This window comes from Cyclospora cayetanensis, unplaced genomic scaffold, assembly GCF_002999335.1.
Source record: "Cyclospora cayetanensis isolate NF1_C8 unplaced genomic scaffold, CcayRef3 CcayRef3_contig_62, whole genome shotgun sequence".
Lineage (NCBI taxonomy): Eukaryota > Apicomplexa > Conoidasida > Eucoccidiorida > Eimeriidae > Cyclospora > Cyclospora cayetanensis.
Genome location: NW_020312613.1, coordinates 34,927 through 100,741, shown reverse-complemented (window position 1 = coordinate 100,741; position 65,815 = coordinate 34,927). Strand labels below are relative to the sequence as shown.

The window sequence follows — 65,815 nt, the reverse complement described above, 5'->3', positions numbered from 1 at the left end:
TCGTCGACTTCGTATTCCTCCGTCTTCACAGGACACTTCTCCTTCTTCTTTCCCCCTGAAGAAAAAGACGCAAAAAAATTCATTGTGCTTCTACGAATACATGAGAATCCATGCACATGTGCCAGTGTGGGGGAACCGGAAAATGCAAAAGCTGCGAGCTGACTGCAGGAGACCTGCATTTTATGCAGCTCGAACGAATGCCGAGTTTCTGGGGACCAGCCTGCGTGTTGGCTGCATTTGCTCATTTGAAAAAGCAAGGGATCTGCTCGACGCCTCACCCTTCATGGTGGGAACGAAAGGAATAGGCGAGTCGGTTCGAGAAAAAACGGAAATCAGTGCCAACTTCAGGGGTAAAAGAGAGTTCTTGGATTCTTTTCAAGCCCACTGCTGGCGACCACCACCAACTTGTACACGAAACGGAAGAAAGGAAGGCGTGACAACCTTCGGAACTAAGTCAACATGTGGGCGCACTGGGGTGTTTCGCCATACTCAGATACAAAGTGACACCTCCTGCAATTCAGGATGTGGAGGTGAGTGCGGAGGATAAGTTATAAGAAGTGGCGGATGACGACGCTTCTCGCTTGAAAACGGAAAGAGCATCTAGACGGTTGCTTATCTCTGCAAAAGTGCAAAAAAAATCCCCCGTTGTGGGGGTTTCGGGGACTGGGAAAGAGAGAATCCAAAGAAGGCTGGGCGCGTCAGGGAGGCGGCCAAGCGCTAAGGATCAGAAAAGTGACGAACTGTCAAAACGAATGAGCGGTCTGTAAGGTTAAATTCTCTTTTATAGGAACAGCTGCAGCCCCACACATATCCAATGGGGAGGGGGGACCTCTGACCGGAAATTGTTGAATTTCTTGGCTCCGCGGCTAGCAACGAAGAAATAAACACTGCAAGTGTGATCGTTTTCAAAAAAGAGCAGGTTCTCAACACCGTATTTCTTATGTAGCCTTTCGCACTCTGGGTTTCGAGATGGCCAGGAACACATGCCAGGGTAGTGTTAGGGGGGTAGCGTGTTGCACGGATTCTGGTTGGAGTAAGCAACGCACACCCTGAGGGGATACAACAGTGATACACCAAGGTCCTTAGAAGATCTGCACAATCCTGAGCCTCTTCCACGCTGCTTCACGCCGCTCTTCGTATTCCCATGTTGCATTCGGAGCGGTCTTACAGCGAGCGCCATGTGCTGTCTGGGGGTAGCTGCAGCAAGCAAGTGACACGCATGCAATCCCCGGTAGAAACCAATATACACGTAACTAGAACTAAAAAGCATGGGGCCAATAGGTGGGGGCACTTCTACTGTTTTCTCAGAGACCAACCGGTGTTCCGTGCAAATAGCAAATCCGAAATTTGCTCTTGCGCGAAATATGGGCGAAATCTCATGAATCGGCGGAGCATTGCACACAGTCATACGTCCCCATGTAGTTTTGCGATTCCTCCCGGCGTTTCGCTGAGTGACGGCCGGCGAGGATTAAAGGAATCCCTTTGAAGTGTCATCGTTCTACCAAGCGGCGTTAGAGCGTTGGAGTTCGAGGGCCACTGTGACGCGCCATTTACGTTCTCCGCAGCAAGACAACAGGTAGATCCGAATTCGATACACGCATAAGAGGATGTGAATGGCTGTCGTTCGCAAAACAGCTCCGTACTTCCCTTACCAGCGCTCCTTGGGGTCCCCATTGGGGGAGGGTCAGCGGAGTTGCATGCTGCTGCACCCTCTAACAACTCCGGAAATTCACAACAAGTTGCATACTGCATCTCGCCCACATCCACACTGCTTTGCGTCTGATGTACGGAATCCCACAAAACTGTGCAATGATATATATATATATATGCAAACACACCAATTGGTAAATTCTTTGCTTGTTCTTTGCTATGTATACCAAGAGTAGCAGGGAGGTCGTAGGTTTAGCTTAGTCCGCTACATCTTCTCCCCTCCCAGTTCCAAACGCACGCGTGCCTTTCCGTATTGAGCAGGACTGTTTCGTCCCTTTCGCCATTCCGCACACAGGCAGAAACTAGGGAAAAGTACGGAAGAGGAGGCCAATACGGACAGCAGCCCGCTCCGGAAAAGCGAGACACAGAAATACACACAAAATAGTCAACAACAATTGAGGTACCAAGCCAACACGACCGTTTGTGCGTTCGATCGCTATCGTCAGATAGCTTATATGCATAAGCGACCTGCTATGGGGCAGTAGAAGACAAGTAAAATGCTTAGAGGGAATCGAAATGCACAATAGGTCAGCAATATCTTATCGGTTCATAGTAGATTTATGCATGCCATCTAAGCCGGTGAATACAACCTAGTCGACTGCAAAGCCTCAAACGATGCATAAGCAAGAATGTAAAGGCTGCATTATCTGGGAGTGCCTGCTCATGAAACTTGGTGTAAAAGTCACCTAAACAACAAATACGGGGAATCTTTTAAGCAGTGTTCAAGGATAAAGGTAGCTTTTCAGGCAGTGCATATGCTAGGGAATTCAAATATCAAGAAATGCGTAGATAACCGTCCGTGGCAACCAGTTTCGTGAACCAAAGGAAGCCGCATATTCTCCCAGGCAACGAAGCCCGCAACTGATTCTCCGTCGCCCACTGAAGTTGGCGTTCGTCCCTCGGTTTCACTTTAAGCTGCGATCAAGTGTCTTTTTGTCACTCAACAGTTGGGTCCACAATCCTCAAGCTACATGTAGAACCTGTGCCTCCAAAGGTCTCACTTGCCTGCGCGGTAAAATTTCGCAAACTGTTTGAACGGTGTTTGAATCTTCGTTAGGTAGCCACTGTTAATAATCCTGTGGTAGCTTTGTCTTTAGGTATGCAAGAAAAAGCATTGACGAATGATATCACAAATGGACCTAGCTACCTGGCCGCAAGCCTCCTCGTCTGTTGACCACCTAGCGTATCTCGTGAAACGCCGCAATTTACCAGAAAAAAAATCTCCGCGCTCAAACCAGACAGCCTACCGCCTCTAGGTATATTTCCTTGCTTGTTTTCTAAGCTTTATGCACGCATTCGACTGCACTCGCCAGCTGAGTTACGATTTCCTCCGCATCTACGGCTGGCTGCTGATCCCCAAACACAAGATGCAGATCCTGGATTGGAGATGGGCTTATTAGTGAAGCTCAGAGAGGAGGCGGAGCAACCGGTGCACTACTATATTGCAAAGCAACTCAGCGTGAGGAAGAAAAACAAGCCGAGCGACTGGATTTTAGCGAGAACAGCTTTGCCAATACTGCAGAACAGTCAGTTTGGTGCATCCTATCCGTCCAGCTGCCTCAGGGTGGTTTGGAGGGGCTATCTTGTGATTAGTGAATAGGTAAGACAAAAGACATACCAGAATGCACTGGTAGACCTCAAGTACCTGTCGCTGATGGTACTTCTAGGAAACTCATGAAGCTTTCAGATACAAGTAAAGAGTAATTGAGCGACTCCGGGAGCCTTGACAGAGCTAGAGAAAGAAAATGAACGACCATATTTGCCCACTTTGTCGGCAACAGAGGAAATGCAAAAATGACTCTTGGCTTTCAGCAGTCCAAAGCCAATGTCCACAGTGAAATTAGCCCAAATCATTTAGCAAGCCTGAAGGCTTTGCAAAAGGTCGAGTTTAGGAGAACTGAGCCACCGAAGCTGGTGACAATCGGAGCACGACAGTGCATACTCTCATGCTGTGGGGCGCACCCCAGACCACCAGAAAGGCAGTATTGTACCCTAGTCCTTCCTCGGCCCCAAAGCACATAGGCATATATTTATGCAAAACTGTGCTGCGAAACGAAGTTGAGATCCACAATCTACGGAGTTTCCACTTTGTTTGAACCACAGCAAGTCCTCTTCGACGAGGCATTGCTTTACCCTTTTACCATTGTGAATTTTGGCAATGCTAGCCGATGCATGGGTCTCAAAACCATGAGACACACGCATTTGCTATATCGATTACGAATTATCACATATCAGGAGCGAATACGATTCATAATAGTGAACTGTGCGTGCGTAGCAAGAGCGCCCCAAAGGTCATGTTGATGATGCCCTTCATATATCTCATTGCGAATTCGTATGGCACGAGGCACTTACTCCAACACAGAGCTCCAAGATTATCAAAATCGCGGAGGTTATTTGTAAGGTGCGGTAACGACTGACGGTCGGTCTGGGGACATAAATAACGCTCACATAAATACTTTTGGCATTTAGGTACGTCCCTCCTCACCGCACTGGGTTCCCTTTTGCACTGGACTCCGCTTTTCGATTTTCGATGAAACGATGAGAATAACAGGCAATGGTTTGGTATTCTGGAGATTCTGTATCCTGTTGAGATAGAATAACGCCCTGCGCTACCTACTGGAATTGGCTGCTAAGAACAAATGACGCTCATAATCGGGTAGCGAGAGTATCGGAAGAGCAGTAAGGCGGCTGATACGCGCCTTTGCCGCGGCATCCGCCTTCCCTACTCTGCCCACAAGCTGCACTTTGTTACGTTGATCGGTCAAAGGAGTACCGGACCGAGCAAATTAAGCGATAAAAGCTCGATAATAAGATGCAAGCTCATTGAACTTCGCAACGTCCTGACGGCTGCGTACTTGCATAGGTCGTGCCTGGAGTGTTTCAATTTTTGCCAAGCCTGGCTTCAGTCCTGTAGCCAGATTGTAAACTATCAAAAACATCAAAACACAATTATCCTCGAGAATAAGGAGCGCTTGCACGCCTTCACGTACTGTAACTTATCCTGTAAGCTGAGTCCCATATCACAGGTGCTGCGGGTGCTCTTGAACTTTGTGGTTGTAGACTAAAACGTCGTTCATGCAGACAGACAACCACCCCTCTTTGCTGGATTACTAGCAAGTTTATATGGCATGCAGGCATACTTGAGTTCAGGAGCACAAGTGTGGAACGTCGTTTTGTGTTTTTCATAGGGGCGAATGGAAATATGTAGGAAAGCGTTTGTTCAGTCAAATGCCGAGTGCACTGTTATTCCATGCAGGTTTTCAAGTAGTACACTGCTACTCGATAGTGGGAACTTCTGCTTTGCGGTAATCTTCGTCAGAAGCTTGAAGCTGACACATACGCCACGTATCGGCCTTCGGTACCAACATTGTGTTATTCCCAAAAGTGCTGATCAATTTCTGCGCTTTGCATTTTTATCGTCTTTCTGCTGTCTATTCAAATTTTTATGCTCTGGAGAAGTCCGATACCGTGGGATCACAGTTCGGGGCTGATACAGGAACTAGCTAAATACACTAGGGTGGAGAATCAGCAGGTGGCCTGCCTGGTGGCAGCTTGACATAATAGAGCAAATTCGCAACCTCCTCCTCTATTTCTACCCAATAATTCTGTCCTTCGGCTGGAAATTGATTTGACTTTCTCACTAGCTAACCAGGTGCGGAGCCACTAACTTCGGATACCTACTCAGCGTAGTCTTTTCTTACTGGGCTGCCGAGTTGGCCCGATGCATGATTCACCTCATTTTGTTGCGCAGCCAGTCTACACTGAGCGCCACTAGCGACCTAAGCGTTGATAAGGAAATCAAGTTTTAATTTGTCCAAGCGCTTCCCGGAACCCTTATCTTCGCAACACGTAACTGCGGACGCATGCTAGCCTTCCATGGGGTCGTTCATGGCATAAATGGGATTGCATCATGCTCCAAGGCTCCAACATAGTATTCACAGAACATGCTGATAGGACACAACTCCGAGTTGACGCACCATGTGAATGTTTTAGGCTTGCTAATCCCCTTCAGGAAACCAGGGTCCTTTGGGCGGCACGCTAAAGTACGCAAGCAGACTGCACTTCTGCGTCCCCTCCTCGCACATAATGCAGATCACTTCCAGTGTTACAATTCTTGACCGTTTTCGTGAACTGATGTCAGCACACAATTGACCCGAGGTGGGTCCTCACGCAAAACTTTATCCTTTATAGCACCGTTAGCTGCGTCACGCCTTGCGTAAGGGCCGATCCTTTTCTGCGATGCGCCTTCTTAGCTTGCCAATTAGCATGCTTTCCCTACTCACAGTCCCAACGAACAAGTTCTTTGGCTTTTTGCCCGCACTTGCTATTCCGGACTAGATTCCTGTATCCTACAAAAAGCTGACACGTTGTTGGGAAGCGGTTTGGAGCCGCGTAGAAGAGCAGGTTCCCTCTTTTTTCCTCCCCTCATTTACCTTGGACTGTGGAATAGAGCCGGATGACACGGCCCAGAAACAAACGTTCCAAGTCCCACAAGGGCTCTTCCTATGCTGCCCAAAACGCCAAAAGTGCGATCAGCTACTCTTGAAAGCTCAAGCTGCCCTTCAGTTGTGGAAACCCCACCAGTCTCCTGTCTAGTAGCACAAGCAATGCCCAGCCTGCGACTACCTGAACTAAGGATTGACACATCAGATAGACCTGAGAAACCACTGAAAACGCACCAATTCGTCTACGTTCTGGACATTACAAAGCAAAGCTTTATATTTCTCGAGATATCAATCTTCTAACTAGATTTTTTGTTTCGGTTTTCTCAAATCTCCCAAGCTTGCCGTTGAGTTGATCTCGGGATAAACCGATGAGTGAGCGCTAGTACAACGGCTTTAGCTGCAGCTATTCTTGCATGAAGACGAATTACTCTGAATAAGTAAAGTGTCCGTTGAGGCGCTACTTCCTCCAATAAAGGTGCCGCAAGAGCACTCGATTTTCTTCACGTGTGCTGGGCAGAGCGAGGTACATACTCAACCTGCTGATAAAATAGCTGATCAGCTGCCCACCCTTATTGCCGTCAAGCTTGGCTTCTTTGAATTTAAATTGATTATGCATTTATAATTCAGTTAGATTAGGGGGGCACAAAGCGAGGTACATTATGATCCTGCTAACGAAATCCGCCATTGCGTGCTTATCCCTACCGCCGTCACATGTTTTCTGGTGTGGAGAACCTCATCAGCAGATTCATATACCTTTTCGGCTAATAAAGCATGCTTCCAGGCCAGCTGTAGACCTACCGGTTTTGCCCATACCGTCCTATCCGGCGTTTCGCTATCGTCAACTTCAAATGCTCGATGAGTTTATTACAGGCTTTTGCCAAGAAATCCAAATCGTCGATCAACAATATTATCTGATCAAACCATACACGGGTTCAAGAACGCCTAAGTTCTCACTACATTTAATGGCTCTGTTTGGGCGGGGAGCAGTTGCATAGAACTATGCGGTGTCACCAACTCTAACGCTTCACATGGTGCTTCCTTAGGGAGACACTGGACTACGGAACCAATGCTAAGTTAGTAGAAAGTTCTTGCCCCCCCTCAAAATTTCCTTTTTCGCCCTGCAGGATGCCCTCCTGATTTCCACATGAGGCGGAGGACAGCTAGGGGAAGCCTTGTTGTACGCTCTTAGCACTCCAAGATTTCACTGCTGGTTGTACATCTCTTCTAGCACCCACTCCCACAATATTGCGTCTTGTTGAATCGAGCCATTAGGCTAAACAATAGATGAGCTATTTAAACAGAAAAACTAATTGATCAACTTTATATGTACTTGATTGAATATATAGGTAGTTTAGCAGAAAGCGTTTGGGTGTAGCATAGCTCGCTACGCAGCCTAGCTGTCCCCATTTTCTTAAGAGTGAGACATGAAGGGCGGTTATTGGGCGCTCTGAAAAATATCTCTCTCTTTCCTCTGCTGCGCCTTTCACGGTTCCCGACTGTAGCGGGGAGGCAATGCTTCAGCCCTTTCTTGTTGCAGAGTACTAGTTGCTCGACACAAGAAGGCGCAGTATTGTGTGTGTGTGTGTGCGCTAGGTGCTATGTGCAACTAGCTATTAGTGCTCGTCGCGCGTTTAGAAAATGCAGCTTCACGCACTGTAAATTGCCCTTCCCCCCCGAAGTCGGGAACTCTGAGGGGCGCCGGAAGGGAGGTGCGCTTGACTCCACCCTCTAAGCACTCTGATTCATCCAAGCTGGTACAAAGCATCTAGCGCACAGTCACACAGCATTGTGTGAATCTCTTGCGGATCGTGACTCGATTAGTTCGTCCAAAGTTTTGAATCGAGTCGGAAGCATCTCCCTGCGGGAGGCCTAGGTGGGGCATTAGCACAATCAGTCGTGTGCACTAACCTTAAACGGTTAATAGCCCAGAGTGGCCATAGGCGTCACAGGCCGTGTGTTATTAAGAGGTTCATTCCTTTCAGTGCGCCTTCAGTTGCATAGAACGCCGCTGTGAGCTTGGTTGGAGTGTTGCTGACTGCTAAACAAAGGGTCATGCGAACTGTACAAGATTAGCTCACAGTTTAAATTAATTTCAGCTTGTTCACATATAAGATCCTTTACTTAAGTGGCACATTGCAAGCCGTTCTCTATGAACTGACGTGCTGGGGAGTGGCCCGATCTGTATCGTAAATGACAGCCAGAAAGCAGCGGCAGAATGCCTTGTCTGTGGAAGTATAGTGCACAGGAAGACGGGCAGCCAGCATCCATGAGCAAGAATCGACGATAAATTTTATCGAAGAAACATTTCTTCATGGAAGTGCTCGAAGAACTCGTCCATTGCGTGAATCTAGTGGCCATGGGCCCCCAATGCTGGCTGGGGCTTAAACGCGTCTTCAAGCCCCTTGAAGGACAGCAGAACCTCAGTTGCCTCTCGCGTTCACCCTTTTGTGCAATTTTCCTAAAAAATGCATGCATTAAGCACATTTTAGCTCAAAGATATTTCTCCAAAACTGCTTGGAGACTCCAGTCTCCCCTGTGCACGCCACGCGCAACCCTGCCCAAGATTCCCACGGGGCTGCCTGCTGATGGATTCACAGCAAAAGGCAGCACTGAAAATTGTTATTAGCACGAGTTCACTTGTTTGCAGCAGACAGTAGGCTACCTTGCTCCAACGCACGGGCTGCGCCTGCCTTCTTTTGAGCGAGATCCTTCCTTGTCACCCTTCGTCCGGTACCCGTTTCTCTATGCCTCTTTAAATCCAACGAATGCAGCCAGCACATCTAGTAGGGGCTCCTGGCGCAGCAGCAGCGGCAGCTGCCGCTGCTGCTGCTGCAGCAGCACCAGTTTTCCCACCGGGAGCTTTACCTGGTGTCTCGATGGCAGTCCCTGGTTTATCCCATCCGCTGCCCTCACAAGTTACGCAGGCTCCGCCTGGACTCCAGCAGCTACACCAAATGCAGCACATGCAGCACATGCAGCAAATGATGCATGCGGTGCAATATGGTAAGAATCCTATGTGCCTCCTCGGCAACCTGGTGCCCTCTCCCATCAACGCCCTGCTTCCAGTGCCTTCATTCGGCCTTGCCGTGGGCGGCTGCTGCCTTCCTGTGTTCTTCCGGTGTGTTTGTCGCTTTCTAGCACATATGCGTATTCTCGCATTTGCTGATAAGCAGTGAGCTTCTCATGACACTAGGGAAAGACCAGTCACCGTAGAGGGCGGTTCTTGTTTGTCTTCGAATGAACTCCTCGACTGCCTGTTTGTTTGCTGCCGTTCTGTATTTTCAGCAGCCATGCAAGTTCCTACGGCTGTGGTCACTCAGCCCGACAGCAGGCAGTTGCCTGTAGATCCGACGCACTGCGTACGTGTGCAATACTCCGATCGAATTTGTGTATGATGGGGAGGCTTGTTCCTCTGAGGCAGTGGTGTTTTACTCAAAGTTGCTTGCAGTGCTTTAGGAGAGCGAAAGTGAGGGCGTGTGGAGGGCACTCACTGCATGAGCTGGAACCTCCTCGTGCATTCGTGTGCTCTCAAGGAGGCAGCTGGGAATCTTTTTTCTAGGAGAGGCTCCTGTGGTGGAACATAATACTGTCGTTTTCTCTCTAGTCCGCTGCCTGGTGCTGGATTTGCTGCTGCGGGAAAGGCTGCTTTCATTTGCGTGCTAACGGTGTCGCTCGCTGCAACACGAAAAGAAGCAACAGCAGCAGCGTTGTCTTCTCGGGGCGATGGCTGGCTGCTGGAAGCTCCCACCTTGAGAGCTTCTTTCTTCTTGTTCTGTGACTTGTAGTCATTTTCCGCTCATTAGTCCAGGTAAAAGGGGCACTCCAGATAAGCCCTGCCAGTGTGTGGCGGCTGTCTACTGGCGCTGCTGGCTGCTGTTACTGCTTTGCGAATGTGACTTGCCGATGTGGAGTCTGCTCATGTAGGCCATGCAGAGTCTTACTCCTGAAGAGGCAGCCTCTCTAGGCGGCGTAATGGCTTCTGGAAAAACGGAAAAGAAGAAAGTGCACCTCAGGAAAGCCGCAGGGCTTATCTGGAGCGACCCCACCCTTGATCAGTGGGCTGAAAACGACTACAGGTAAAACGGCAATCAGAAAGAAGCTGGAGGGGGGAGCTTCCCGCAGCCAGCCACCGTTCCGAGGAGACAACACTGGTGACGCCTTTCTGTCGTGTTGAGCCTTGTACGGCCTCTCGTCCGTGACTGCGTATCCTGCCGTTTTCCTATCTGCGTTGCTGCTCACTGCTCATCGCAACACGCCTATCGCCCTCGGTGTATTGACTCACGCGGTTCGTTGCGCTGCATGCTGGCGCAGAGTCTTTTGTGGAGACCTCGGAAACGAAGTCACCGACGAGGTGTTAGCCGGAGCTTTCAGGAAGTACAAATCTTTCGACAAGGCGAGAGTCGTTCGAGACAAACGAACCGGGAAGACGAAGGGCTATGGTACTTGCAGATTGATGCCAAAACCCAAGATTTGTTTAGATACGCGCAGATATATATATATATATATATACATGTATACATGTACATTTACACAACAGCGCCGACAACAGCAACGATCCCTCGCTGTGTCTGGTAATGGAGCTGTTGCACTTCCACGCTTTTTGACGCCAGCAGAGGTATCGATGTGGCGTAAAATTTTCTAGCGAAAAGTTGGTGATTCGTGCAGATTTTATTAGTAGAGAGACCAGCAAATGAGTCACTTTTTCTCATGACCGATTACTGAAGGGAAAATATTGCTCTACAAGGGAACATAGTGCGCTGTTCTCAATGCGGGCTGCACTTTGCCAGTGCATGGAAGAGTCACCACAGGCAGGCTGTATTCTGGTCCTGTGCAGGCTTTGTATCCTTCACTGATCCGAATGACATGTTGAAGGCTATCAAGGAGATGAACTACAAATACGTTGGCAACAGGCCGATTCGCGTCCTTCGCAGCAAGTGGAAGGAAAGGTGAGGCGCTAGGCGTGACTGAAAACTGGTGACCTTTTCTCTGCTTATGAGAGCACTATAATATCCACTCAAAGCTGGCGGGAGTATCCATTTTAGAAGGAATTAATTGTGATTGGAGCCTCCTCACGGAAGCATACGAGCGTGTACCTTTACCTACACATGTCATAGAGTCGCCCTTGGTGCCGTGGGCACCCAACGCACACTTACATTGCGACAGCCCATGAAAATTACTGCTGCCTTGCGTAATTGCCATGTCCGTGCCAAATTACTGCCCTTTTGATGCGCCTTTTTTAGCTTCTCTGTGTTCTTTATAGGGAAATTGATTCTGAAAGGAACAAGCAGATTACGGTGAGTGCGCACTACCGTTTGTGTTCCTCCGTTGGATCTCTGTATGGTTCCGATGGCGAAGATTTCCGCAAAATCTAATTTTTATCGCTCAGCTTAGCAGTTCGCTGTGCAGTAAAGGCCGGAAAACATCTGTCTGACTGGAGTGCATCAATGTTTCATCAACACCAAGAATACTTGACAGCTAATGGGAAATTATGGGGTCGGTGCATTTGCTTCTTTAGGGCATTGTGAAGAAAGTAGAGAAGAACGATTCGAAAACCTTGAGGAAGTTTAAGAAGCTTGGAGTCAATATCAACGGAGGCAAAGCTGGTAAGACTCCACAGACGGAAAAGCTGGCTTCAGTCATTATGACACACTTCTGTTCTTCGCTGTCTCACGTAAAGTCTAATGATTTGATTTCCCGTATTTTGCGACTGCTGTTATACAGCAAGGAACTACGAAGTACTGGCTAGCCAGGCGCCGAAAATAAGGAGGAACTACGTCCCACCTGGAGCATACGGCCGCATGACCTACCAGTATATCAAGGGCGCTGCGCCAACACTTCCTGCTCCAGCTCCTGGAACAGGAGCTGCATCTCACTTGCTGGATGATATCTAGTTTAGTTGGATCCTTATCCTTTTTGTAGTGATAGAAAAGAGCCTTTCTTAGAAGAGAACTGCGAGTTTGGGTCCGGGACCGAGCGGTTTTGGCAGCCATTGCTTGCAGTGCTTTGAAAGAGAATCCGTCGATTTGCCCGCCGAATAAATTTCATGGGCGGAAAAGCAACAGAACTTAAATGCATATGACCTCTGGCAGTCCAGGGCCAGCACAGTTGTGGTATTCCATCCTTTCAGGTTTTCGTGGTTGGTGCAGCCATTCATAACGTACCAACGTCGGGAGTAGTTGAATCCATGATACACTTCAGAAAAGCTGACCAATGCACCCTCTGGTCTTCAAGAAGATGGTGCATCTGGGAAAGCTAAATATTTTATCTCGGTCCAGTTATTCAGTACGAAAGCGATTTTGCACCACGTGCTATGTGCTGTCCCGTCAGTCGTGTGCAAAGGTGGAATGAGTAGTGGGTGACTCCGTGAGTACTTTTTTGAACAGACGGTGGCAGTGGCTCTCTTCAGGGCTCCCCAGTGTGTCCAGCGAAGCTTCAGTGGCGCGATTTCTTGAAGAGCTCGTGTCGTTATCTGACGCAATTAGTAAGTATCCTGACAAACCGCATGCCATGATTCGGTATTATTGGAAACCGTGCTATTTTTTCCTGGCATCCTAGTTGCCAGGGGGACCCGTTAGAGGGTAGCAAGGTTGGGCTTTGTACGGAATGTTCGTATCTTCGTGGTCTACTTTCTTGACTAGCAGGTAGTGCCCATGTGATTATACCGACTTTAGTGGCAATTCAAAATAGGCGTATTGGCCTCTCAACGGTACAAAGAGTCTAGCTGTGACATTCTGCTGGTTTTCAATGGAGCATGCAACTACGAATGCAGGTTCCCAGACAGTCGCCTTAAGTAAGAGGCCCCGTTCCATAAATGGAAACGTCTAGATCTGGGGAGGGTTAGCGTTCACTACAAAACTCTTTTTCATGCTTCCTTCCATAGGGCCTCGATTTCAAGGATCCAAAAGTGAAGAGATGCACCGGCAGTGTTCGAGTGTCTGGACAGCGGCCTGGGCACTGCCAGCCTACACGGCATTGTGGCGTCAATTTTTTCACTGCGCGTGAATACGTATTTTTGAATGAAGGAGCGATTCATCCTTCTTTAACGCTTACAAAACTAGCACATGACGTCTGATGCTGTTCTGGCCCCCGAGGCTGGGGCAATCCAGCCTACCAACAAGATCGACGAGAAACTATTGAACATCTTGGTGAACGATCCGGCAACAGCGGCGGTTCTGGGTAGGCAGCTGACCATGAGTTAGTATGTTTCCAAGAGGGCATCAAGCACTACCGTCTTGTTAGGCCTTTCTTTTGCAACACCGAACGGAGGTCCTCAGGACGATGAGGCTCAGGAGGCTGCTCCTGCCGCTTGTGGTGACATTTTCTCTAGCTTTTCACGTCGGTACACCACTGTAGAAGAGGTTGACGATGCCATCTGCAAGAACCGTAGCCGAGTAGGGCAATTTTGCACTGCTTGCTCCCACGATATTTCAACGCTCTCACAGTTTATGACGGCCTTCGCAGTTGGTACCCTCACTGAGGTGTTCTTATTCTCCATGACAATTTCCCCATTCCACACGGCTGGGGTTGCGCGTGCCGTTGCCCAAACACTGACAAACGTCAGTAGCCTCTGGTAGGAAGCTCCTTCGTTGCTAAAACATCTTTAACAATTATAGTTGCCTTCGTTTCCGCCAGGAAATTTACCATCGTCCTTCGTGTGGTATACGTCGCTATCCTCTTTGCCTCGTCTTCAAGGGCATATTTTGCAAAGTCGGCAAGAAGCGATGATTGGCGCTCTGTATACAAGATCGCCCTTGCTGGAATGATGCTGGAGATGGTTTTCACCCTCCTTGTCAAGTAATTAAAAGTTTCTATGGTAGATTGTCACTCCACATGCTGAACCACTGAATTCAGGAGGCTCAATATAATAGCCTTCATAACCAGGGGGTTAATTGGTAGGCATTTTTCGTTTCAATACACGCTGCATTGAAGACAAGTGAAGTATGTGAAATTTCAGCTTTCTATGCGACGACCCTGGCTAGCATCGTCGCAGCAACCAGCAGTGAATACATGCCTGTTGCTTCGCTCACAACCGCGGTGTAAAGTCACAGCTCGCATTTTGTTCGCTCCGTATGCACTGCGTTGGATCGGGCACCTCGCGCAACACCCTTTCCAGCAGGATTTTCGTGAGATACCCTGGAGCGTGTAAATCAAAACATTGTCACAGCGACATAAGCCATGGGAATTACGACTTTTGTCCGACAGAAAAAAGGAAAGGGGAACCGCGTAGATTGGGAAAATGGGCCTGTTTCGTGTGATACAGGAGTAGCGATGCTACTGTAATGGGATGCAAAAGTTGCATGCTCTTATCAGGAGCCACATCTGCACCGAGTGAGAGAAACATATCCGGCTTGAATACGGACTTTGCTGAAGGCAGACACTTTGATGTCTGCTTTCCCAAAAGTGGCTTAACGTCCGAGGAGAAACCGCCAATATCTACCTTCTGTGTGGAAGCACCATCAATCATAGCATCTGCAATGCTTTGCAGGCTGGAGTCCAGTATTAGGCAGACTCCTTTTTTCTTTCCGCTACCTAGAATACCGGGAGTTTTTGCTGGGGTACCTTTTTCGTGTGGGATACAAACTGCCAGATCCTGCTCTTTGCAAAGTTGCACAAGTTCCGCGATGCTCCCGAAGCGGTATGGTAGCCAGAATAACGCACCCTAGAATCACCAAACACAGAAAACTGCCCATATGGATGGCACGCATCCACACAGAGCTTTCTTCATGCGTCACTAGATTACTGTTGACTGAATGACGCACCTGTGAGGCTCTTATAGCAAGTGGATTAAAGACATCTGGACACGAAGGCAAGATCCAAGCGCCTTGCCACTGCAGTGCTGCTGCAGTCCGCAACAAAGTGCCAGTAGCTCCTGAATCCGAAGAATCATGTGTTGGCGCAGAGACTGCTGGCAAATTATGGGGGCCGTTTTGCCCAATAGATGAGGGGAGGCGACCCAAACAAAGGAGTAGCCGAATGTTTCCAAAGTTATCGGCCGGTTCAGGCATTTGCATTTCAGCGATGCAGCCATCGTCATAGGAGTGGAAACCCGCTACCTGCGGAGATGCAGCAATCATCACAAGCCCTCTGCATGCACTACAAGCCTTTGAAGGAATGTCGCGAAATACCATAATCCAGCTCTTAGAACCAGGGTGGCGCACGTACCTTTCGCAGAATCCGGTTGCTGACATAATGTGTCTCAACGTGAAAGTTCAACGGTGAGCGGGTCCCTAAAAGGTCAGAGTGCCCGTCGGTTTTTGCAGCCGACTCGCTCTTGGATTCCTTCACAGGCTCGACGTCCTGTGTTGCATTTGCGAAACCGATGAACTTGCGAAATCCAGGCAAAGACGCCTGTAGTGCTGCTATGCTTTGACGCCGTAATGCCAAGCGTCTACAAGGAAAGGCATTAAGAAGCTCGCAAATAAGGCTTTTGCCCGTAACAATCACGCTCTGCCGCATGTTCCTGCACAAGCAGCAATTATGTTTTTTGTAGAAGTCCAAGTGCAAACAGAGTTTGTGCATGGAGAACAGAACACGCCCTAGGAATCTGCTACGCCAACGAACAGCTTGCGGTGCAGGTGCAACCTACCTGTATGAAGCGTTACCTGCCACCCTAAGTAGGTGTCTGACAAGAGGATCTTGCAGCCTTTTAACGTCTCTGCTGCGCTTTCCATCTCTGAGCTGGGCCTGCAACCGTCTCTCTAGCTTTGTTCGATGCTCCGCTGCGGCGTTCGTCGGTAAACCAGCATTTTCCCGCCCCACGCCTGGGTCCTGAGGGGCCTTCCCACTATTGCCGGAATTAGAGTAGGCTGGCGTGGAATCGTTGAATTGTAGAGGGACTGCCTCTTTACTAAAAGAGACCATCATGGGAGTAGGACGGTAGCATTGGAAAAACTTTTGCGCGAAGCGGGAGACAAATGCAAACTGGCATAATCCCTAGTGCTATCTAAAACAACACACGAACTACTAGTTAATAGTCGAAAGTTCAGTACAACACCCTCCATCCCGATACAAGAAAGGCAGCCATGGGGCCCCCGCGGATCCTCCAGCCATTAGGAGGCAAGGGTTATCTATCGAAGCACCCACTAATTGCAACATTACTTTTTAAAACAATAATAATTCGACTTTTTTCTGTGATCCTGTTACTGGGCCTGCTGTGTTTCATTGCGAAGCAAGCACAGTCGCTGGATACTTTCATACGTTGAGCTACACATACAAGGGGGCATACTCCGTTGAGTTTGTCTCGAGTTTTCTCCTTTTAACTCTAACTTGTGAACTTGTGTTTCATCAATTGGGGTCCGTCACATCCTGTCGCCTTCCTCTTTCTGTGATCAACGCTTGACGGACCTCGGTCTCAAATCGATGCCTCAAATAGGAAGAAGCTCTTGTGCTGGGTGCTGCACATCCTGTGCTGGTTTTGAATGATGCACGATAGCAAACCGCAGAAAAAACTCCTCACTGTTAATATGCCTGCGTCGTCGTTCTTTTGAACGTTGTTGTGTAAATCTTAATCATTGTTGGGAATTCGCTGACGTACCCAAACACGAATTTGTCCCCCAAATACACGGTGATAGCATAAGTCCAAGGGAGAGGTAAGCCAGAAGAGACACGGTTGAGATCCTTAAGCCCGCTAAGCTTAGTTCTTTCCGAATAAATGCTCACTTTCTTCCCTGTTCAAGTTCTGCCTACTAGCTTGCCTTCTAATTGCAGAATATTGCGGAGTTATTGCCCAATTCCTCTATTTGTACGTGCATAAGGGTAGTGATCCATATGGTTTGAAGTGCGACAGCATCCTCTGTATGTTTTATGTCATTACAAAGGGAAGTGGAATATTGCTTATGCGTTATCCGCAAGGAGCCTGTCTCCTTTCAGGCCGTCTGTGAAGCATGGTCGTGGCACTGCAGCCAGGGAATTGAAGTTCGAAATAATGCCTCCAGCTCCTTGCGGGACGAATCCTACGAGCATGATTGTGTGACATGTCTATATCTCAGTAGGGAGCGGATATACGCAACTGCAGGAACAACTATGATCTGTTGAAGTTCCTGCGCTAGCTCATTTGTGTTAGCAGAACGATATTCAGAGCAAGCACTTACGAAGGTATGTGTACTCCTGCTCATTTACCAATTATTAGGATAAGTTTGAACGGGGTAACCTACTGCCGCGCACAAGACACCTGCAATGGTCGAAGCTACAACTACTGCGTCTGAGGATTTCAGGCAGAGTCCCTTTGCTAAACTTACGTAGAGCACCCTCGGTGTGGCACTATGTTGCCTGGTTCGACTCCATCGGCACTTTTTATATTGTTCAGTCGGGGAGTATGATCAGTGACATCATGGGGGAGCAAAGCTTTTACACACATCAAAAAGTAAACAGTTATTGAGTTGAACGCAAAAAAAGGAGACCGCTGACAAAGGGTATATTGGAGCATCCCACTTTCTTTTGCTCTCATTTCATTTCTTAAATGTTGCAGAAAGAGCTTTCTAGTAGCAAGTCACAAGCTCTTCCACGTTGTTTGACGCTACTTTAATTACCTGCAGATTAGTCTTGTAGCGGAGTAGAGAATGAAACTGCCTTCGATAAGCGCTATTACGCGCTGTGAGTGGTCATGTGGCTTCCGATTTACCAATTATGGACAGCTTGTCGGTTTCGGCTTCCGCTTGCTGTTCAGCCAGCACAACAATTTCGAACATCATCTCTGCCAACGAAGAACACGTAGGTTCGCCAAAATGTAGCTTCATCAAAGCACGCTTATGCTTCTTCGAAAAGCAAATACTTGAGTGGACGTTGAGTTCCTGGAGATTTGATCCCCGAGAGATCCACGTTGCATGTGCATCACGGCCTAATTCCCCTTCCAATATGGCATGAACTGCCAGCACCAGCTCTGCTGGCTCACTAAGGAGCTTTATGTGCAGTTGAGAGCTGTTCATGTTGTCATGCATTTCGTAGTCTCTAGTCAGTGGTGACGATGCCCACCTCTTTGCATTCCGAAGTCGGTAGGTCTGGCAGAATTCGAAGGCGAAGCTGATGGCCGTTTCAGCGCTAAGACACCAAGAAACGCCAGTGATACCAGCATAATTTTGGATTGGTTGTTCGGAGCATTTATTATGGCCACTGCATCGCAAGGTAAGCCGCAGTCGCGTCTAGTTCTATCCTCCAGGCTTATTTCTGGTACGGTGGAGGGTTCATCACTTTCCTCTACCGCGAAACTGTCTAGCGCGGTGGTGCCGAAATTGTTTATCAGCTCGAACGATTCAGGATTCTCAAGCTTCGTGACCGTGTGGGAAGCTTCAGAGACCTCCAGCAATGGCTGAGGGCTCCCCTGGGGAACAGTGAATGACTCGCTTCTTGGCGTACCAGGCGTCAGTCCAATAGCCAAACCTGGAGGTGTGAAGTTGTAGTCCACAATGCTAGAGGCTCCATGTCTCGCATGGATGCCATAGTCGCGGCTTTTGCTCGAATCAGAGTTTGAGGAACTCGTCAAAGAAGTGAAGCTAGGCTGTGAAGGCGTGGGTGCAGCAGGGCGTATGCACCACAGCAACAGCAAAGATCCAATCAGCCCGGGGAAAAAGAAGACATTTTCGCTGATTGAAGCATGATGTGGAATACCAGCTAGGCGAATAACCCTGTCATCAAGGGACAACCATGAACAGCTCTCCAAATGCGTGCAAATCTCACTTAACAATAGATATGAGGAGTAGTCGAGTACGCTGACGCTAGCTGCTGAGGGAGAGAAAGGTAAACAGTGGGAGAAACACGTGGACGGAAGATTATGGTACGTAAACTTCCTGCGTTCCGCTGGGCAAGGCGCTGACGACGGAATCCCACGCCCGTAGCTAAGAAGGTGGCGCAATGTACGAATGGAAAACCCAAGATTACTGGATAGCCCCTAACTCTTGTTAATTCTTTTGGCAAGGATAAAATTGAAAAGCACAAAAATAGCCAGAAAATGATGCCTTGACGAAAGTGGTACGAAATGGAGGGTGGAAGCACCTCGTGCAGTATGCTGCTTCGTGTCCTTCGGTTCAAATTACAGCTTCTTTGTGAGTATATGAAGTAAAACAATATATAAGCTCAGAAAATTGCTTTATTTGCCCACAAAGCTCATCGTATTCCCCGGATAAGGGAAGAATTTGTGCATTATCATGAACCAATATCACCGATTGCCCCTACACTCGAGACACTGCTTGTGCTCCTTGCTTATCAGCAGGACTAAAGTATGGAAAGTACTGAAAGCGTCGTAATAGTGTTGATTCCACGTCTTAAAGCATTAATTGCAAATTCGTCTGGCCGATTAGTGCGCTTAACCCCTACTCATCGCAAATCGAGTGCTCCGCTCGTTCCTACCCATCGCTTGGTTTCGTGCAGAGCTCGAAAAAGTCGCGCGCCAGCAGGTGTCTTCGGGCTCTAAACTACAAGAGGCGCGTCATTTTTGCAAGCCTGTGGCAATAATCAAGATGTCATTTTCCAGGCGAAGGAGGCCCTCGCATTGTGTGTAAGCGGTGCTAGTTGTCCTGGGCAAGATGTGTATATGTAAATCTACAGACCATTATTCGAGTATAGGCAGTAACCGCAGCCAGTTGTAGGTTAATTGTGGGTCGGCGTATAATTAGAGGGCAAACACTGAATTAAGCCCTTTCTTACTACTTGCAAAAGCCAGGTACTTCTGGGCCGTGCAGCACGGCGTTCATCTCGCACTTCCCAGCACATCACAAGCAAGTGATTTGATGGAACAATGAGTTATGACTAACGCTTTTAAACACTGCTGGTTTATTAGATGAAACCGATCTAAAGTCTGTGTTTGGCCTCCTCCCCGAGTCAACTCCGAAAGATACATCCTGATAAATGATGACAAATTGTGCAACAGTTGCTCTCTCAAGAAATACCTCATGTCAATGCACTTATGCCTGATTCTTCTGATTTTGGTGTTTGAATAAATCAAAAGCGTAAATACGTTTTTAATGCAGTGGGTGGCGTGGCATGAAGTGTCCAGGCCCCCGTTGTGGGGTACTACACTGGTTGACAGTTGACACCAAATGAATACAACGAAAAGGCTAAAAACCTAAATGTTACCTACAATATTTTCTACTCCACAGTTGCCGAACCTCGGTAGCAGTGCGAAGAAGTGTTCACTAAATGCAAAACAGCATGAAAGTTCCCAGAGATTTGATTCCATTGTGCAACATTGATCGCCGTATGCTTCCATTGTGAGAATCTCTGCAGTTATTATGGCTAGCTAAGAAAATACTTTATAGCGAGATCTGCATTTTGCTTCAAAGGATCGATGATATTCATCTGTCCAGCTGGATAAATATCATGGATTCATTTCATCGCCCTGGCGCGGCTCATAAAGCTCGGGGAGGGAACCCGCATGAAGGGAAAAGTAGGAGAGCGTTCAGCCGATCATGAGAGCAACGGCACCCTTAGTAGGTCATGGGGAAACTTAAAGAGATATCGGCAGAGCAATAACAGACACAACTTCAGTTACAACACATTAAGAAATACTTCTGAAAGCAAGTTCATCCTGTGACCCTAGATGTAATTCGATTGATGAGGATCCATAACAATCCACGATTAGATTACTTTGAGTTTTGAATACTGAAGCATTCTGCTTAGAATGATTTTGCTTTAATTGTTGAAAATTTGTTTAAGTACTATGGGCTTTGTTATTGCAGTTTTTGAACAGAGTACTTTAGCCTTTCTCCAATAGACGTTTTTAGTTAAAATACTTTGATGTAAGCAATGCACAACTCAAACCAGCAACTTTTTGCTACAAACGCTGGAAGTGCAGAATCATTCTACTTCCACGCTTTGAAGGAATCAGAGGCTTCTTTCCTCCTTGTTTCAAGCCCCTTCGTTTTGAATCGCGTGTTTCGCAGTTATTTGCTTTCATGCTTGATAAGCAGCTGATGCTCGCACAGCCGGAGTTTTTTCGTGCGAGCAGTGGAGGCCAACGTGACGTCGTGCTGTTTTGTCAAGGCGTGGAATGCGCCAACCGTGCAGCTATCCCACAAATCTCTTTCTGGCAGCGGTATACCAATGAGCGGCAACAAAGGACAAACAGGTGTAGATCGAACGGAAGACATACGATTCTCTTTGATAAGCAGAGAGGCGCCCACAAGCAGCAAAGGGAAGTCAATGCTTTGCTGCCGCAAGACCTGTGCAAGCAGAAACATGCATTTGCGAATTTAAAATAAACGCATGCATGTTGAAGAACCTTTTCTTCTTCTTTCTTGTCGTGCCGCAAGCAAGACAGACGCTGGCTCGCCTTTCTTTTTGTTTGCTTCCTGTCGAGTGCGTCTGTTTTTTCTTCATCCTTTGTACGTCGATGGCTGGCCACGGTGGCGCTACTCGATACTTTGATCGACCCTCGCTACACGACATCAATTGAATTCAAAAACAGCATGAGCCTCAAAAACTCCTTGACACTGCGCCGATATATACTTACTAAGGCCTTCTCTGTGTGGGCATTCTCCGGGTGTGCTCTAACCGACTCCCTGGTTACTGCTTGGGCGTCCGCTTTGGATTTCTGCTGCGGGTGATTCCCCTTCTTATTTTTGTTGTGCAAAGCGTAAAGCGTGAGGGCCTTTTCAACTGCCAAGTCAGCAATTGAGCTACTCGTTCAACACACGTACAGTACACCCAAAGAGAAGCTCACTCACTCTCTTGCAGTTTCAAGGTGGTTTGGACGCCACAAGTTCTTTGGAAAGGCCTTGCCTTGACAGTTTCAGTCTTGACACCTGCTGCTTTGCTCTTGGGGCCGGGTTGGATGTGCGCTTCGAGGCAGCCAGCTATCTTCCTGGCGGCGCTAGTTGACAGAGGCTCCAGTGCCGGTTTCGCCGAGACAAGGAGCTTTTCGGACTGGTGAATTTCCCCCTTCAAGGCATCAGATGCCTGGCTAGAGTCGGGCAGAGAGCGGCTGATGTGGCAATCGTTGGGCACATACTGTGGGATCTGCGGAATGATTGCACTGCTCGCGTCTCCTGGCCTTGATTCTGTGGTATCCTCTGGAAGAGAAGCAGTTTTGGCATCCGTCAAAAGCGGAGCAGCAAGCGAAGATTGATGCGTTGTGCCCCGATCTCCACTGTTGCGTTTCTTGGTTGCCGGGAGAACGCATGCGCTTGCTGGAGGGCTGCTCGCAGCAGAGGTGCTGATGATGGTTCTCATAAGCATTTGTACATCGCGTTCAGAGAGACGGCGTAGCAATTGCTCCAGCGGAAGGTCTTCTAAGCATGTCGAAACGTCTGAAGGCATTGGAGAAAATTGCAGCCTTTGACAAGTTGCATGATTCCCACGGGTAGACTTCATCTCCCCCCCGTGGGGTTGTAAAGGGCCGGAGGTATTTGAATAGCCGGCGCATGGGAGGTCTGCGGGTTGGGAGTCGCATTGAGAGCCACTGTTGGAGGCGTAGCCGTTCAGGCGTAGTGTGTGCTGTGCCGCGATCACGCCTGTTGAAGAAGGTCTTATGCTATCAGGATTGCGAGGCGTGACTCGTTGTCTAGGGAGCTGATTGAACCTTTCAGCGTAGTCTGTGCTGCAGGCCGAGTGCGGATCCCAGGCAGCCTCCACCTCAGGAACCGCAGAAACTGCCATGGAAGGCATCAAAGCGCTTTGAAAATTTGCGCCATTCCCCACTGCTACATGCTCCAAAGGCAAAGCTGCCACAGATCCTTGAAGCTCGCCTTCGCTTCTGACGGGCATGCTTGTCCCCTCTTCCGCTGGCGCTTCTGGTTTCCATCCGCACCCATCGGATTCCATGTGCCGCCTTAGACTTTCCTTTTTCCGATATATTCTGTTGGACGCACAGTAAGTACCTGAAAAGGCCGTGCGGCACTCTTAATAGTTCACCACTGCAGGGTATGTTTGCTCACACTTTAGCCAAAACTTTCCTTTTACGCCAGGACGAGTGTCAATGTACTTTTGATATCTGCCCATCCAGAAGCATCTAGCATCGAACACTCGCAAGAATTCAAGCACTACGAGGCACCTACCGGTAATTTCCATGTTGAAAGACGCCCTCCAAGCGCATATAAGGCTGCAGCATTGTTGGTTTCTTTACCTGATTTCAGGTAGCGTGCCGGTGAGCGCTAGATGCTCGCTTGCTGCGATTTGTTTGGCGATTTCTTACTTTTGGAGGCTCGCAAGCACTAACTCTCTGAGTGGAGCTAATGGTTTCAGCCTGAGTCGAACAAGCCTGCGAAAACGTCTGGTAGACGGCAGCCTGAGGTACCACTGCCCTTTTCGGCGCCTTTATTTTGAAGTTTTCTTGTGACGGTAGATGATGCATGGGCCCGCCACCAGATCCATCAACGATAGCTGTGCGCGGCATAGTACAGCTCTCATGCCCCGGTACGGGCATAAACCAAGAATCTCGTTGGGAGTGCTGCGTAGGCTTTATGGCGCCGTAACTATTTGAAAGTGCACTCTGGAAGTATCCAGCTTGCGTAATGTCAGGCAGAATGTGACGCTGCTCGGCAGTGCACTGGGGCAAGACGCCCTGGGATGCAGGTTGCTGATGAACAGAATGTGTGTAACTGCTATGATCCTGAAAGGATCCCTGGCGGGGTGAACGGCCGTAGCCGCGGCCAGGGTAACAGGCTATCGGCGGCTGGCTACACTGCCAGTCTGTGTATGTCTGTCCAGAAAAACCGCTACTCCCGGCATAAGCGCACTGCTGGGTATGTCTGCCATCATAGCTAGGTTTTTCCGGTTGAAATACATTCAATTGGCTGGTCGCTTCATAATTTGCTTGAGAAGCGCCGCATCTTCTCGGTACCGACTCTGCTTCGTTCTTCTGACTACACATGGGTCCCCCCCATCGGTGATGTTGGGACCATATATTTTGGTTAATCTGTGGTTCCTAAAGCATGCATATGCACTGGAGCTTCCAAAATTGGTCCTATGCAGCAGCGTACCACAAAACTTGCGTTGTCTTCCTTGCACTCCCGTCCTTTACGGGCAGTCAACTGGGGCATTCCAATCGCAGATCTTTGTGAGAAAGCCATGTGAAGTTTCAGGTCATTCAGATTTCGTGGCATCATGGTAGTTAGGCAGCAGTTAGTGAATTATCGAGAGAAGCTACACTTATGCAGGAGCGAGCAGATATTATGAGGGTATTGGGCCTGCGTAGAGCCCTTTGCTCATGACCGGTGTGCAAGACACCAGAAACAAAGCGAGAGCCCCAGGCATGCTTTCTTCCGGAAGAGTGCCATTGCTTTTCATCTTAGTGTTGCTGATAATGAAAGAGTTAGCTTCATATCATACAGGAAGAAAACTTGTTCCCCTGGTCAGAATGTTGTTGCCCATCGCCCTAGAGAGCATTAGCGTATCCGCCTTGAGTTCCACAGTGGAAATTTGTCAATTATCAGGGTACTGGTCTATGATTTCAATTTTAGTTTACAGATAGCCCTTGAATTCAAGCGGTTATCGGATCTGCCCCCCCTTTACTAGAACAACCATGTATCATACAGCGCACAAAGCAGTGAAATATTCATTTTTAACAATTAAAACTGTAAACCCAGACCAGGTATGAATCCTAAGCGCTTGAACACTCACAAATGATCAACGCACTTGGTTCGTCGCCGGCAGAGCAGTCCCACGCCGATTTCCACCTGCTGTTCAGGAAAGCCCCATTTCCCCCATATAGTTCCAAAAACATCTCTCGATTGGATTATTTTACTGCTGGAGCAAGTTATGTCGTGAGGTGCTCCTTCAGAGAGGTTGGTGTTTTACCGGGGTCACATGGCGTGAATCCCTTCGCGTGGGGCCGCATATTGCGGTATCCTAGATTATAGCATTTTGCCCTTCACACATAATAGCGTTTTTAGACAAAATGGACGCCTCTTTACTTGATTGGTTGGAAAGCTTGCAGCTTTCCTGCCCAATCCTCTGCATAGAAAGAGACTTCGCATCGGGTTACCTGTTTGCGGAGATCCTGTGGCGTCTAGCCGTTTTCAAGGACATAAACACCTTCCAAAAATCGTCCGGAGAGGCATCACAAGTGCAAAATTTTATTGCCCTCAAACGAGAGCTAGGAAAGATTAGCATCAAACTCACCGCTGCACAAATGCACAGCATTGTACAGGGGAAACCAGGGGCGGCCTCCCGCCTTTTAAGACAGATAATGGAAGCCACAAATAAGCACACCAAGGGGCAGAAATTGAGCAACGCCTCTCAATCAGCTTCCTTGGGCTTAGGAAAAGCGGCTGGAAAACCGTCGGGTGACGATAAACAGAAAAGAAGCAAAGTGTCGTCAGGCACATCATCGGCTGCCCGGCTCCCAGCACCAGCTCCGCAGAGTGACACAGGGAACAGCAGTGTTGAGGGCTCTGAATGCCTCTCTCGTTCTCGTAGTGCAGCTAGTAAGCTAAAAGGTGGCGGCACAGGCGGCCCCTTAGCTCATTGTGCGGCCTCTGAGAGGGCAGAAGTGTTGGAAAGCATTGACAATTTTGAAATGATACTGCAGAGACAGGGAGTCCAAATAAACGAGACTGCTTTCGATAGTTCCAAAAGCATAGCTGCCTGTGGAGACGTTGAGCAGGCACTCCATCAGATGTACAGAAAGTTGCCATCACTCCAGAGTCAGCGAGAGTTCAACTCCCGTCTCATGACGCGCCTCCACAGCATACGCCAAGCCCAAGAGTCCTCATGCCATGAAAGATCGAGACTGAGACAGCGCCTGATGATAGAGCAGGCGCAAAGGTGCAGAGAATTACTAGATGCTCAGTTCACTGCCTCTGTAGCTGCTGGCACTCAAAAGCGCTCTGCTCAGAGCAGCGAGCTCGTTTCTGTGGTAACAAGAGCCAGAAAGTATGAGAGGGTGATTCGCTGTAACATAGAAGTAAACAAGAAGCTTTGGGATGAGCAAGAAAAGAAGAGACTAGCAGTGCAGCAGCGTCACTCCCAACTGACTGCAACCACGAGGCGTGTATTGACTGAAGCTGCGTTACAAGAGCAAGCCAGGATATGTCGTAGTGTTCATACTGTTCGCCGAGCGCTAAAGCGGTCTCGGTTAATTGGAGAATGCGAGGCCTTAGCGGAACAAATAGTGGATTTAGTGATAGAAGCCGGCAAATACAAAGAGAAATTTGACTGTCAAATAATTCCGCGGAGAGTCTGGCGCTCCTGGCTAACACGGTTCGTGCTTTCAGAGGATGCTACAGATTCAGTCACTTCAACAGAAATACAAGAAGGCTCTGCCCCCTCCTCCGGGATCATTTTGCACATCCCTGCCACTCCACCAGCTGTGTCCGTCTCCTTCTGGCGGCAGGATAGCCAGCCCGTGCCTCTCCCTGCTTCCCTTTTAAACGAATTTAGAGAGTACTTCCATGCTGAGGGTAGCTGGTCGACTAGCCAGGAGGATCTCTCGCTTCCTGAAGTCGCGTCGCTGCCTCGGTTGGGGGGCTTTCTAGCTTCGGTATTGAAGTCACAAGACCGTCCCGAGACCGCTGCAGCAGTTGAGGCTTCAGACACATCGCTAAAGACACTAGACAGAAGCTTAGAACGTGGCGGAAATTTCGGAGGGCTTGCGCATGGTGCTGCTGAAGCTGCCAATACGGTAGAAGGAAGCGTGCAGGAGCCGCAGTTGGAGCTCCTGGGGGAGATGGTGCGTTGTCTGCTTGAGCATACGGTACACGTTTCTCGACCTGCAAGGCTTCATGAGCCCCCAGGGGCCTTGTTGCGCATAATCATGACAGGGAAGCCAGGGAGTGGCACAGAGACTTTGGCTAACCAGCTAGCCACGCGATACAAGCTGAAAGTATTGACATTGGAGGGGATTGTTCAGGAGTTTTTGCAAGAAACTGCTTCGGCTGTAACAGAGCAGATGGGAGCCTGTTCCCTTGGTGAGAGAGCTAAAATTGGGGAGGATACTGATGAAAATGAGATCAAATCGGTTCTTGGGGCACCATCAACAGCAGCCCCATATGAGAGCGGTGCAAGTGTCTTGAAGGACTTGGGAGCGCAAGCAGTGCAGCAACTGATGAGAGGATGCCCTCTACCCGACGAGTTGGCAGTGCGGCTGATAGTTGCAAAGCTGCAAGAGCTGTTCCCAAAAGGAGGGAGTAATACTCCAGAAGAGCAGCTGCTGCGTCTGTGTGCGACTGACTTCGAAGACCCCAGCAGCAGCAACAGCAGCAGCAGCAGCAGCAGCGGCAGCGGCGGCGTCAATGGTGTCAAGGCTGTTTCTTCAGGCAAGAAGTCAAAGGGAAGTAAGGAATCTCCAGCGGAACGTGTAGGCCCCTCCAGGAAGAGTGGAGTGGGCAATGAGGGCCCCCTTTGCGGCTGGATTCTGCTGGGTTTCCCAACAACAGCGCTGCAGTACTCTATTCTGGAGGAACAGCTCTCTGGTTTTGTGGCGCTGGAGAGAAGGGCCCCTAAAAAGCTGGACGTTCTCAAGGGGGTCAGCGCACTGCTAGTTCAGATGCCGAAAGAAGAAGAAGTACAGCCGGTAAGGGTTTTGAAAGCCACAGAACTGCAGGCAGAAAAGGCCGGGGGGTCCATTAACTTCACCGGCACAAAACGAAGGGGCAAACGCCATGAGCACCCTTCCTATACTCGAGCCTCCGCAGTCGTAACGTCTGTCGATCTTAGGAGTTAACAGAGCATTAACTGCTGGAGTGCGCGGGTTATTGTGGGGCTGAGGGCGCACACATAGGAATTTGGAGTTTGTGATCGAGGGCTTAGGGCTTGGAAGAGGGTTGTGCGGATGCCCATTTTTTGCTGGATCTGCCAATGCAAGAAGTCATATTCAGAGGGATGGCAGCCGAGGAGGGTCCTGCGAATTGCAGCACAACGTTCCAAATAGTTGACGAGGCCGAAGTGGCGCATCGAGAGAAAGAAAAAGAAGACTCCGTGGTATCCAGTTCGACCACGTGCAATAGCGCCTCCCACGCTCTGGCCCCTACACCCTAGCAAGCTCGCTCCACCGCGTGTCGAGCGTGCCCCTGCCCTTGTGTGCTCATTCGGATGCACAAACCTTGTGCATCGCGCCTCCCTCCATCTCCTGAGCACCGCTTCTCTCCCTTGATGTTTCTTTGTATCTGATACACCCTCTACCTCTCTGGTGCAAAGTTAGCTGTTAACTACGCTTCATGCTGCTTCTCTCGATCTGTCACCTTTACGCGCCCGCTCACCGGCGTTTCTGCTGCTGTCTTTACTAATCCTGTGCTCAATGAATGCACTTCCTTTCCCCCTCCAACCTCACGCTTCCCCCCCTTCCTGCCTTCCCACAGCCACCTTGTCCCCCGTTTCCGCTTCCAGTCGTTGCCTATCCCCACTGGCTTACTGCGCATCTGCATCCCATGCACTCCCTCCGCTCTGCCGCTTCGCCCCTTCAGGTTTCCCTCCTGGACCTTGCATTCGCTTTTGAAACGCACCAAGGATTTGTTGAAGAGTTCGTCTCTTCATTTGGCACTCAGGTATGCGAACTTCAAACCCTTAGTTCCATGACCCGTCGACTCTCCCCCAATGCGCCGTTGTGTCTCCACATGGAAAAATCCCGCATCCTCCCATAGCCAGGGGCCCACTCCGCAAACCTGCGATGCTCTTCAGCAAAGTGCACGCCTTTATAGAGAGATTCAGTCATGGGGTTTGCTGCCGCGAAGGGTTGCGCTTTCAGTTTCCTGGTTGCTGGGCACCGTATTCCTCGGCAAACCTTTGTCCACAGCCAAACGGCTATGTTCATCTGGATGGTGCTGCAGGAAGGACCCAGGCTCCTCCGGATCACTTCCACCAGTGAAACAGAGGCCTTTGCTGCAGCGACACGAAGAGTAAGCACAAGCACTGGCCACAGCACACACCCACAGAACCCTCGTCGTGCCCCATGCTTCGCCGCACAGTGCACCCCGTAGAAAGCTAGTTAGGGGCCTACACAGCGCAGACAGCTTCTTCCCAGCGGGAAAACCTCCAGTGCAGTGGCGGAGGATCCCGTAAATTCATCTTCTCGCAGCACGCTCGAGGGGCATGAACGGGTCTAAAAGGGAATTACCACTAGGGCAAACGGGTAGGTAGGGGCCTCCATAGGGGTCTGCGGCTGAGTGTCCATCTGCGCCCTTTCTGCTCGGCGCTTGGACTCCTCCGCGATTCGGAAAAAGCCGCTCCTTGGCCCTTCACAAGCTGTGCAAACTAGGACTGTAGCCATGTGTGACTCTCGAGCAACGCTAGAAACTCCCTACACGTCACTCTGATGCCTGTGCAAGTTCCCGAGGCCGGGTTGCTCTATGGTTTCCTGGGTTTGCTGAAAGATCGAAGCACTGCTAGCGCTAAAGCTGAAAGCCCTCAAGGCGAATCAGCACGACGGCACCGCAGATGCAGTTGCTAACGCGGAGGCAGAACCGGGAGCAGTGGCAGCACACCCCGCGGCAACAACTGCAGAAAGTCTCCCCCAATCGCCTCCCTCGGCGCCCATAGGGACCTCGGCAGGTAAAGTTCAGCAGGCTTAGTACTTCCCAGGATTTAGGAACCAGACTTTAATGGTTAGGAAGCAGAGGTAGAGGAGGGCCACTGGTGACGCGCTCCCCAGCTGAGGGCAGCAGACGGTGGAGGCACTAGGAGATGCAGATGTACCAGAGAGGCGCATGGCTCTAGGGGATAACAGCTTTTGCAGCGCGATTAGCTTGACGAAGCGAAAAACAATGCTTTGAAGCATTCACCGTCGGAAGAGATTTCGTATGTCGCTCTGCCTTGGTGTCTTTACAGGGCAAGAAGAAATTGCAGCAGAAGAAGCACCAGAGGACGCGCACCCGCTGAGTCAAATAGACCCTACGGAAGATCTTGGGGAAAATATCCCGTCGGCTGCGTCAGCTGCAATGATTCGCGGTAAGAGGCCTCTGAAGGCGCTCTAGATGCTTGTCACCTGGCTATGTCTTAGCACAACAGAAGGAGAACACTAACGCCCCACGCGGTCAGAGAAAGGATACTCAAAGGCGGAAGGAAAATGACACGACGGCGGCGCTAGAACTGCGCTGCGTTTTCTAATTCTCCTTCTGAGCCCCTTTAGCCCGTAAAGCAGCGGTTCTAGGACCACCGCTTCCTTGCTTGCTTCATGGTGCCTCTGTGGACGGCTTGTTTGCGCGTCTTGCCCGCACTCTCCATAAAACACGCATGCGAGGCCAGCAACCACTTTCCGCGTTTGTTTTCTACGCCTCCAGGCAATATAACAAGTAGGCTTCGGGCCCTCGATGTGGAAACTCAGGCGTTTCTGTCTTCCCAGTGGCAAACTATTGCTGCGTCTTACATCCAGTCAATGACGCAGGCAAGGCAAACGCTAGACTCGGTTTGGGGGTGCTGCAGGGGTGCTCTCGGGGACTCCTGGCGTCTTACCTGTCTTTAAAATTTTCCCCTTAGCGCATGTTTGGCATGCGGAGGCGTGAGACGGCTTCTACTGTCTTTTTAGAGGCTTAATGCGTGGAGGAGCGCGTTCCCTTCTCGGCGGGTGTCGGGTGTGGCTGCTTCAGCAACTCGTCTCTGCGGGGGGCCCTTCGCTTGTCCCTCTTGCGCCTTGTGCTTATCTGTGCACCACTGGTGTATGAGGGCTTCTTTGTCTCTTGCTTTGTGCGTCATCGCGGCATTCGTGCAGGCCTTCCGCTGGACTCAGTTATTTGAGGATCATCTCCGAGCGTCTCAGGTGTCTCTGCAGCTGCACTTTGCATCTTTCCTCAATACAACCGACTGGGCAGGCGATGCGTTAGACCAGTATCTCCTGCAGTACTCCGAAACGTTGCATACTCTGGGCACGAGCATCCAACTTCAGCAAATCAAAGTAAGAAGGGGGGGCGCACCGTGCTGAGGATACTGCGGGTGTTCGTGCTGATGCCTGAGTCGCTGACACTCCATTCGGCGCTGTCACGGGCCGCCTGCCCCGTGCACTGCTTGGTGTGCGGCTGCTGCTTCTGCTGCTTAATTATCTGCGCGTGATTGCGCTGAAGACAGGCCCACCAGCTGGCGCGGAGCGTCCCTGTATGCCTGTATATGTATAAATGTGTGTTGCTAGTAGGAAGAGCTGCACCTTCGCGTGGACGACTTATGCGAAGGCCTCTGGCAGCGGGAAGAAAGTGAGCGGCAGAAAGGGTGCACGGAGAAAAGGCAGCTCATGGACGCCGGCTGGGCTGAAGCTTTTGGGGAGCTGCTGGCTGCGCAGCTCTCCAGAATCATCGAGATTGAAATTGCACGGTGGGCAGGGGGGCGCAGGCATGACCAGCCCAAGGTGGGAAAGCGGGAAAATTAGCAGCTCTCACTGATAGGGAGACAGCATCAAATGAAAGAGCTAAAAAATATACAGCGGTCCACATCTAAGAACAGAGAGAGGCATGTACAGAACAATCATTATGCAACCACAGAGGGGTCGAAGAGCACAAGAAGGATTGTTCTTCATCCTTGTCGGGTTTGCCTCAAGGTACTGGGCCCTCGACGAGTTTGTCACGGACTTTTTCTATTCCCTTATGGGGTTGCCGCTGCCTGATCGGCAGCAGCAGCATCAAACGGAGGCGGAGCCTTTGCTTTCTAGCCTCAAGGAAATCGCCATCAGTGATGTGCATGCAGCGCTGCCTGCAATCTGCGGCAAAGACCCCTTGGCAGCGCCTCCACCAAAGGCGTGGAAACAACACCCCTTTGAGGTACCTTATAGAGGAGGCACTTCTAGGCCTCTATTAGGCGCTCGTAAATCTTGCTACCACAGCTGAAGCTCAGCTTGTCAAGGTTTTGTTGTCGTATGCACTGGACTCGAGTTAGAATTCAAAGGCTGAGCTTTCCTATTGTTGTTGCCGCTTGCGGGTGTGGCTCCTCCTCTGGGTTGCTTCAGTCTTTGGAAGCCGCAGCCACGAAGGCGTTGCTTTCCCTAGAGATGTCTTCATCGCCGCCAGCGGCTGCTGCTCACCCAACAGATGAGAAAAAGAAGCAAAAGCCAAGAGAATCTAGTGGCTCAGGTGCAAACTTATAGCTCCACACAAGGAAGACCAGACATAAAGTATAAAGGGAAGAGGCAGATGCCCAATGCGCCATGCAATGAGACACGCCACGATGCAAGCAAGCCGCATGGCGGAAAACGACACGGACCTCCCTGATGTTCCCCAATCCATTTCACTTCCTAGTTTGCACATTAACTAATCCACGTGCATGCATGTTGGTGTGTGCTGGAAAATCGATGTCTTCGTCAGCCTCCGGAGCGCGTTGGCTAGCTGTTTTCTTGACAACGAATCTAGCTGGGTTTGGTTCCTAGCCAGCGAAGCCGCTGCCTTGCTGCCCTCTTCACGCCCTAAGGCTTTGCCACATTTACGGCACTTGTTGCATGCATCCTTGCTTGCAGCTGCTGCATCGCGCCGCCCAGAGGGGCCTTCTAGAACGGAAAGTTCTCAAGGCTTGAGCTTCGAGCATCAGGCACTGTCTCTACTTCGCGTTCAGCTGCAGCAGCAGCTCCTCTACCGCCTGAGAAAGAACTGTCTCTGGGGCGCTACTGTTTTGCTGCGTCTGGGTGCCTCTGTCACCGCCCTAAGCCTGCGGTTCGAGGAGTGGCTGGTAGCGCTCAGCCTCGCCCGACAGGAAGCTGTTGGCATCCTTTCTAACAAGTTGAAGGAGGCCATCGAAAACGAATCGCCAGTTAGCGAGGAGATTCGACTCAAAGGTCAGGCAACAAAAACGCCTGGGTCGGTGCCCCATTGCTCTTGTGCTTGACGATGCTGCTCTGTCCTCTGTAACTGCCTTTGGTATTCGCGTTTGTCTTTTCCCTTTTTCTGGGAATCCGCCTTGGCTGCTGCTTTCCCTCTGCCGCTTTTGAGCGTGCACTGCATGACTCCGCGCATTCATCGTAGTGTCTGCCGGGTCGGCTCTATGACACGAGCGCAAAGCGCAAGATCCTTTTGCCAGATATCGCTACCTACGCTACCTATTCACATCTAGAGGGGGAGATATAGTGTGTCAGAGAGAGAGAGAGACACAAGAGTTCCCTGTATTCTTGGGCGTGCATCCTTAGTCGCCCAAAGCCCTACCTCCCGTGGTGGTGTTTCCACAGCCTCCGAAGACAGCGAATACGCGAAATCGACAGTGCTGACAAAAAGCAGCACTCCCTCAAGAGCTCTGTCTGAGGCTGCAGGAGACCTAACGGGCCCTCTAGAATTCATAGGGTCGCCGACTGTAAGGGAGCTGCAGGGCGGTTTGTTGACGTGTTTCTGAACATGCGTTGCAGGCGTGCAGCTCTTTATGAAGCGCGTCGAATGTACAACCCAGTCAGAGGGCTCCTCCAGTAGACGCGCCTCCAGGGTAACGTGCAGTTCAGCAGCTTCTTCAGCAGCCGTAACAGCTGTACGGCTTCCAGCAGCAGCGTCACCAGGAGTGGATGCCAATGCTGCCCTGGTACGGCAGCTCATCAGCGACTGCCACAGCGCCAGCGCGGGGAGACTCCTCATGCCGACGATCTGTCTTGAGGTGAGTTGCAAACTTCCTAGAGCCTCTAGCCGGATTGCTAAAAAGGCGTCCTCAAGCATCACGCTTTCTTAAGCACGCACGGCTTCTAGCGCGTCGTTCTCGCAGGAGGTGTTACGGGGCCGCCTTCTGGCTCCCAAGCAGTTTGGTGGGAGCAATTCGCCTCAGAAAAGCTCCCAGTTTCTGCCTCCCCTGCGACTGCCTGGAGGCTCTGTGGATTGTGTGGAGTTTCTTTTTGCTCTGGCCCTTGGAGGAGTCCGGCGGCCAAACGAGGAACAGATCCGACAAGTATCAAAGGTTTAGTGCTTTGATTTTGCTGATACTAAGGGTGCTGCTGTTGCTAACGCTTCTGCGCTCGCTAGTGCTCTTCTATCGCTACGTCATTCTGCGTAGTGCTCGGGCGGTTGCTGCTGCCACTGGCCCTAGGGAAGCGCAACTTCCGTCCATCGAAAAAAGCGCCTCCTCGAAGGCACCCACAAAGAGTAGTCTCTTCTTGAAGTTTCGCATATGTATATATATATATATATACCGGACTGACTTGTTGCTGGCATCGTCTCTGCTGGCTTTGCATCTCCTGTCTCGAGGGGTATAATCTGGCCGCTTCACTGCTGCTCCTTCTTGTGAATGCAGATGAAGCGAGCCGCTGCACTGCAGCCCGATCACCTGCAGACGTCTTCGAAATGCCTCTTGGACCTTCGCGTCACAGCCGAGGAATTCGCGCAAATATGCAATGGCAACTGGCTCCCCGCAGCGGCCTCTACTGTAGATTTCCCACCTTTACAACTCCAGAGGCAGCCTGACCAACAGCACCACCCACACTCGCACCAGCAAGACTTGCAGCAACAAGACCTGCGACAGCGAGAGCTCAAGCTGCTGCCTCGGCTCCTCTTTGACATCGTAGCTGCTTTTGATGCTGCAGTGCCCTCTTCACAGCAGCAGCAGCAAACGCTAAAGGAACTCGTACTGTGGCAATGCACAGAAACGCCGAATCCAGCAAGGGCACCACCAGAAGATGCAGGTCATTCTTTTCTCGAGACGACGCAACTGCTACAAGAAAGCGACAGTGTCGAGCAGGATGAAGAACGCCTACAGGTAAGAGTCCGTAAGCCCTTAATCCCGAAAAGAAGGGCCGCCCGTCTCTACGGCACATGGCAGCGCCCCCCTCATACTCTCTCCGTCCTGGTTACTCGTGTGTATGTGTATGTATGTGTGTGTATGTATGTGTGTGTGTGTTTGTATGTGTGTGTGTGTTTGTGGATGTGTGTGTGCATGTGTGTCCGTGTGGAGCGAGTCTGGCTGCAGCCTCGTGTAGCTTTGCGGAAGCTGTTAGGCTATCTCTGTCTCTCCAGCGAGCCAAGCAAAGCCATAAGAAAGCTGCTGCTGTGCCTCGCTCGAGACGTGTGTGACAGCAGCGTCAAGCGTACAGCGGGAGGCTCTGAGGAGGAGGGCCTGAAGGATCCTTGGGCTCCCTTAGAAGAGGTGTTTGCCCTCTGTTGTGGCCTAGGGTTTAGAGGGGCCCCCTGGGGGCCTCCGCCCGTTACGCTGCTGCCCTTTGCTGATTTCGTGACAGCAGCTACAGCCGAGCAGTTGCTGTTGCCGCAACAGCAGACACCTGCCTCGGCGTCAGGCACCCTCCAGAGTGACGAGTGCCCCCCCCGTCCCCAACACCACAGAGTGCTGTTGTTAGAACCCTTCTTGAAGAGCCGCCTCTTCCGGCGGGTTGTACGAGCGTGCGGCGGGGTGTACGTAGACTCGGGCCTAGACCGCTTCGTCTCATCTCTGGCAGCCATCGGAGAAGCTGCAGTCCTTCCCCACATGTAAGGAGGAGGTATTCGCATCTACATCCGCCCTCCACAAGTGTCTAGCTATGGACCCTGTGCATCCATGCCCACCGCCACCCCGCATCTCGAGAGCTTCCGCTCAGGAGATCAAGAGCAGGAGCAAGGACTAGCCAAGAGCAGGAGCAAGGACTAGCCAAGAGCAGGAGCAAGAACTAGCCAAGAGCAGGAGCAAGAACTAGCCAAGAGCAGGAGCAAGGACTAGCCAAGAGCAGGAGCAAGGACTAGCCAAGAGCAGGAGCAAGGACTAGCCAAGAGCAGGAGCAAGGACTAGCCAAGAGCAGGAGCAAGAACTAGCCAAGAGCAGGAGCAAGAACTAGCCAAGAGCAGGAGCAAGAACTAGCCAAGAACGTGCCTCTTCTCTTCTTGCACCTTCGGTTGTGCAGCGTACAGGCGCGTCCTCCTCCTCTTCCGTGCAGTGTCAAACAGTGTCAAAACAACGCATCTTTCTTTGGCTCTAGCAGCCACACAGGAGAGGTTTCCTGGAGGAGCTGCTTCGCCCTCTCTCGGTGCGTGAGGCCCCTACAAGTGTTGGAGTTTCGGTGCAAGATGCACGCCGGCCTAATAAGGCAGCCACGCACTAGATCGTGGGAAAAATATCGTCTACTGCCTGCACTACAAGAACGGACTGGTCACCTACAGACAGCAGCAGCGCTGGCATGGGGGCGCTCCGTTTGCGGAGCAGCGCCAGCCCAGATGGATAAACTGAGATCAACGATTCCCACGCAGCGCGTTAGTGCGCTTCGTTTCAACGCACCCCGTACTGCTGCCGCCTCAACCCACGCCGCAGCATGCAAAGGCAGACGCAGCAATGCCTCGAGCAATGCCACCCTCCCCTGCGAGCTGCTCAAGGACTGGCTGCATGCACCTTGGGAACTGTTTGCTTAAGGCGCTTCCCAGACTGCAGAAAGCACACTGAAATTGGGCTCCATGTCCTCTTTGTGGGGTGTTGCAAGTCTTTTACCTGCTGCGGCTTCTGAATGCAAGGCGCTGCTGCAGCCACCTGTATGGCGCTCGCCTTCTCTTCCTCCTCCGCGTCTGCAGCATCTGTTGCGTCTATTTTCGCTGCTGGTGCCACTGCATCTGCTTTGGCGTCTGCCACACCTGCAGCTGCTGATCCACCTTCATAACAGCGCAGCAGCGGCAAGCTGCAAGCAGTTTCTCGCTCGGGCACGATCTGCTGCTGCTGCCTCTGCTGCTGCTGCTTCTGCTGCCTCTGCTGCTGCTGCCTCTGCTGCCTCTGCTGCGCCTCTGGCTTTTCCGGAATCTTCCCTGGCTGCTGCAAGTGCAGCCTCACGCCTCCTCGTTGATGCTGCTGCTGCTCTTGCGAGGGCTGCTCTGGGAGATGCTGCGTCAGCGGGCAGCTCCCGCGGCATGCAGCACGACGGGCAGCAGCCGCAGCTAGCTCGAAGACGCTGCTGCCCTTTGCTTTTAAGGCAGTTTTGCCTGGATCCCTCTTGCACTCTCCCCACGAGGAGCGCAGCAGAACGCGAGTAGCGGCTGCTGCTGCTGCTGTTTTTGCTGCTGGAGAAGACGCAATAGGGCATGCAGCCGCAGCTAGCGCCTCCGGCTCAAAAAGAGAAAGGAGCATGGCAAGACAGCGTCCATCCTCACCTTCCTCTCCAGCCGTTTCTGCTGCAGCTGTGTCAGCACTGCTGCTGCTGCTTAGCTGACTGCTCCCACTGCTGCTCCCAAGCTGCCGGCTAAAGTTGCAAGCCTCTGCTACCGCTGCCTTGACGGCTTCGCGAGCTTCTTTCTGCGGCGCTCGCGCGAGCGGTGCAAGCAGCAGCAAGCACGGCCGAATCACGTGCTGCAGCAGGAAACGCGGCTGCTGCTGCTCTGGAGATCCTTCTGCAACAGTTGCAAGAGAGGGGGCACACACGCAGTGTGAACCCTCATCGCTGCGCTTGAAGATTTCCTCCTCCTGCTCCTGCTGCTGCGGCTGCTGCACTCGACGACAACTCAGCGATAACTTCAGCAGCTGCCGCACTAAAGTTGCTGCAGGCGCTGCCGTTCGTGTGGCGTGCAAGTGTGACTGCAGCAGCAGCAGCAGCTGCGGCAGCAACTGTGGCAGCAACGCAACAGCTGCAGCACATCACGCGCATGCAGGAAGCAACAGCAACAGAGGCACTCAAGAAAGTACATGCACCAGCTGCAGCAGGTCCGTGTACTGGATGACACCAACGGCATCAGCTGCAAGAGCACTATCTAATGACACAACCACCAACAGAAACACTAGCTGCGAGAAAACTGAAAACAACAGCAAGAGAAACAGTTGTACTTGATGACACCAGTAGCATCAGCTGCAAGAGCACTAAAAAGACAATTGAAACAGTAGCTGCCAGAGCACTGAAAATACCTACAAAAGCAGCAAAAGCAGCAGCAGCCGTGCCAGTATTAGGTAATGGTATGCAGCCTACTCATTGCTGCAATTTCTTTGAGAGCATTCGATGCCTCAACAGCAAGAAACCTTTTCTCTGCTGCTGCTCGCAACAGCAAGGGGCCTGAACAGCGTTGCAGCAACATCAGCATCAAGCTGCGCACTCTTTGAGACAGATGCTGCTGCTGTTGCTGCTGCTGCTGTTGCTGCTGCTGTTGCTCCTGTTTGGCTTGCTTCCCTTGTTGCAGGTTGTAAACTGACAGCAAGCCACGACAAAGCATCCCCACGGTGCGCATCGCTGCTCTACAGCTGCTGCTTCGGAGGGAGAGAAGCTGAGAAGCCACAAAGTGCAGCAGCAGCTCCTGGTGTGTCTCCACAGGGGTGTTACTGCACAAGGCAGCATCAGCAGCAGCCGTTGCCGTGGCTCCCTCAGCTACTGGTGAAGGTATTGCTGTTGATGTTAGAGGCGGTAATAATGGTGGTGATGCTGCTGCTGCTGCTGCTGTAGGAGGCTGGCGCAGCAGCAGCAAAGGCCTATGTCTGCTGATACTTTGAAGCAGAGACAAAGCCAGGAAAGAAGCCATCCAATCCTCATCAGCAACAGCAGCAGCAGCCTGCATCCTGGCAGGCGTTGTTGCTGCAGCAGCAGGTGCTGGTGCATGCGACAGTGTCTGGGGAGACACCGCAGAGGCAGCGACAGCAGCCTCTGCACCAGCGTTTTTGGTGCCAGCAACAACTGGGGGTGTTGTTGCTGCTGCTGCTGCCTGAGCAGATGATGCAGAAGCGTCGGAAAGAGCAGTTGCCGGCGCAGCACAAGCAGCAGCTGCCATCGTTGCAGCGCGCATGCAGCAAAAGTCTAGTGCGCATTTCCATATGGAGTCGGAATTGGCTACTTCTGACCCTCCATCTGCTGCTGCTGATGCTTGGATCGCATCGCTGGTAGCAGCAGCCGGCTGCTGCAGCTTCACAAATTGAGCAAACCAACCAGCATCGGCTTCGGGAACTTCTTGCCAATCAAAAAAAACAGGCGAAAATCTGGAGGCAACAATTCGGTAGAAGAAGCGGCTGCTTCTTCCTCCTGACTTGGCTTCTGTTTCTGCGTATGCTGCTTCTGTTTCTGTGCATGGTGCTTCTGTTTTTGTGTATGCTGCTTCTGTTTCTGCGTATGCTGCTTCTGTTTCTGTGTATGGTGCTTCTGTTTCTGCGTATGCTGCTTCTGTTTCTGCGTATGCTGCTTCTGTTTCTGCGTATGCTGCTTCTGTTTCTGTGTATGGTGCTTCTCCTTCAGTTGCTGCTGCGGTTTCTATTGGGGATGCGGTGGAGGCTTCCGTTTTCGCTGCTCCTGTGGCAGCGGTTTCTGCAGCGGCTGCTGCTGCGCATGTGTTGATTTGTGCTGGTGGTGCATGCAGTCTCGTGGCTGTGATTTCCTGTGTCGTCGCCTTTGACGATGCAAACAGGCTGGCTGAAGAGGCCTCTTCTGCTTGGTTCTGCTCGGGCGTGCTCTGGGGAGGCGAAACTAAATGTCTCTCTCCTCTCGGCGTTGAGTTGGGAAGAGGCGGCATATTCAGAAAGCCTCGGCCTTCACGGATTTGAATTAGCGGAGGCTGGTTGACGAAGAAGCATTTTTGCACTGCAGCACCTCTCGGGAGCGCCTAGCGCGTGCTTTCCTCGAAGTTGAAGGTTCCCCTTGCCAAGAGATCGCCGCGTTAAGGTTGAGCTGTCTGAAAACGTGGATCAGTGCGGCCAGATCGCTGCAGCTCATGAACAACTAGAGCCTAGGGTCTAGCGCGGGGCAGCATAAAGTGAGAGGAAGAGAAAGAAGGAAAAGTCGCATGGGATTGCCGGCAGGAGCAGCACCACAAGGTGTACGGGCGAGAGCATTCAAAAAAGTGCAGGGCTGTCGATCTGTATGAGTCTGGTGTCTGCGTTGCAGCGTACTGTGTGTGCGCAGCCATTTAGATCTAGAAAGGGTAAGAGAGCGAGAATTACGGCATGGAACGTGCATGCGCGCAGATCCGAACAAAGTTGAATTCAAGGGGATATTTAAGACCTCGGGGGGCACCGCCGCGAGCGGCTGGCGCCCTCCGAGAGTAGAGAGGAGGGAGGGTGCTATGAGCGTTCCCCTGCGTGAAATTCCTTATGGCAGCAGCAATCGGCCTTTCCTGGAAATAAATAGTAAGAAATAGGGAAAAAGGATTCCTCTTTCCATTCGGCCGGAATTTCCGGAGCGTAACGGCGCCCAGGGTTGAACCGTACGCTGCGTACTAACACCGGCAGCCGCGCTCAACAGTGTCATCATGACGGGGCTTTGTGCCGCTGCCAGCGGCGCCTCGGGCCTTTGATCTAACTCTGCGAGCAGTGTCTTTTTTCCAATTCGCACTGTTTCGTAGATTTTCTCCACAAATCCTCCCCTCTCCGGCGAGCGATGCGAGCTGTCTGGGGTCTGGACTGTAGGGTTCTGGCCTCAGGGTTGGCGCTTCAAGCAGAGGGCTAGACGCGCGCTCACCATGGAGGACATATTCTTTCATATGCTCTTCGTGGTGCCACTCACGCGGTGGATCACCAGCATTGGTGAGGCTTTGTGCGGCTGGGGCTGGCGCGTGTTGCTTCTGGCCGCTTGGGGATGTACGATGCAAGGGGGTTCATCTTTTTTTTCTGTTTTGCGCGTTTCGATCCCTCTCTACGCTTTTTGACGGCCTATAGTTGTAGGGGCTTGCCTCCAGATCGCCGCCAGTTACCTGCACTGAGACGGTTGGCACCTGCGGGGGGGGGCCGGAGGCTGCAGGCTGGAGGGGGGAGGTGACGGCTGTTTTACATCGCTTCAACCATTTGAATGGCAACAGGGGAGAGCAGCAGACACAGAAGAAGATACTGGAAGGCAGCGAGGGGGTGGGAGGGAAGGAGGGGAGAGAGGGTCGGGAGATCGAAGGGGGGGGGGCGAAAAACGGTTCTAGGGCAAAAAAAAGAACATGGATCCAAACAAAGGCACCCATACGATGACGCAGATTGACTTTGCCTTCTCACAGCCTTCCCCCCTCTTCTGCTCTCCCCCAAGCAGCCTTCAACGAGAGGGTCTCGTTTCTTCTCTCTTCCTCTCTCTCTCTCCCTTTGTCTCTCTCTCTCTCGTTCGCGCAACCCCGCCTCTCTCTGTGTGTATGTGTGTGTGTGTTTGTGTATCTGTTGCTGTTTCTTTCATGCACACCGTCGGAAGCCATCTGCGGCTATGTTTGATGGAGAACAAGGCACAAAGGGCTTGAGGCTCAGAGCTTTCTGCGGTGCGCTGCGCTTCAGATCGACCTTGGAACCGGAAGTCTACGAAAGTTGGTAGGCGGTGACAAACAAGGCAGACGCAGACTCTGCCCTTCCAGTCGCAGAGTATTAAGGGTCTGCGGTTCGACCTGCAGGGGCTTCTGTCTGTTGCTCGTGTTCTTTTCTGTCTTTAGGCGCGTGCCTTGCGCTTGTGGCGCTCTTCATCATTGGAATGTTGCAAGTGCGGCCTCCCCCGAAACCCTTCCATGTGTCAATCGACCTTCCTTTGTGGCAGTTAGCATTTTGTATATATCGCAGTGTTGTGTTTTCCGATCATTTTTGATGCCTCATGGCCGTGGCGCTGAGAAAAGGCCCTAAATAGGGAGAGAGAGAAAGAGACAGAGAGAGAGAGAGAGAGAGAGAGCACTCTTCTTACGAGGGGTGTATAGACAGCTGAGATCGCGCTCAGGGGCTGAGCGGCTATCACAAGAGAGGAACTTGGGGACATGTCTGTATGTGTCTCAATACATGTATATATATATGTATATACATATATGTGTATATATATATATACTTGTATGGCTGATTTGCATTCAGTCAACCCGCGAGCCAAATCACTTTGAGACGATCGGCGTTCCCCCTAATGCGCCTCCTCGGGTGGTGTCATCAACGTACAGAAAGCTCTCCCTCCAGTACCACCCCGTATGCGCCAACAAAAAACTCTGAAACGCTAAGCAGGCAGGCACCGCGTGTAGCAGGGCCGTCGGGGAGGACGGGGGGGTGGAGGCTACCCCTTGGAAGTTGAATTTCAAGGGGCTTTGAGGAGTAAGAGTTTGCCGCTTGCTCCCCGGTGTCTTTGCGGCTTCCAGGATAAGAACCCATCCATGGAGGCCAAGGAGATGTTCGCAAAGATCCGCGAGGCAAGCCAAGCGCTCGCTTCTTAGGGGTGTTTAGAGCTTCGAGTGTGGATGAGGGGGTCGGAGGCAGCCAGCCAAAAGAATGGTGTTTCGTGTCGAGGAGTCCTCTACTCGCCCTCTTTTTTTCCTAGTTAGAGTCTAGAGCTTATGCTCTTAAGGTTGTGCTTACACATTAAAGCAAACACCCCCTTTGTTAGGCCTGTCTTAGGGGTAGGTGAAAGCGCTCTCCAGGAAGGGCGTGGCATGCTGTTGCTGTGTCCTACCTACCTTTGGAGCTCTGAGTAGGGCGACTCCTGGGTGTAACAGACTGTAGGCGTTGGGAGGCAAAGGGATTTAAAACCCTTTTGCTTAGAAAGTTATCTAGAAGCGGAATGCGTGCGTCTATCTGCATGCGTGGAAACGTAGTTGCGTGCCTACGTACGTATCTGTATAGGTGTGTATATATATGTGTGTATGCACAGGTGTGTGTGCATATGTATAGGTGTGCATGTGTATGTGGATTCGCGTGTGTATTTCTGTATGTTTGTGTGTATTTGCATGCATGCAACAGGCACACGAGGTTATTGGGAGTGAAAAGAGGAGGGATGCATTTTGCCGCTTCGGGGATTTCTCGACGGACGGGGCTGTGGATGATGAGCATTTTTACGATGTTCTGCTTGTAGCCGTCTTTCACTGCCTAATTCCTTTTGTCTTTGGATATCTGCACACCTTTGGCGATGCATCTCTCACCACTCGACAGGTTCGCGAGGAGATCGTGATGCAGCGAATCGTCACTGAACTTGCGTTTGGCGCGCCTGCTGTCTTCCCTCCCCCTTCCTCTTTTCCTTTAGTCTTATTTCTTCCATAAGGGCTGCCTGCCGGATAACTCGTGTGCTGTAGGCAGCCACGCCGTCCTAGCAGTCTATCGCGCTGTCTCAGCTTCCCTGCATAATCCTGCACTGGCAATAGACAGACAGACAGACAGAGAAATAAACGTATTTCTTTGCTCTTCGCCATGAAATTAAATTACCCGTAGACTGAGAGGGGTTGAGGCAAAGGGGCGCAGGGCGAGATACTGTTTTTGTGTAGAGAGTCTTTTGTGTTCAAAGGTGTATTTATTTGTCTATCTGAAGGCTTACCTAGGTGTACATCTAAGTCTGTGTATTTGTCATGTACTTTTCTGTGTATTTGTTATGATCTTTTCTGTTTGTTTGTTATGTACTTTTCTGTGTGTTTGTCATGATCCTTTCTGTTTGCTTGTTGTTTGTGTGTTTGGCTTCAGTTCTTCTGCAGCTATTTGGCGCTCGTTTTTGCTTCCGAGTTGTTGCTGCGCTTTGACAGCAGCGCGTACGGCCTCTTTTCCTTTATGCCTTTTGTTGGATCTTACTTGCCCTTTGAGAAGGTCGTTGTTTTGCACAACTGGGTGCCGATAGTTTTGAATGCGCTGCTTCTTTTGGGCCCGGATTTTGCAAATCAGCAGGAGGAGCTTCGCGAAGAAGTGTGCAGACACCTGCTGAAATCGGCTCTCGACAACATTACCCAGTAAGGCCTTACTGGGTAGTGGGGTGGCGATGGTGGGGTTGCTGCCTGCATTTGCGCGTGTGGGGAGGGCGGGCAGTTCCTTTGTGTCTCCAGAGGCTGAGAGGCGCTAATAGGAGGCTTCGACAGATGCAGCCACCCACGAAAAAAGGAATTTCGCGTGCCTATTTGTTATACAGCATTTGTTATACAGCATTTGTTATACACCTCACGCCAACGCCTCTTTGTTATACAGCATTTGACATCCCGCATGCCTCTTTGTCGCAGTGTCTGCGTGCCTTGCCTCGTGTGCCTGCCCTCCCCTCTCTCAGGTTGGAAGCGTTTCTGGAGGTTGCGGAGGGTGTCTTGGTGAAGAGTGGAGCTCTCCCGCTGCGCGTGCGGTGGGCGAGGGCTGCGCAGTTGGAGGCAGAAGCTGCTGCAGCAGCAGGGCAGAAGGGACCCCCCCCTGCAGACGCAGCGGAGCGCTTCGTGCAGCGAGTATCCGCAAGGCGGCTGCAGCAGCGCCTCCTTCGAGAAAAGGCGAAGGAGGAGGCGGAGGTGGCAGCGGTCTTCGCCAAGATTCCCTTCAAAGAAAATGTGAACCCCAAGATCGTCGAGGCTGAGCGAAAGGCGCAGCTTACAGCTCTTGGCTTCACAGAAACAAGCGAACCAGCAACGCCTTGGAGGCTCAATCCCAGTGCAAGATCCGAGGAGGAAACACCGGATCTCTGGGGGCAGGCAATGGACAACGAAGCGCGCACATGGGTGCGTGCATGCCCCTCCAGAATCCTTTTTTTTAAATTTGCATGGCTCGCCTTTGAGGGGCTTGTTTTAGCGGGAGAAAGGCGATATCGGCTGCTCCAGGGAGATCGCGGTGCGGGGAAGGAGGTTCTTCGAATCTGGGAAAAAAAATTCGCGCATGGGCGTGTTTTTGCGTGTGTGCATCGGCAGCCAGAAGGTTTAGAATTGAATGACTTGCTACGTCGTGAAGACTGCACCACGTATGGCTTCGACTTGAAGCGCAAGGGCTTCCTGAAACTCCTAGATCGCTATGTAAGCTCGTGCGGCGGCTCTTTGTTGCCGCGTGTCTGCCTATCGTCTTCGTTTGTAGACGCTCGGAGTAAGGGTCCAGACGCATGTGTTAGGACTGTTGTTTGCTGCGGACTCACGGCAGCCACCGGTACAAGGAGGGGGGAGGGGGGGGCACACTTCAGGATGCATCGCCCACACGCTTTCGCGCGCTTAGCGGGATGGTGGCACTGCCTTGCTGCTGTGGTTGCTGCTACCGCTTGTCGCGTCTGCATGTGGGGGGGTGCGTTGCGTCTTCTGGATGTGCTCATTGCCCTGCTGCTGACTGTAGCGTTCGCAAGTTGGCTTCTTGTGCATGCATGCACGCCTTCCGAATGGAGCGGATGCTGTCTGCGCAGGAGGAGGATGCGGAGAAGGGCAGTGGTATATCCCTAGGTTCCGTAATTTTCTTCGGGATGATCTTTTTTCGGTGGTATTCAAGCTAAGGAGGCGTTGCCAGGGTTTAGGAATTCATACAGAGGTGCACAGAGAGAACGAAGGGAAGCTACATTGACAGATATACAAAAGTATGCACAGAGAGATATACAGCATCTATGTCTGTCTCCTAAGGAAAGGGCGGAAATGCTTCATGCACATAGACTCCTGTCTACGTGCATGAAACAACGCCGAAATGTTTTTTGCATGCATATTTATGTATGTAGATGTGCGTATATACATACAAACGTTCACATTTACAAGCTGTCTGTATATACATAGAGATATATATAAATATGTAGCGGTGGAGGCCGGAGGGCCAGCCGATGGGTCAATGGCTCGGGGGGTAAGCAATCTGTTTCTCCCTTATGGAGAAAATCAGAAACACCAATAGACATACCCATACACAGACACACATACACATCTTCTCTTTACACGCCTTCTTATGCAGAAACATGCCCACGTGATTTACACGCACCTCTGTGCTTCCTACAGCACGTCTCTTGCTATATGCCCACTTCCATCAAAATAACTGACAACAAACGCGGGCAAATCTCCAGCTAAAAGCTGTCGTGGTCTTGTGCAAGCCCCCCCACAAAACAGCATCAGCGGCTGCGGCGATGGCGTTTTTTGCGCCTCTCGCCACGTGAAGTGAAGGCGCCTTCCATTCGACGGCCCTCGGCAAAGGGTTTACTCCCTACTCTTCATCGTATACTAGCAGCACGTTTACAGCAAGAGCTCTTCTCCTGCCGGTGTGGTTGGTGCTGCTCCAAGCAGCGCACGACAGCTGCAGCGGTTACCCCTGCTGTACACCTACAGTCTAGTGGTTTTGCACTCTGTGTTTACAGTTTCGTGTGCTTTTGCTAACGACCTAGCATAAGGGAGCCATAATGCGCGCACCGCATCCATAGAACAACTGGCACTTTCGTGTTTTTATAACCGCTGCTGCCTGCTGTAGTCGCCCTTGCCTCCCCATTCACTCTTCCCCATTTGCATGGACAACAAAAAATGGAATTAAATATGCCGTCCGAATAAAACGCAAGCAGCAGGCCCAAGCGCCACGCAAAGCTGACGCCCCCTTTGTGGCTCCTGCTGTCGCTTGTTGTGCTCAATCGGCTGCAGCAGCACGACAAGCCGTTGCTGCTCTGCCGCGAAAGCCGTGATGTAGCAACCCTTAGCGCCCTTCAGGCAACAGCCAGAAAATGTGCGAGGCGACAAAGCAGGGCAGCCGCAACCTCGGCGAAGTGCACTCAGTTCTTCGATTTCTGCGGCACAAAGTCTCCTCCTGCAGAGGCCGTCTCGCCTCCCATTTCTGCAGCCTTGCGCTTTGCTAAATTCCTGCCTTCCGCCCCCCCCTGCTGGTGCGCACCAGCAGACGCAGACACGCCGTCGCCACCGCTCAGCGTCTCAGCAGCCGTGCCCGCAAGGGGCTGCTGCTGCTCATTAGCCGAGGCTACGCCAAGCTGCTTCAGGAGTGCCACATGCGCGTCCATTGGCTTCTTGAGCCCTTCCACAATGGAGGGGGGCAGTTGTGAGCGGCGGAGATGCCGTACGCGCATCTGCACAGCCCCCTGAACCTTCGAGAGATCCTGCGGAAAGGCCAGTTGCAGCGGCGGACAGACACGCAAACAGGCAGAAACGCCATGCACAATGATACTGATGCACACACATGTCTACGGGCAGGCCGAGAAAGGGGAAACAGTTTTCCGCAACAAAAGAAGGAGGGGTGGCAAGCAGCACGCGATAATGACCAGGGCCTCCCCATACACTGGAGAACAGTGCATTGACAAGCGGAAAAATGCGCAGAAAAAGACACCAGGATACACAAAAAACAAAAACAATTCACACATAGACGCCCCCCCAAAATCGTGTACTTACTGGCCACCCGTTAATCAGCTCAACGAACTCCTGAAAACGCACCCACCCACACAGAGGATACACACGTATTTACGTACATATGTACGTAGACATATACATATATATATATGTAGAAGAACGCACACTTGCGCACATGTAATTAGGGTTAGATCCGATATCCTTCAATCACAACGCGGCCGCCACCATACATACATATATATGTACATGACATGCACGTACATACATATATATGTATATATATATAGTGTATAGACTCACGGCAATGGCGGGACGGAGATCGCAGACAGCCTCGCCAGCCTTGGGGTTTGCAAAGGTAAGCGCCAGCAATAGAGAAGAACTCTCTGGCCAGTCTGGGTCCTGCGATTCACCGCATAAATATGTGCATACGGCAGCATGCAGTGCTCGCGTCGCCCACTTGAGACTCGCGAGAAAGAACGGGTTTGGCAAGTGCGCTCAAAGGCAGTCTGTCCAAGGTCCAACAAAGTGCACAGAACGCTGGGTGTGTGCATTCAGTGCCCTCTCTGCAAGGCTTTAGAGCACGCACAACAAAACGCCGCCTCCTCCCCTCTCGGAGAGGGAGTGAAAGACAAAGAGCAAGAAACACTCGTTTCACAACAGCACAGCACTCGGATAAAAGCCTCTACGGCGCTCAAGAGCCACACAGTAGTCCCACAGCCTGTGCCTGCAGTACATGGCATGCAGTCGTATGAATGTCGTCCTTGGCAAGAGCCGAGAATTCCTGGCTTGAATATACGTATATATATAAATATATATAAATATGTGTATAAATATATATATATATATAGATGAATATATAAATATACATACATCTATATATATAGATATATATATATAAATATATACATGCATACACACATATACATACATATACACATATACATACATATACACATATACATACATATACACACACATATACATACATATACACACATATATATATAGATGTATGTATATATATGTGTATATGCATGTTGAACATGGGTATATACATAGATATACCACCCCCCACCCCGCCTCCCTCCCACAGCTCTTACTTGTGTCTTGAACACGACGGGGAGAGGCCTCACAGCCATCTGAGCACGGGGTTCCTTCGACTGCCCCAAGGCGGCTGCATTATGCGCGAGTCTTTCTAGCGAGCGAACGAGATGCCGCACCTTGGATTCGATCCAGCCTTCCCACTTGCGATGCACCTGCGGCAGCAAACAAAAGAAGACGCGAGGGAGGGATACTGCGATCATCGGGAGGCTCCGCGGCGAAAGACGAGAGCTTTCCGATATGGCGTGCAGTTCCGACGATCACAGTTGTCTTCTTGCGGAGGGGAGAAAAAACGCAGATCCCCAGGAGGTATTCTGCCTTCGTGCAGCAGCTGCCCTTGCTGACTGTTCTTCTATTGTTGTGAAGGCGAGGCTATGCTGCACCAGAAGGCTGTACTTTTTGCGACTTCGAAGTGTCTGCCACCCCCACTGGAGAGGCCCTTCCTTCGCTAGAGGGTCAGGAACGCAAGAAAGGTTCATTTTTTGGCGCGCGACGCGTGGGTACTTACAGCCTCTGATTTGGCGAGCACTTGAAGGTCAAGAAAATGCCTATACATGGCGAGATAGTCCACAGGAGTAAGTGTTTCGAGCAGCACTTCCTTCCACGACTGAAGCGTTTGGGGGGGGGATGCAGAGCCTCCTGCAGCCCAGGCGTTGAAGCGTTTGGCTGCGGCGCTCAGTTCTTCACCGATGATCCTCTTTGTTGAGTGCGAGACGTTGTGAGTCGAGTTCATGGCTGGGAAGGCTGGTGTGATGATTTTCAGCAGATGCTGACGGTCCTGAGGCGCAGAAAAAAGCGCAAGCGCCAGTGATAGGCCGTGTGCAAGGAATAAGCGCAGCGGCTTTCGAGGCGCTCCTGGGAGTGCAGGCGGGGTGGGAGAGAAGGCGTAAAGGCGGGGAAACTTGAGACTGACGCTGTATAAGACTCTGGCCCGTGCAGAAAGGTGTGTCGCAGTCATAGCTCAAGGCTTTCAGAGAAGGGGGCTAGGGGAAGAGGGGGGGTTGCAACATCATGCATATATATATATGTATGTATATATATATATATGTATATATGTATATATATATATGTATATATGCATATATATATGTATGTATATACATGTATATATATATATATATGTATATATATGTATATATGTATATATGCATATGTACCTGTGCGTAGAGTTGCGGATTCCACACCCTGAAATTTGTAAGACCCTCAGCCGGCTGAGGCTCACTAATCTTGCAGAGGCAGACAGGGCTTCTGGCCCAGCACCACTGTGTGTAGACTGTGAAGAAGCGTTGGATCAGAAGGTTTGGAGGAAAATTCGGGTAGAGTTGGCAGCATCTCGCCACGAGTATTGCCCAGCTGATGCCTCCTAGATATCCCAAGACGTTGCTGTAGACGCCTCGCGCTTTCGCCCACTGTTTAATGAAGCGCAAGGCCGTTCTGAAGACCGACTTGTTCGGCACAAGCTTGAGGATCATGTCTGCGACACGATTGCCGTTGAGGCTCCTTGCTGTCTTTTCATCGGTATGCTTCAGGACGGAGTCGGCCTCGAGCCCAACCCACGAGCTCGGGATACAGCGCAAAGCCAAGCGTGCAAAGAGAAGGTCGATCTCCACGCCAGAAAAGCAAAACTTCAACACTGGAGTGTACGCATCCGGCACAGGTGTAATCTTTTCAACCCTAGGATCCTGTTGCAGCTTGGCCAAGAAGACAGTAAAAAACGCATCCCGTGTAACATGCTTGGGAGACACGCACAGCGCGTCGATATCGCTCCCAGGTGTCGATACACCCAACCGGTATGACCCAAAAGTGAAGATCTTCCCCCCCGCCTCCCTGGCTTCCGCAGGGTCTAAGCCTTGCTCTATTCCTGATTCATAAATCCACTCGGAGACGATCTTGTTCAGTTCTGCCAGCACGAGTTCTCGCTGCCGTGCACCTGCGGCTGTCTCATACACCCCCTTGTGACGCAGCACTCGCACAAGCTCAACGCTCTGATGCAAATCCGCCGTCGTGGGCGTCTTCAAGGATATGGGCCGCGTTATGCCGTACGGATAAGGGCTCGCCTGCATGACGAAGGGGGTGTCTCCCATGACATACACCTCCAAAGAATTCGCGGAGGGAGGCGCTGCTCCGGAGGCTGCGGAAGACTGCGAAGCAGCGGAGGAGGGGTTCGTCGATACAGGCGGTGCCCCGCCTCCGGAAGGAACAGCCGAAGACAGAGCGCCCCTCGGCGAAGCTACCGCTGGACTTGAAGGAGGTGCAGTCGCAGAAGCCGCTGGAGAGGAAACCAGCGCCATGTGCGCAGCGGCAATCGCGCGCGTGCTGGTGGGCGTAGGGGTCGGAACTCCCATCCTAGAGGCTGCGGGGTGGTGCAACTGCTGCATTGGGCGTCTTTACGGGAAGAAGCGCTGACCAGAGAGGGCGGAAAAGCGAAGAAGCGCAGTGGCGCCGCACCCGGCGCAGTGGCTGCCGCGTTCAGGTCTTGCTGCCCTGCCTGGTGCTAGGTGTTGCGCGGAGAGAGTGAATTGAACATGAATTCCCCCGTTATAGCGGAAAGGTCGAGCTTAAAGGAGAATTGGAGACAAAAGAAGAAGGGGGATGTCTCCAGCTCGCTTCAGAAGAGTCCATCCATCGCGTCACTCCGTTTCCTCCGGCTTTTGGTCTGCCCGAAACCCGCACAAATCCTTCTAAGACCACCCTAAAGAGTTTTTTAGCGGTATTTTGGCTGCTGTGGCGCGCGGCGACGACCGTATGTTGTCTTCTTGCATGCACATTGGGGAAGCAGAGGCGCGCGCGTGGCTGGGCGCAGAGGGGCCCCTACCCATGGAGGGGAAACACGGCGCAGCCGTGAGGCCCTCTGGTGCGTATCTGCCCGCGGCAAGCGAAATTATTTACTTGCATTGTTGTTTCTGCAGGTCCGGCATCCGTGAAAGGGCCGATATAGAACCTCTTGCTTAGCTTCAAGCTACCGCCAAGAATCCCCCATACCGTGCACTCCTTTGAGGAAGTTGAGGAGAGGGTGCCAGGCACAACGCGTGCCCGCCCGATATCTGTACACAGCCATCGGGTCGCTGCGCATTGTGGGAACTTGCAGAAAAACCATTGGCTCCGTTTTAAAAAGCATAATCGACCTTCATGAGCGCCGACTCGCTGCAGACCGGCAGAGCGCGGGAAGAAACCTCTCAGACAGTGGCGTCTTCCAGCAAGTCCACACACCACCTGGGGTCCACCATTAAAGGAAAACATTTGCGAAGCGAGTGTATTAGAGACACTACCCTCATGCCGCGAGTTCGCGACAATCAGCGACTTCTACTCTTTGCCTCCACCCGAAAGTTGTAGTATACCGGGCCGCGCAACATTTCGGCACTTTCAGCGCGCTCGTCAATGGTGAAACCAGAGCAATTCAAGTACGGAGGGAAGGCGTGTGTAGCGGTACACGCATCGTACTTGTAGCAGGGTAGAGGCAAAGTCAGCTGTGGGCTGCTACCTGGGGGAACAACGCTACGTGTGCCGGTACGCTAGGTTCTAGGGTCCAGCGCTGTGCGCATGCACATGCTCGCAGCGGCTAGGACGTGCAGAAACGCGCACCTTGCGAGTTCTTCTGAGTAAGAGGCGCAAGAGCGGCACTGTAGTACGTGATGAGGGCGAGCATAGAGCTCTATCGAGGGTCACTGTAGGGACGCACTTGACTCCAGTCTCAAAATACAGAGGAAGTAGTGATTGGAGATATCTCTCAGGAAAGCTCGCCCTTTTCTCTGCAGCTTCCCTCAGAGATCCCAGCATGAGGGAAGTGGAGGCACAGCTGGGGTTTTCCGTGGCTGCACCGCCAAAATACTCCAAGCAGCCACAGTGAATTGTTCTTATCATCCGACACACACGCGCAAAAGAGTGCATCTCCTTGTATGGAGCCAACAGTGCTCTGCAATTTAGTATACGTACGAAGAGACAAGCCAATTAGTCGATCCTTTACTACGTCTTTGTCAAGAATAAGCAGTGTAGTGGAGAATGCTTGATCCTAAATTTGTCCTTTACAGCAAGGAGTGGGGCAAGGGACCTTCTGGTAGAAAGCCTGGCTTTTGCCATCTTCTCTTTTGTTTGTTGGGGTTTGCGTAGTTAGGGCCGTTTTGTATAGGTTCCAGAGGGAACGCTGCGTGTACAATGTGAATTCCTCCTATGATTTCCATGGGGGAAGTCAGCGCGAAACCACATCAAAGGTTGGGAAAAAGCTTTTAGGCTTCCCTCTACCACGGGACCCTAAGCTTCATGTCCCCATCAGTTTAAAATGTTCGGACCGAAGGAAGAGGAATAACGGGGTTACAATTAACTTTTGCACCTTCCGAGCGCTCTAATCGTATAGCCCACACTACAAGGAAGTGGAGCTTACCATGCCCCGGAGCACATGGCAAACAACAAAAGCCAAATCATACAACATGCAATTAGCCACACTATATATATGCTCCAGCGAAAACTACCAAGGCGCAGCTTGGCTTGCTACGTGGGTGGGTGGGTCGTGGTTGGTGGAGAGGGGAGGGATGGGAGGTGAGCTACAAATATGATTCCCGCTACACGAATTTAGTTGCAATTAAGGCATATTTGGGTATGGACTGCATTGCCGGGCTCTTCGTGTTGTGCAATGCTCGTAAAATGCACTTTTGGGGTTTCATACACTGGCAACGTATGCTCTGTGGCTCTACACGGCGCTCGCTGACCGACCTATTTTCTGCACCGCTATGTTGAGACTTGCCTTTGTACAAGTAAGAATGCGAAAAACCTACTTCCCTCCGAAATTTCTCACTCTGGAATGTCGTACAGTCTCCCCGCTGCTGCTGGGAAGCTGCAGCTACCTCGTGCCCCTCTGCTATCTTTCGTTTCATCCTGCTGAAAGCCTGCGGTGTGACGTGGGTACATGGAAGAGAGCGCTAAGAATAAAACAGGAGCTTTATTACTAGTTGCAGTGGGTATCAGGGTCCCCCTAAGGGGAGTTACTAGGAGAAAGACAGGAGCTGCGGACAAAAGGCTGTCAAGTGTATTCGTGGGCAATCTGTTTGTCATCTTCAGTCACACTAGACGTACTCCTCCATGCTACCTGAATGCAGCAGGGCCCATCTGCCCCTACATATACACCTGTTTTCGCCATGAGCGCACTGCACGGCACTGCTCATGGAGGAATCACCAAACGCCCAGTAGGTCGAAGCTGAAAGACCTACTGTATGCAAAATTTACGGATAACAAGCTACTTTCCGCCAGAAAGAGGCAGCTAGCAATTCTGCCTTATTGGTTCTCCCCTGCAACCATGCAGCATCCTGTGCTAAAACGACGGGGAACCCCTGCGGGCGCAACCGCATCAGTGTACCCCCAGTGGCAATGCCACTTCTACAACGTTAGAAGGTCGTTCACCTCCCGAAGCACACTAAAGTTGGAAGCGGCATCCTTACATCGAGTAAGAAACACCGATGAAGGGAAGTCAGAGAGGGATGCACAGTGCGGGCGTACCCATGTAGAGAGGGGAAAAGGCAACTCCCCGACAAGACGCAACGACAACACAGAAAAGATAACGCAGAATAGGCAGAGCACCAGGCAGCGCTGACAGCGCAGCCACTGAATGGATTTGAGGCTCAGACCCATGTGCATCAACCAACAACGGGAGACCGGTGGAGAGACACTGGACTCTCCTGTCAGTGCGAAAGCGTGTCTCTACACATCCACCGTTTGCATAGATATACATCTCCTCGCCTAACAGCACTATTACCTATATACATACATTTTTGCACATGCATGACAAGATACACGTGACCTCGTAGCGCAGGATGAGTTTGCGCAAAAAACGAACTGCCAAACGTGCAATATTGTGTGCTCTGCAGGCAAGAACGGCAATGGAGGGTGCTGCAAAGGACTTACTTTGGAAGTCAGCTGGAATGCCAGCATACCGGTGGTGTAGCCAAAATCCTAGCCGCACCAGAGAAGGTCTGTGACGTTCGTCCACACTTCGGTATCCTTAAGGCCTGCGAGGACGCATGCAAGGAGTCTAGAGCTAAGCGCCACAACAGTTCAAGGTTGAGCCTGGCAAGGTTGGCACTCACAGAGATCGGGGTGGGCAGGGGGCGTATCCATGCTTGCCTGAATCAATCATCTGCCTGAGTGAAGGATTCGCCGCTGCCGCCCTAACTCTTTCCTTGTCTCCTAGTTGCTTGTTTATGGAAAGATACGAAGCATGCGCCCCAGGGATGATGGAGACGGATACTGAGGACGTGGCTGTTGCTCCTACGGCTGCTGCCGCCCGCTGTGCCTTGACTAGCAGCAGCAAGCCAATCAGAGTTGCCTGCGGCAAGAGCAGCGGTACCTCAAGGAGACACGTGCAGCAGACAGCCGAGCCTCTTGGCGCTAAAAACGGAAGCACAGCGATGCGCGGGTGCAGGAGACTCGCCAACGTCGCAGGCCCAGGTGTACTTGCGCCAACAGCGGGGCGGCAAGACAAGCAGCGCGCGCGTCTGATAAGGATGCATGCAACCAAAGGGGCGACTCTTGCCTGAGAACAATGGGGAATCGTAGGGCGAAAACATATCTCCACGCGCAAATCCCGCATCGTCCGCCAATGCGATGGATGTTGCTCCCGTTTTTGCTGTGAACAGCAACAACTCGCGGCACTGCCGCGAGGCGAGGCCGCTGAGACATCGCTGTTGCAGCTGCTGCAACGCACTTTGACGTAATCAGGCACCATTACGAGGAGCTCCTCGAGAGTATATGGATGCTCCGGATCCGTTATACACCGCACGGCTGCATAGACCTCCTAATGCAGAGGCAGGCAAACACAGAAGGGCCTTCAGATGTGCTTCGGGGGCAGCAACGCAACCGCTACACTCCGCAGTGACTGCTGTGCAGAAGAGAATTTTTCCGGGATGCACATGCCAGTGCCACAGGTGCGCTACATACATACATGCCTTCACGACATCCTACAGATGCACAATTACCAAAACCCTAACAATCCTCCTGCCAGTGCCACAGGTGCGCTACATACATACATGCCTTCACGACATCCTACAGATGCACAGTTACCAAAACTCTAACAATCCTCCAAAGACGTTCAGTGGACAAAGCTGCATCTACCCGCCAGCAGCTTTCACAGCTGAGAACTCGCGAACGCCACGATCTGCCCAGCTATAGATGCATTACATGAGGCTGACCTGTGCAGTCAACAGCTCGCTGCGCGCAAATATCTCCGCTCTATAGCTGTCAATATGAAGCTTTCCACAAGATTCGGCACCGTGGTGGCTGATGGCTGTGACTTTGCGGGTGCGACTTGTACGGCAAGGCCCTCTTGCACCGCAGCCATCCTTGGAGGCGTGGCATGTAATTTCGTTTCCGTCAAAAGCACAATGAGGACCAGCTGCAGCCGGTACATCCGAGGCAGCAGTTTCTGCTGCCGCTGCAGTCGCGTCTGACCCCTGCTCAGATACTGCTTTCCCAGCAGCTTGCGACGGCAACCCTCGCATGTAAGCTCTGTGTTCGTAGCTGTAGGCGGCGAGAATCGAGTCGGGCCGCATAAGCTGGCTCTCCTGTAGGAGCAGCTCCCTCTCTTCCAGCAGCAACTCGTGCAGTTCTTCCTGCTGCCAGCGTAGGTCCCTGTTGCCCAGCCATGGGCGCACCTGAGGGAGCAAAGGAGGGGGAGCACGTCTGTGTTGTTGCTGATGACGCGTAAGCAAAGGGAGCTGTAGCTGATTCTCTTGATAGTGCTGCGACCGTAAAACAGAGTAGAAGTTCACGGAATACGTGCACCGAGGCCACCCGTCGTGCACGCGCTGCACGTGGGGGGCTGGATTGTCTCCTTCTGCTCCCATTTCGTTGCGAAAGCTTCTGGAAATACAGCGCCGATTTCCTTTGTTTCATTACTCTGAGGAGCTTCGCAAATGCCTTCCTACGGCACAGCCGACTGGCATGATGCGCGGCCAGCTTCTGGGCGGCCGGTGCATGCAGGGGGTGGGCAAAATACAACATGGGTCTTTCGAGGTCCCCTGCGCGGAGCGTACACCAGAGAATGCGAATTTTGCAAATTATATCGGGGAGAGATCCAGACTTGCGAAAGCGCATTCATGGAAGCCTCCAGATGCCTCTCTGCCACTACTGGTGCCGCCATCTGACCTCTGGCTTGGTGCCCAGAGTATCGCGGATAGACATATCTTATCTGCTTGTCATTGCATATATTTTAGCCGATGTTCATTCTTTTAATATCCAGACACCGTGGTGCTAAGCTCGCGCGGGTGTGATGCAACGCCTGCTTGCCACCCACAATACACTGCCGAGAGAGACATAGGTGTAGAGCCCATATGGGTCAGACCACAAGAACAACGTGCTTTCAGTGAGTTCCTCACACGTTCGAACTGTCTGATGAAGCAGTTCCACAACACAGAGACAGGCGACAACCCCTCCTCCGCACGGGTCCGCCTGCTTGGGTATGTCGGCTTGAGCTCCCAGGGAGCGCCGAAACGAAACCGTTGGGCGTTCACTTCCTTTGTAGACAGTTGAAGGTCCACATCCCTGAAGTGCAAACTGCCTGCTCGATAAGGCGCTTCACCGGTTGCTCTGCGGGCCATGGTTCCCCGTCCTCTTGCCCCTGGCCGGCAATTTTTTCTCTTGTGCATGGTATCGCGGGTTTAAGCTGATCCTGCTTCTGAGTGTCTTTCAAATGCCACACGAGGGACAGAGCGGTGGACGCAACGCCCGCCACCGATGGCCTGCACCTCAGTACGGCATGCACCCGAAACGCTTTCCGGGCAGAAAAGCAGTCAACTCGGTCCCTCTATTCAGAAAGATGCAATCATCGGAATCTCCCAGGGTGTTCCCGGCAGCTCGCATTTCTCACTTAGTGAAACCAGAGAAGCACCTGTGTCTGCAAGGCAGAAGGGTTCTGGCCTTTCCCCTTCCCCCATGAGGGGCCGTGGTTCAGTCTAACGGATCACAGAAAGATGAGCACGTAGGAAGCTCATTATTATAAGTATTCTTGTAAGGCTCACAAAACTGCGATACGTGGTGACTGTTTCATGTAGACCCGACCCGCTACTGTCTTCGCAATAGTCGTATTTACAACACTCCCGTGCCGGTAAGGCCGTCGAGCTCCTCGTGAGTTTCAGCTTGATGGGCGCGGCCCAGGAGCCTTGGGCGTTCAGTCTCGCTAAGCCTGCTAGGATTACTCCGGCATGCGTTCTTGCTTCTCCAGCGGAAGAAATTTCGTTTAAAAAGCTCGGCGCACGCGTAGCTGGCCATTTCTGGAGGGGGCCGATAGACACCCCTCCAGAGGGGCCAAGTCCATAGCCTTCTCCATTGAAGACAATCCATGGGAGCGGTGATGGCATTTTTGCTGCGGCAACCTGCCTGCAATCTTTAGAGCGTTTGGATATATATTTGTACAGGTGTGACGGGTCCAGCCGTTTGGGGTATCACAAAATGTCTTCCGGGTGGTTGAAGCACCAAGCTGTGTCAATCTGAGAAGTAGGGCGGCGCGCGACTTAAGAAGCGGTTCGCCTAGCCCTGTTCGCGTGACCGCTTCGTTCAGCGGAAACCTGTATAGTCTCGCTGCAAAGTATTGGTTGGCTCTTCTTTACGCGCATGTCCCTACAATACCCGGGTTAGCGGAGGCTATCCAGGACAACAGCAGGCAGGGGCTGGAAGGGCAGCGGGAACACCTACATGTACAGGGCAGGCGCTGGTGCGGCGGTGGTTCGATCAGCCTTACGTTTCGAGCTTGGGAGTTTTCGGTGCCGTTGAGGGACACCAGGCTGCTGCACCCTGAGATGTATCGGGTTCTGAAACAGATGGGACTGTCGTCCCCGTTAAGTCAACCGGCTCTCCCATTAACCAGTCATGCTTTCTTTAAAGTTTATGTACTCTTTCTGCGCCTCAGAGGGGCCTTCCGCTTTTTCTGGTCTTGCAGGCTCTCTCGGACCACAGAAGATGGGGGCCTTTGGGGCGGCGTGCGTCGCCCCTTGTCTGGGCCTTGAATACGATACCAGCTCGAAGCCTGGTCTTGTGGTATTCAATCTGTAAGGAATCTCGGTGCTCCCGCTTTTCATGCTGGCCATGCGGTACATGCACTTCAGCGTGGGCCTGACGAACGTCGTACTACTGTCAGGACACATGGACACACTGCTGTGTAAAGGACAGAATGCTGATGGCATCAACTCTAAAAGCCCGGAACCTGCGGTCCTGTGTACGCTCGGCTATCTCCCCCTCTATTTTACCGTTATGGGGCAAGTGCAACACTGGGCAACATTCTGTGCTTCCCGGATGCTGTACGGGCTGCCCTGATATGAAACCATATTTGAAATTCTGCCATGGGTTTGAATTGTTGCATCCCAGTGCATTGGTGCTCGGGTAGTTCGAAAGTCGCTTGTTTCGCCCATTGGCTAATTGAATGTGGTGGTCATGAACCGGAACTTTTGATGATTACTGCTCAAAGCCCGGGCTTGACATCTAGGTCGTAGGAATGAGTCTGCACACCTATCTGACCAGGCCACCCACGAATTTTCGAGACTGTATACAAGCCAGCATAGTCATGCTCAGACGTGTGGCAGACCAAATATCCTGTTTGATAAAGCATAAGCGCGAGCTCCTGCTGCAGTGCCTCCTTGTGGGTTTGAGTAGTGGCGTGCTACTGACGCTGTTGCAGACCATGAAGAATCTGAAGTAAGGCGGCCTGAAGCGGTGTTGTGGAAACTATAGAATTGCACGGGCCGAGGCAGCTTCAAGTACGGCGTCCAGGTGTTTCCGCTCGCATTCTGAGAAGTGGCTGAGCCCGCTCGAGCGGCTGACCTGTTGACCGCAAGAAAAATGCCTTTAATAAAGCAGAATCCCAACCGGTGGCTGACTCTCCATTATGCCCTTGGCGTGGGCGTTGGCAAGGGCCATAGATTGTTCAGACGCTTTCAGCGTCACCGCTCCTTAGGTCCTAGGGGTGTCCTTGGTCCCCTACTGTCTCACCTACCCCAGGTAGAGCTGCATGTGCCGGGTCGTACCACTGGCATCTGGGTGGAAGACTATGAGCAGCCTCTTTCTTGTTGCGTCGACCGCATATTTACAAGTTAAGGTCTTTCTGATGAGCACTATGGCATTCGCCATTCCCCGACACTCAGTCGTTACATCTTCTGCTGGCTCTTCGAGGCAGGCGCTTTGAACCTGTCCTGTTATAAAAACTGTGCTTTCACGAAAATGGCATCAAGGAAAGGGCACACACCAGTGGTCTTGCCACTTGGGGTGGGTACAGAACGGGGCTGTTTCATTACTACTTTCGCACTCGCAGCGTACTTGGTGGACTCGCGGTGCCTTCAAATCGTTTTGATAATTAAAAAGTGCGCATTCGCTGCTTGATCTTTTGTGGGAACTGAGTAAGCCCACTGGGGTACCTCGAGCACGAGGGGAGTATGGCACCTAGGGCCAGGGGCCATACTCCCCTTTTCTGTGGAGATTTTGTGGGCGTCTTGCATGCTCAACCTGTTAAACTTTTGTCTACGAAGCACCTCCTATATTAATTAACAGCGAGGGCCACTAGAAATTTCCCAGTTTACTTGAGTCGGCGTTACCCAGGACAATCGGCGCAGGACCCCACTGACACGGTGATGGAGACAATAACCCCTTCGCGAACAGGGAGAACGCCCCGTAGTGTGATGCTTTGCAGCTGCGTGAAGCTGTATTCTTTTTTCGTCGCTTTTCATGGCTGTCCGCATCCGAGAGTTGACTGAACCTGCGGAACCTATCCAAGTGTCAGAGGCACGAGGGCACGGGACTTTACCCTGGTACCCTTGAAACAGAGTGCGCGTCCAGAACGGACTGACAGGATGAAATTTGAAGCTCTTTCCAAATAAACGAATGGATTGGTGGGCCCCGTTCAGGGTTCAGCTGCAGTGCGCTCAACTTAGTGGGGTTCCGTTCCACAGGATACTGGTGTATAAACTATTATAGGGCAGGGAGCCTGCTTTCTGCAGAGCATTAATCTTTAGGCATATTGATGTAGCCTTTGGTCGAACAGATGCGGATAGGGCTGAACATATAAGTGCTCTCTGAAAAAGCCAGTTGGAGGAGCACACAGGAGGGAGCTGCCCTCCTGGAACAAAAACGGCCAGATTCAGAAAAAATACCTCGCACGAAACGGGTTATCGATCGGAAGCAGTGGCTCTCTTCTTTCACGGTTAGCTCATGATATGCAAGGGGTATTTACTTCTCAAAATAAGTGTGAAATGCAGCAAACTTACGTTTCCCTCCTCTGGTAGACAGGAAGCCTCCAAAACAGCTTCCACAAGTGAATCATGAGGATGCACATGTGCAGGGATATGCACCCATATACAACGCTTGCAATACACCGGTGTCACAGGGTGTCTGCCCGACGCTTGCATAGAAAAGCGTCGAGCTGTCAAGGGGATATTGGTCATTGATGTAGGTGACTTTGTGTTCAACGTGTACGTCTTCCCGCATCTAGTTATTCATTCAACAACGTATAAATAACTCGTTAATTCCATCGTGATGCTGCAAGCCCATGTAACTACAATATTGAAGTTGTCGACGCGATCACGAGGCAAGCAACCCGTCACCTAGTTTCCATGGCAGCAAGCAGTAATTTTTCGAAAGAACAAATGGCGTCTTGCATCGGGATGCTGCAGTTTCATGCAGCGAATCTGAAGGCCACACTGTCACCGTGTTTTTCCTTTTGACGAGGTGGATGTACGTTGCCAGAACCACTCAATGCATGGACCTACGAAGGTAAGAGCACACATATTAAGTTAACATACATCCATATTCGTACACCAGTAAACACTGCAAACAGAACGCCCATACCTCGCCATGATATGCCATTATCGTAGTGCTAATAGAGAAGTGTGCTAGTATGAATCCCGGTAAATGGATTTCCGGTTATTGCCTAGTCCCTAGCCGACCGATCACGCTACATAAGAAATTCCTGGCATGTTATTTTTCTCTCTCGTGCCTCTAGGGTGCCTGCATTCTATCTAGGAGACCATTATTTTGGAACATTGGGCGGCCGTAAAGTGGAATGGATGATGTTCCCCAAGTAATTCTATTTCTAAGCTCAAATGGTCACAGTTCGCTCTAAAATCCTATAGGCCAATCAGAATGGAAAAGAAACGGATTACAACTTTTAAAAGATGAAAAGAGTAGCTCATTGACCACAGAGTTGGGCAGAAGGGGACTGATTGTGTATGCGGACAGGCAGCAACTAAACTGTGCATCATTACACTCAAGTAATAAGTCGCCAAGAATATTTTCGAACCAATTCATCGGGAAAATGTAAGAAAAACAACCATGCCTTAAAGCTGGAAATTAAGCTCGAGGCAAGGCAAGCGTAGTGAAACACATCTAGCTCTGCATCGTACACCACGCGAAGTCGCCTTTACTAGACGTCGTTTCCTATGAAACGATTTCAAACATTGAAATGTTTAATATCGTTGTGTATCCTCGGTGCAGAACATGCGGTGGGTTCGGCTTACAACAACCTCAATCCAGCAAATGCTGCAAATCAACGGATGAATTGCAACGAGCCTCAGGGGCCATCACAAATACAATGAAATTCAACATTCAAGTGGCATTGCCATTTGCAGATGCCATTCGTATTTACCCATTTTTCCAAACTTGGACATGTACTGTTGGGAGGGGGGCTAAATCGGGCTAGCAGGCTTGCTCTTTCGGTGTGATTTGTGTACACGTTTCCGTCTTGTGTTAAGGACGCTGCTGTGTCTTTACAGTGCAAGGCGAAACACTTAACAAAGTGGTTCTGCGGATTTTTTTAGTAGGACAAAAAGAGCTTTTGTCACACTGTAAATTGCGCAAGGACACTGCGACAGCGTGCGTGTAGGATGCTTTCACAGCTGCTACAGGGCGCACTGCAGGGATGCACTGCCTTACCTCCATAGTAGATGTATCCTTGCCCATGCAAAATTAGTGGTTCCCGACTCCGAAAAGCGTTTTTTTGTCGGAGAAATCGTTGATCTAGGCTCTTCACTTTAGAAGTGCAAGACATACATATACTAACTAATTGGACATCTCGGAGTCTACAAATTACTGTTCTGTGGAATATTTCTCTACTTCGAGGAGAACAGGCATGCCTTACTAATTCTTAAACGAAACTCCCGGAGCGCAGGTTTCCTACATTTAAAAGGGATTTACACAATCTTCACTTGGCCCTTAAACTTTCTTTCCCCTTTTAGGGCCTGCATGATGCAATATGTATCTCTATTGCACACATGAAAACACAGGCTGCATGCAAAAGCCTGTCATGAACTTGGCTTTCCAGTGGGCATATCTGCATGATAAGCTGAAGTATGTGCATATAAAGTCCACTTATTCTGTTGTCGCTATAAACCATTTTTGCTTTATTTGAAGATGCGAAATGTGTAGCTGTGCATTGAGATGTGTGATGCATCGTAGGCAAATAAAAGGAATTTTCTGTGTGGAATATGATAAGTGATAAGCATTTGGGCAAAGTGTGGCTGCAGACTTAGTAAGCAGTGGTGCAGCATTCCCTTGAAACATTTTATTCGCGACTTATCCAAAGGCCAAACGCGAAAATAGTGGAAATAGGGAGAGATGAATGTCTGTCACCTCGGACAGGCACTCTGTAAGCCGGGGCTGAGCCTTCCAGGGGAGGAACAAGTGTAAGTACAGAAGCGCTTTGCTACTGGGTTACGCTGCTGGCGCGGAACCCCCTTTGAATACCTATGGTCTTATTGGCACCGAACCGTTCCTACTGAACCACCACACAAGTAATCAAATTTGATGAAGGCAACCAAAACGACAATCGGCAATAAAAGACCAAGAGCTATATTTGGCCGAAACATTGGGAGTACGGACACTATAAAGCACTCACATACAAGAGACATTCATTATTTCCGACACAGTTACAGGGGGGGTTTGCTGTTCTGGCTGCCAGTGGCCCATTATAGTGGCAATGCACAGTGTTTCAGGACATCTGCGCTCTTGTAGGCGTTTTCAAATGACCAGTAATCTCAGAATATTCCTTCAGACGTGATCACGGCCCATTTTGCGCTCTCCGTAGCAATATAAACTGCACCCACCTGTGCCAATGCATATGCGTCTCTAATCGCAACCGAATTGCGTACTAAATTAGGATTGGGATATCGCTTCCTGCTCTTCCAAAGGCAAAACTGCATCTGCAGGAAACTCTAGCCGCACTCAACAGACAACAAGCCAGAGCCCTTACCAAACCTGGCTCAAAAGTTTCTGAATGGTGCTGGCTGAACAAAACTTGATTTCATACCACTTTTTCTAGCCTATGCCAGAAGTGAGAGATGGCCTCAGGCTCCCCGTTTACATGACTTTTCTAGGCTGCTCGCAGGTTGTCTTTGCGATCACTGTGTGCATCAGAGGTACGCTCTTGGAGGCATCTACGCCGCTGTCTGGAAATTCTTTGCTTATGGCCGCTTCAAAGTTTTCATGTGTTCTGGAATCAAGAAGCGTGTCTTGCAGTGCATCCTCACAAGCGTGCATCACGCAGAAACCATTTAGGTAGACCTCAGGATGCCCATGATATCCATTGTCTGCAAACTCGCTTCTCCAATAATCTTTAGGACGAGTCTGATGGCAAAAGCTACCTGAATGCCCACAATTTGGTGGCGCAGACTGCCTGTGTGCTATGGTCGGAAAGTGCCGGAAATACCCATCGGGATTCCTTTTATATCACTCAATACCAATCAAGCACTTTATCCACAGGGGGCTATCCACTATCTGGATCGTGCTGCGACGCAGGTGGTACCCTCTTTATAGCAACGGCCATGCAAATCGATGTTTGCCAGCGTGTAGTCTAAGCTAAATCACCCCATATCCTTTGTACGCCTTGAAGCGCAATGTCGGCAATGAAAAGGACGCAGAGGGGCGGGTTAAGCTACACTTTAGGTATAATGCTTCATCTAGCTTCTCCGTATTGCGACACCTAGATCCAGCCCTACATGATGTAGGTTCAATCGAGATTTATAAAGTTGTTTCTAAAATTGCCTCTTCTGTCCTCTGCTTGCAGTCCTTAGAGTACTAACAGCAGGAGAGAGGGATAGCCAGAGTGCCAAATACTACATTTTCCAAGCACTCTGAGCATCCACAGCCACCTGTAACGTGGCATCTAGCGCGCAGGCGCCCAGCTTTGACTCTTCTTCTATCGAGACAATGTGCACTGCAATAAATCAGATGTTGGAATAGGCGAAACAAGCAGCCAATCCCTGATTAGCTCCTAAAACAAAATAACTACTGTAGTAGGAGGTGTTTAGGTGTTGCTTAGCCCGCCACATCTCCCCCCGCCTTCAAGTACATACCTTCGTGTATCGTAAATGCGGAGAACTACTGCGTGCAGGACACCAGCTGCACGCAAGACCGATAAAGAGCTCCCTTCTCATCACCACTGCCAAGGCAGCAAGAACCGCTAGTGTTACAGTAAGTTCGAGCAAGCCACGGTGTGAATCGGCCGACGAAGTAAGATGGCTTTGATGAAAGGCATCCATACGAATCAAAACCGAACGAGGAACCAAACCGACACAACCGCGAAGCACAGAGGGCTCGCTATCGTATAAGGACTGAGAATATGCGAGTCTCTTGAGACGAGAAAAAAGAAAAGTAAAATATGCGGAGAAGCTCAAAGTACACACTAGTTTAGCAGTGCCTCCGCGACTCAGAGCAGTCTCTGCGCGCCAACACAGGTGTAGCATGCCGCACGGTCGACTTCAAACAACCGGAAAACGACATAAGGAGGAATATGGAGAATAGCATACCTAAGTGTGCCTACGCGCAGTTTGGACTGCAGACAACATGAAAATACTAACAGAGGCCTACAAATGAAGATGGTCATTAGGGATACAGCATGCACTGAGGAGAAGCAATTACCAGCGAATGCCAAGACTATTGTCCTTGGTGACAGGTCTCAGAACAGAGCCCCAAAGTCCCCCACTGGCAACGCAGCCCACAACTGCTCTGCCGTCAGCCACTGAGCTTGGCGCTTGCCACCCGATTTCACTAGAGCCTCCCGCCTAATGTGTGTTTCACTGTCAATACTTTTACAACTTAGCACGTTTTTGGCGTTTTTGTAAATCCTCAGCCGCAACAGGGAACCTGTGCCTGCGCTGCGAGTCAGCGAGTAATTCGAGGAGCATTGAAACTTCATCAGAAGCCTGTTACTTTTGTGTCCCATCCACCGTGCACAGACCAAAAGCGCATTGGGTTGTGAGATAATGGCTGAAGGTCCTATCCACAAAGTGCTAAAGGTCGCCGTCTGGTCATGTTCTGGTGCAACGAGCATAGCAGCCGATCGATCAGGACTATATGTCCAGACTCAAAACACAGCGCCGATCGCCGTTGATCCAAGTTTTTTTTCCTTGTTTATCGTGCTTTGTGCACACAGTCACATGCTCTGACTAGCTGCTCTCTGAAATCTCCGATTCTAGGGGTGACTATTGACCCCGGACCACCCAGGTCCCCGCTTGAATCGAAAATGGGCTCTTCAGTGGGGAACAGGGATGCGGAAGGGAAACCGCTAAACGAGTGCACTGCTGTATTAATCGGATCAGTATGATGAAGACATTTGGGCCAAGCAATTGGTTTTGTGAGCATAAAGTCGCAACAATTACAGAAGAGTGCGGTTGGTGTGCTCTGCTTGTCCACCTGACTCGCGTAGTTCGCAGCGGTCATTTCGAGGTCAAAGTATCGGCGAGTCATAACGGCATGCCAGAACGTGCTGAATAACTTCGGATCCTTATAAGCAATAATACTTCTGGAGAAGACGCGAAAACTCCCGGACATTGTTTACGATTAGTGGAGCGACTTCCCACGCCATTACGGGGCTGGAGTAAAGGATGAAATGATCGTTGTTGCTGGGTATATAAGCAACCACGATGGTATCCTGAGCCTGAAAAACTACGGCAGTTCAACAAAAGCTCCCAC

The 65,815-nt window shown here is 51.0% G+C and overlaps 10 protein-coding genes across 10 annotated transcripts in view; 4 read left to right on the top strand and 6 right to left on the bottom strand.

Moving 5' to 3' along the window:
- Window positions 1–83, bottom strand: part of LOC34619332 (chromodomain Y-like protein) — a 2,806-nt gene extending 2,723 nt beyond the window's left edge. The window contains exon 1 of the mRNA XM_026335222.1: window positions 1–83. This exon is cut by the window's left edge and continues 31 nt beyond it. Coding sequence (XP_026191007.1) covers window positions 1–83 — 83 coding nt within the window.
- An 8,837-nt stretch (window positions 84–8,920) lies between these two features.
- LOC34619333 (RNA-binding protein 42) lies at window positions 8,921–12,046 on the top strand. Its single transcript, XM_022732629.2, has 8 exons — window positions 8,921–9,158; window positions 9,444–9,514; window positions 10,080–10,231; window positions 10,467–10,594; window positions 10,990–11,101; window positions 11,416–11,449; window positions 11,671–11,758; window positions 11,877–12,046. Exons 1-8 carry the CDS (start codon window positions 8,921–8,923, stop codon window positions 12,044–12,046), a joined length of 993 nt encoding a protein of 330 aa, XP_022590965.2.
- A 1,170-nt stretch (window positions 12,047–13,216) lies between these two features.
- On the top strand, window positions 13,217–14,195 carry LOC113146802. The gene is made up of 6 exons (XM_026335221.1): window positions 13,217–13,349; window positions 13,422–13,546; window positions 13,598–13,725; window positions 13,788–13,949; window positions 14,007–14,047; window positions 14,110–14,195. The coding sequence occupies exons 1-6, from the start codon at window positions 13,217–13,219 to the stop codon at window positions 14,193–14,195; spliced, it is 675 nt and encodes a 224-aa protein (XP_026191006.1).
- A 142-nt stretch (window positions 14,196–14,337) lies between these two features.
- Window positions 14,338–16,016, bottom strand: LOC34619334. The gene is made up of 4 exons (XM_022732630.2): window positions 15,742–16,016; window positions 15,318–15,615; window positions 14,915–15,208; window positions 14,338–14,814 (listed from the first exon to the last, which is right to left on the bottom strand). Exons 1-4 carry the CDS (start codon window positions 16,014–16,016, stop codon window positions 14,338–14,340), a joined length of 1,344 nt encoding a protein of 447 aa, XP_022590966.2.
- Window positions 16,017–18,105: 2,089 nt separating this feature from the next.
- Window positions 18,106–22,907, bottom strand: LOC34619335. Its single transcript, XM_026335220.1, has 5 exons — window positions 21,820–22,907; window positions 21,598–21,763; window positions 21,234–21,298; window positions 21,045–21,167; window positions 18,106–18,802 (listed from the first exon to the last, which is right to left on the bottom strand). The coding sequence occupies exons 1-5, from the start codon at window positions 22,905–22,907 to the stop codon at window positions 18,106–18,108; spliced, it is 2,139 nt and encodes a 712-aa protein (XP_026191005.1).
- Window positions 22,908–24,981: 2,074 nt separating this feature from the next.
- Window positions 24,982–35,384, top strand: LOC34619336. Its single transcript, XM_026335219.1, has 15 exons — window positions 24,982–27,211; window positions 27,341–27,742; window positions 27,892–28,029; window positions 28,410–28,567; window positions 28,850–28,918; window positions 29,393–29,570; window positions 29,847–29,966; window positions 31,148–31,353; window positions 31,825–32,084; window positions 32,639–32,766; window positions 33,115–33,275; window positions 33,348–33,494; window positions 33,656–33,860; window positions 34,315–34,655; window positions 34,851–35,384. Exons 1-15 carry the CDS (start codon window positions 24,982–24,984, stop codon window positions 35,382–35,384), a joined length of 5,277 nt encoding a protein of 1,758 aa, XP_026191004.1.
- Window positions 35,385–36,248: 864 nt separating this feature from the next.
- LOC113146801 (ice-structuring glycoprotein-like) lies at window positions 36,249–38,611 on the bottom strand. The gene is made up of 5 exons (XM_026335218.1): window positions 38,363–38,611; window positions 37,946–38,084; window positions 37,618–37,817; window positions 36,558–36,624; window positions 36,249–36,514 (listed from the first exon to the last, which is right to left on the bottom strand). The coding sequence occupies exons 1-5, from the start codon at window positions 38,609–38,611 to the stop codon at window positions 36,249–36,251; spliced, it is 921 nt and encodes a 306-aa protein (XP_026191003.1).
- A 1,677-nt stretch (window positions 38,612–40,288) lies between these two features.
- Window positions 40,289–44,958, top strand: LOC34620888. The gene is made up of 10 exons (XM_026335213.1): window positions 40,289–40,352; window positions 41,073–41,105; window positions 41,225–41,271; window positions 41,628–41,732; window positions 41,900–41,950; window positions 42,498–42,686; window positions 43,209–43,468; window positions 43,777–44,209; window positions 44,396–44,497; window positions 44,872–44,958. The coding sequence occupies exons 1-10, from the start codon at window positions 40,289–40,291 to the stop codon at window positions 44,956–44,958; spliced, it is 1,371 nt and encodes a 456-aa protein (XP_026190998.1).
- A 1,239-nt stretch (window positions 44,959–46,197) lies between these two features.
- LOC34620889 (poly(A) polymerase type 3) lies at window positions 46,198–49,968 on the bottom strand. The gene is made up of 6 exons (XM_026335217.1): window positions 49,042–49,968; window positions 48,393–48,662; window positions 47,884–48,039; window positions 47,084–47,182; window positions 46,826–46,855; window positions 46,198–46,536 (listed from the first exon to the last, which is right to left on the bottom strand). Exons 1-6 carry the CDS (start codon window positions 49,966–49,968, stop codon window positions 46,198–46,200), a joined length of 1,821 nt encoding a protein of 606 aa, XP_026191002.1.
- A 3,856-nt stretch (window positions 49,969–53,824) lies between these two features.
- LOC34620890 (MIP18 family protein galla-1) lies at window positions 53,825–55,713 on the bottom strand. Its single transcript, XM_026335215.1, has 5 exons — window positions 55,300–55,713; window positions 55,060–55,209; window positions 54,405–54,665; window positions 53,996–54,197; window positions 53,825–53,880 (listed from the first exon to the last, which is right to left on the bottom strand). The coding sequence occupies exons 1-5, from the start codon at window positions 55,711–55,713 to the stop codon at window positions 53,825–53,827; spliced, it is 1,083 nt and encodes a 360-aa protein (XP_026191000.1).
- Window positions 55,714–65,815: the final 10,102 nt, after the last annotated feature.

Coding starts and splice junctions, on each gene's coding strand:
- LOC113146801 (XM_026335218.1), bottom strand. CDS start 38,611: ATGGCAGCTGCTGCTTGTGCTGCGCCGGCAACTGCTCTTTCCGACGCT. Junction 38,085..38,362: donor TTGCTGATGAGGATTGGATG/GCTTCTTTCCTG, acceptor CAGCAGCTGTAG/AGCAGCGATGCGCACCGTGG. Junction 36,515..36,557: donor TCGTGCCCGAGCGAGAAACT/GCTTGCAGCTTG, acceptor AAGGTGGATCAG/CAGCTGCAGGTGTGGCAGAC.
- LOC34619333 (XM_022732629.2), top strand. CDS start 8,921: ATGCAGCCAGCACATCTAGTAGGGGCTCCTGGCGCAGCAGCAGCGGCA. Junction 10,595..10,989: donor CGGGAAGACGAAGGGCTATG/GTACTTGCAGAT, acceptor GGTCCTGTGCAG/GCTTTGTATCCTTCACTGAT. Junction 11,450..11,670: donor AAAGGAACAAGCAGATTACG/GTGAGTGCGCAC, acceptor TTGCTTCTTTAG/GGCATTGTGAAGAAAGTAGA.
- LOC34619334 (XM_022732630.2), bottom strand. CDS start 16,016: ATGGTCTCTTTTAGTAAAGAGGCAGTCCCTCTACAATTCAACGATTCC. Junction 15,616..15,741: donor GCAGGTAACGCTTCATACAG/GTAGGTTGCACC, acceptor CTGCTTGTGCAG/GAACATGCGGCAGAGCGTGA. Junction 14,815..14,914: donor TTGCTATAAGAGCCTCACAG/GTGCGTCATTCA, acceptor TGGTGATTCTAG/GGTGCGTTATTCTGGCTACC.
- LOC34619335 (XM_026335220.1), bottom strand. CDS start 22,907: ATGGAATCCGATGGGTGCGGATGGAAACCAGAAGCGCCAGCGGAAGAG. Junction 21,764..21,819: donor GTCCAAACCACCTTGAAACT/GCAAGAGAGTGA, acceptor TTGAACGAGTAG/CTCAATTGCTGACTTGGCAG. Junction 21,168..21,233: donor CTTATCAAAGAGAATCGTAT/GTCTTCCGTTCG, acceptor GCTGCCAGAAAG/AGATTTGTGGGATAGCTGCA.
- LOC34619336 (XM_026335219.1), top strand. CDS start 24,982: ATGGACGCCTCTTTACTTGATTGGTTGGAAAGCTTGCAGCTTTCCTGC. Junction 27,212..27,340: donor GCTGTTCCCAAAAGGAGGGA/GTAATACTCCAG, acceptor CTGTTTCTTCAG/GCAAGAAGTCAAAGGGAAGT. Junction 33,276..33,347: donor AATTCATAGGGTCGCCGACT/GTAAGGGAGCTG, acceptor CTCTTTATGAAG/CGCGTCGAATGTACAACCCA.
- LOC34620888 (XM_026335213.1), top strand. CDS start 40,289: ATGGAGGACATATTCTTTCATATGCTCTTCGTGGTGCCACTCACGCGG. Junction 40,353..41,072: donor GCGGTGGATCACCAGCATTG/GTGAGGCTTTGT, acceptor GCTGCGCTTCAG/ATCGACCTTGGAACCGGAAG. Junction 41,106..41,224: donor CCGGAAGTCTACGAAAGTTG/GTAGGCGGTGAC, acceptor TTCTGTCTTTAG/GCGCGTGCCTTGCGCTTGTG.
- LOC113146802 (XM_026335221.1), top strand. CDS start 13,217: ATGACGTCTGATGCTGTTCTGGCCCCCGAGGCTGGGGCAATCCAGCCT. Junction 13,350..13,421: donor GGGTAGGCAGCTGACCATGA/GTTAGTATGTTT, acceptor CACCGAACGGAG/GTCCTCAGGACGATGAGGCT. Junction 14,048..14,109: donor CATAACCAGGGGGTTAATTG/GTAGGCATTTTT, acceptor GTGAAATTTCAG/CTTTCTATGCGACGACCCTG.
- LOC34620890 (XM_026335215.1), bottom strand. CDS start 55,713: ATGGGAGCAGAAGGAGACAATCCAGCCCCCCACGTGCAGCGCGTGCAC. Junction 55,210..55,299: donor GGTCAGACGCGACTGCAGCG/GCAGCAGAAACT, acceptor CACGCCTCCAAG/GATGGCTGCGGTGCAAGAGG. Junction 53,881..53,995: donor CAGGCAGATGATTGATTCAG/GCAAGCATGGAT, acceptor GCGTCCTCGCAG/GCCTTAAGGATACCGAAGTG.
- LOC34620889 (XM_026335217.1), bottom strand. CDS start 49,968: ATGGGAGACACCCCCTTCGTCATGCAGGCGAGCCCTTATCCGTACGGC. Junction 48,040..48,392: donor TGCTCGCCAAATCAGAGGCT/GTAAGTACCCAC, acceptor TTGCTGCCGCAG/GTGCATCGCAAGTGGGAAGG. Junction 47,183..47,883: donor CCGTCGTGTTCAAGACACAA/GTAAGAGCTGTG, acceptor GGTGAATCGCAG/GACCCAGACTGGCCAGAGAG.